This window comes from Crocuta crocuta, unplaced genomic scaffold (genome assembly GCF_008692635.1).
Source record: "Crocuta crocuta isolate KB4526 unplaced genomic scaffold, BGI_CrCroc_1.0 scaffold434, whole genome shotgun sequence".
NCBI classification, from domain to species: Eukaryota; Metazoa; Chordata; class Mammalia; order Carnivora; family Hyaenidae; genus Crocuta; species Crocuta crocuta.
In genome coordinates this window covers 473,463-545,551 of record NW_027530498.1, presented here as the reverse complement: position 1 = coordinate 545,551, position 72,089 = coordinate 473,463, and the positions used below count along the sequence as shown (strand labels likewise).

At 40.5% G+C, this 72,089-nt stretch overlaps 3 protein-coding genes and 1 pseudogene across 3 annotated transcripts in view; 2 read left to right on the top strand and 2 right to left on the bottom strand.

The window, feature by feature from the left end:
• LOC144233706 (uncharacterized) overlaps positions 1-8,118 on the bottom strand; it is a 52,038-nt gene extending 43,920 nt beyond the window's left edge. Inside the window, exon 1 of the mRNA XM_077766712.1 lies at positions 8,005-8,118. The gene's annotated coding sequence lies outside the window, so the exon portion shown is untranslated. The remainder of the gene's footprint in view (positions 1-8,004) is intronic.
• Positions 8,119-15,077: 6,959 nt separating this feature from the next.
• LOC144233708 (uncharacterized) lies at positions 15,078-38,707 on the top strand. Its single transcript, XM_077766715.1, has 5 exons — positions 15,078-15,325; positions 21,663-21,721; positions 24,671-24,797; positions 25,296-25,388; positions 36,780-38,707. Exons 2-5 carry the CDS (start codon positions 21,707-21,709, stop codon positions 38,342-38,344), a joined length of 1,800 nt encoding a protein of 599 aa, XP_077622841.1. The 5' UTR covers positions 15,078-15,325; positions 21,663-21,706; the 3' UTR covers positions 38,345-38,707.
• On the bottom strand, positions 16,212-16,526 carry LOC144233709 (large ribosomal subunit protein eL42-like; annotated as a pseudogene).
• A 27,273-nt stretch (positions 38,708-65,980) lies between the features above and the next one.
• The window catches only part of LOC144233707 (uncharacterized), a 19,372-nt gene continuing 13,263 nt past the window's right edge, over positions 65,981-72,089 (top strand). The window contains exons 1-3 of the mRNA XM_077766714.1: positions 65,981-65,995; positions 69,427-69,553; positions 70,049-70,135. Coding sequence (XP_077622840.1) covers positions 65,981-65,995; positions 69,427-69,553; positions 70,049-70,135 — 229 coding nt within the window. The remainder of the gene's footprint in view (positions 65,996-69,426; positions 69,554-70,048; positions 70,136-72,089) is intronic.

Here is a 72,089-nt window from a genome sequence, read left to right as displayed (position 1 = left end):
CCATTGTTACCTTCCTTTGTCTCTATCTGAAATAATCAGACTATATTGTTTCTCTGGGTAACATTATCTTCGGGGCTTTTTTCTTCTTCTTTTCTTTCTTTTCTTTTCTATTCTCCTTACCTCCTGCCATATTCACCTTTCTCTTTATCTTTAAGATAAAATTAAGCCTTTTAGTCTCTCTGCCTGGTCAATGTTCAACTTTTTTTTTTCCCCATCCCTGTTGTTTCTCTCTTTGTACATGCCCTTCCATCAGCACACTACTCTTTATTTGTAATGGGATTTATGGTTTTATGCTTTTAGACTGTCCTTTGTCTTTTGCTGGGTTTTCGTTGTGGTTGTTATTTCTTTTTTTCCTTTTGATTTGCTGGTTTGATTTGTTTGTACATGTGTGTGCTTTTGTTCCCTGTTTGTCTCTGTTTTCCTTTCCAGGGCTACCTCAAGAAACAAACCAAAGTACACATGGTGGAGAGTCCCAAATATCACTAGGAGTAGGAAATAAAATAACCAAAGTCTCAACAAAAGAGACCAAGAGACAGCATTAAAGAACATTACTGAATGGACAGACCCTGAACAGTCAATAAGCGTCCTTTAAGATACCAGTACTCACAAGTGCAGAGCGCATAACAAGCTTTTAAAACTGACAAGAGATAGAAAGTTGATGATGAAATGGAAGAACTATCCTCTAAAGAAATTCCAGGAAGAAGTGACAGCTAAAGAATTGCTCAAAACAGATATAAGCAACATAACTGAACAAGAATTTAGAATAATAGTCATAAAATTAATCGGTGGGCTTGAAAAAGGCATGGAAGACATCAAAGAAGCTATTGCTACAAAGACTATGGAGCTTAAGAACAGTTGTGATGAATTGAAAAATGCTATAAATGAGGTGTATAACAAAAAGGAGATGGCCAATGCACAGATTGAAGAGGCAGAGGGGAGAATAGGTGAATTAGAAGACACAATTATAGAAAAAGAGGAAGCTGAGGAAAAGAGACATAAACTGATCTAGGAGCATGAAAGAAGAGTTCGAGAACTGAGTGATACAATCAAATGGAATAATATCCGTATCATAGAAATTCTAGAAGAAGAATAGAGAGGGAAAGGCACTGAAGGGGTATTTGAAAAATTATAGCAGAGAACTTCCCCAATCTGGGGAAGGAAATAGACATTGAAATCCAAGAAGCACAGAGAACTCCTCTCAGAGGGAACTTGAATCGATCTTCTGCACGATATATCATAGTAAAACTGGCTAAATATAAGGACAAAGAGAGAATTTTGAAAGCAGCTAGGGAGAAAAGGGCCCTAACATACAAAGGGAAACCTATCAGAGTAGTGGCAGACCTGTCTACTGAAACTTGGCAGGCCAGAAAGGAATGGCAGGAAATCTTCAATGTGATGAACAGAAAAAATCTGCAGCCAAGAATCCTCTAACCAGCAAGCCTGTAATTCAGAATAGAAGGAGAGATAAAGGTCTTCCCAAATAAACGAAAATTGAAAGAATTCATCACCACTAAATCAGCCCTACAAGAAATCCTAAGGGGGACTCGATGAGAGAAATGTTGCAAGGAACAAAAGGTACCACAAACACCACCACAAGCATGAATCCTACAAAGGACACAACGACTCTAAACCCATATTTTTCAATAATAACACTGAATGTAAATGGACTAAATGCTCCAATCAAAAGATATAGGGTAGAAGAATGGATTTTTAAAAAAACCCAAAATCCATCTATTTACTGTCTACAAGAGACATTGTAGACATGAGGACACCTTCAGATTGAAAGTAAGGGGATGGAGAAATATCTATCATATTATTGGAAGTCAAAAGAAAGCCAGAGTAACCATACTTGTATCAGGCAAACTGGACTTTAAAGTAAAGGCAGTAATAAGGGATGAAAAAGGGTTTCTATAATAATTACAGGGTCTATCCATCAGGAAGAGCTAACAATTATAAATGTCTACACACCAAATTCAGAAGCATCCAAATCCATAAAACAATCACAAACAGAAACACTCTTATGGATAAGAATGTGTTAATAGCAGGGGACTTTAATACTCCACTTACAGCAATGGACAGATCAACTAGACAGAAAATCAATAAAGAAAACAATGGACTTAAATGACACATTGGACCAGATGGATTTGACAGATATATTTAGAACTCTACATCCTGAGGCCAGGGAATTCACTTTCTTCTCAAGTGCGCATGGCACATTCTCCAAGACAGATCACATACTGGGACATAAAGCAGCCCTCAAGAAATATGAAAGAATTGAGATCATACCATGTACACTTTCAGATCACATTGCTATGAAACTTGAAATCAATCACAGGAAGAAGTCTGGAAAACCTCCAAAAACATGGAAGTTAAAGAACACCCTACTAAAGAACGAATGGGCCAATCAGGAAATTAGAGAAGAAATTAAAATATATATTAAAACAAATGAAAATGAAAACACAACAATTCAAAATCTATGGGATGCGGCAAAGGCAGTCCTAAGAGGAAAGTACATTGCTCTCCAGGCCTATTTCAAGAGATTAGAAAAAGCGCAAGTCCAAAATCTAACAGCTCACCTAAAGGAACTAGAGGCAGAGCAACAAGAACGCCCTAAACCCAGTAGAAGAAGAGAAATAGTAAAAATCAGAGCAGAAATAAACAACATAGAGACCAAAGAAACAATTGAACAGATCAATGAAACCAAGAGTTGGTTTTTTGAAAAAATAAACAAAATTGACAAACCTCTAGCCAGGCTTCTCAAAAAGAAAAGAGAGAGCACCCAAATAGACAAAATCATGAATGAAAATGGACTTATTACAACCAACCCCTCAGAAATACAAGCAATTGTCAGGGAATACTATGAAAAATTATATGCCAACAAACTGGACAACCTAGAAAAAATGGACAAATTCTGAAACACACACGCACTACCAAAATTCACACAGGAAGAGATAGAAAATCTGAACAGACCCATAGCTAGTGAAGAAATCAAATCAGTTATCAAAAATCTCCCAACAAATAAGAGCCCTGGGCCAGATGGCTTCCCTGGGGAATTTTACCAGAGTCTTTCCTCTTTTTAACTTCTGAGGACTATCCTTGGCTTGGCCTGACTTGTGGATCCATAACTCAGTCTCTGCCTTCATCATCACACACGGTTCTGTGTGTGTCTAAATTTTCCTCTTATAAGGTTATCAGTCATTGAGTTAAAGTTGACCCAAATCCAGTATGACCTTATTTTAACTTGATTACATCTGCAAAGTACTTCCTGCACAATATGGTTACAATTGCAGGTACTGAGGGTTAGGACTTAAGCATATTTATTTGAGACACACTATGTAATCCACAAAAGAAACTAGGTAGTTAAATGTCACTGAGGGGTTAAAGTGCACTAAAGGTTTTGAGGTTGGGGGTGGAGCGTATGCAGGGACATTAAAGAAATGAGGGACATATGTATTGAGAGAATAAGAGGGTGAAGGAAATCATGGGAAGGAAGGGGATAACGGGCAAGGAAATGATTGACAAAAGGGAGTCAGGAGACAAAGTTGGGTAAAAGGTACACAAACTTTACTGCTTATGAAGGGCAACAGAACATAGGGATAGAAGGGAGATAGTTGCTGGTGAATGGAGGCCTTTGAGAGTATTCAGTGCTCCAAAGAAATAAAGGGTAGGAAGAAAAGATGATGCCTGAGGAACATAATGGGTACAGTGAGTTAATGTGGGTGGAGGCAGATCATAAGAGCTGGGAGAAGAGTAGGTAACAGAAGGCAAAAGACCCAAGAGAAAAAATCAGGGAGTAGTTGGGGGTCATGGGTGCAAGGTCATGAGGAAACTAAGGACTCATGATAGATGACGGCTGGGACACTGAGGGCGGTAGACATAAAAGAGACCATAAATGGGCTAAAGTCATTGAAATGGGGGCTGGATAGGTGATGTAAATGGCAATGGAGCAGAAGGAAAAAATGGAGGATGGAGGAGCTGGGGGCCATGGAAGAGGAAGAGGTTTGGGCTGAGGGTTCTGGGATCAGGTAAAACAGGGTTATTGGTATAGAGGTCTAAAATGCACCTGATGGACTTAGGTAAGCAATGAAGAGAATTAGGAGGGTCATTTTCAGGGAAAGAGTCAGGTTTCATGGAAATCTAAAGGCCCCAGGGTTGCAGAGGTGACAATGGGGATAGTGAGGGGGAGGAGGAAAATGGAGGTTGGGGTAATGAAAACTTCATGGGTACATTTGGATGTCCCTAATTCCTTCTCCTACTTATTAATATTCTCATTTGCAATAGATGTTAATATTCTCATTTGCCAATTCACAATTGGCAACAGATTTGAATTTCAGTCCACAAGGTGATAAAATACCCAGTAATCCTTTCAATTATATAGACAGTAAAGGAACACAAGTGAAATTTTGGGTTATCAGTGAGACTCAATATTTTCTGTCTACTGCGGGAATACCATGCACAAAGTGTGACCTTGGAGGATACCATATGGAAACCACGAGAGGAAATGGATTCTGCCCATAAGTTGTATGGTCAAGGAAGTGACCTGATCTAGATGTTACCTTGATTTTAACAACTAAACATAAGCATATCATCAATTGTAAAATGAAAATTATACACTATAAACTTATAAAATACTTAAAGTAAAAAGAAAAAAAATTACCACCAATCGATAATACTTTGATCTTCAGACATAACAGTGTGTCAAGTTGAGGTGGAGCCTCCCTCTTATGCAAATTCAGAGTGCACGTGCAATTGCATTTGAAATTGTATAACATATACTGGCAGTAAAATATTTTCTCCCTGGTTCAATGTTTACATAAATATTATCATATCAAACTTACTACCAGTCAAATTGCTTTCTTTAATCAATAATACATGAAGGTGATATTTTCACACCAGTAGAAATGGATCTGCTTCATACCACAGGTAATTATAAATTAAACCTCCTCCTTGAACCATTCTTATTTATAGACTTACATCATTGAAGGTATCTGTCTCGTGCTATCACACACATCATGAAATGTGCATCTTTGATTTGTACACATGTGACTTAGCTGGGTGGTTCTGGGACAAGGGATTGTTGCACCATCATGACTGCATTCTTACAATGAGTCAGCAATTTCTAAATTAGCGTGCTAATGGATTCAAACAGAACTGTAATATACTACCATCTATGTTTTCACTGTTAAAGACCTCAGATGTTAAATAACTTCCCTATGGAAGCCAAAACCTGAGGTGGCTCTAATGCCTTGATAGTCTCTGTAAAGAAACCGCAATGTAATTCACAGTCACTGCACTGGAACAGAAGAAACTGAACTGAAAAACAGTTATAGTCAAGTAGGACTTCAAAACTAAGGCAACTGCTTAAGGTATATCCAGTCAAACAATGTCCTTGCTTTGCTTCCACATCCTCTCTGTAAAATCCTCACCACTAACTCTTATAGGTGGAGGATGCCCAACTGTCTGAATAGACAATTGGTCAAATGAACTCTTGAAAATTTGAACATATATCAGTGCATCATTTAACATCACACAGTATCACCTTCCATTCTGACCACTTTTTTCACTGGCCTGAATACCTTGCCCACTTGCATTGTGGGCTTAAGAGTTACTGTGACATCTTCTCCTGCCCCTTTTGCCCCACTTTTGCACATGCATGCTTAAGACACCAATGAAACTCCACCCTTACTTGCCCAGACTTCACTCTTGGTAATAGCTCCACATAGCGCCTGCGCAGTTTCAGTTTCTGGAGAAGTGCTGCACATGCGCGCAGAGGACTTCTGGCACACACCCTCTTAGGGCCAAAACCTGCACTTCCCACAATGCAGGGGATCACGGAGCAGACAGGGACCAGGGACTGGCCACCCAGGATCATGCTGTGTAATATGAGCACATAAGGCACCCATCAATCCCACCTCCAGCGGACCTTCTGATGCTCCCGCCCCCACCCCCGGTTCCTGTTTCATACTTCGGGGCTAACATTCTGGTCACAGAGCTCAGCTGTCCCAGAATATGCATCAGGAATAGTCACTCTACATAAATAGGTTTGCAGAGCCTAATGGCATTGTCTCTTCAGATTCTGTCAAAAATGACCCATTCCACCATGAAATTGCCCTCCACGGCTCCACTGCCAGTCCCAGATCCTCCCTTCTGAGGAGAGCTCAGAGAACAGAGTTTCTGGCAGCTCCACCTCCTGGGTGACCCAAGTTGGCATTTACACTTTCTGACACTTGGTCTCAGATAAAGGAGAGCAAAGGACTTACAATCTGGGGAATCAGTTTCACCTTTCTGGTTCAAACAGTGCTTCTAAGGTAACACGTAGCATCCCATCTTCCATTCCTGGGGTGCCCACTGATTTTCCACACATAAAAATAAACCAAATATCTAAATGCAAACACATCAGATTTCCCTCAGAGCCCCAATCCACCTTCCATTCTGTCTCCCAGTCTGCTCTCTATATTTGTGCTCTCACATCCAGCATTATTTTTTAAATTACTGATAATGAGAAAGAAGAGGACACTCTACTCCCAGGAAGGCATACACAGAAATCAATCCTCCTGGAAGAAATGAACATATACCACCGTGGCTTTAGAAAGATTAACTCACATCTTGTATGTAAGATTCCCAGCACAGTGTTCTGGACACAGTGTGCCCTCATACACCTGGAGCATGTAGCAGATACTCCATAAACATCCCTTTGATGAATGAGTACATACTAATTACCCCAAATAGACTTGATTAGACACCACTGCCTTATCCAGTCCCTTCTCAACTTGCAGGAGATGAGCAGAGAATGACATCTTTCCAGAAGCTATTAGTTTTCACTGGCAACAGTACTATTTGTGCTGAGATAGGATGGTTGTGTAGAAGGGACTTAGGTGTGCTCTTCTGGCTTTCTCTAGCTTAGTGCTCCCAGAAATAAAGTCTGGGGACAGCAACCTCAATGTCTGTTAAAAACACAAATTAATGGGCTTTGTCCAGATCTAAAGAGTCATGATATCTGAGTGTGGGGATCCAGAATCTGTTTTTAAAGGGAACCTCAAGTGATTTGTACATACATGAAAGTCTGACAAGGCATGCTTAGAAAAGTTGTTCTCAGCACTGGTTTCACATTGGGATCCATTGGTGTAGTTTTAGAACTACAATCTCCTATGTCCCAACCCCACAGTCCTTAGTCCTTGATGGGGCCTTGGATCAATTAGGTCTTAATGAACTGGCCCAATTATTCCACCGTGAGGCCAATGTAAATACTGAGTCTTCCAGTACATTTCTGAGGACAGAATACCAAGTTTGGTCAATGGGGAAGCCTCCATGGGGAGGGCTGCTCTGCGTAAGATTTGACATCTGCCCTGCATTCCTGATGTTGTACCAGGAGACACGTGCATCCCCAAATGGGAAGGGAGTGAATCACATTGGGGCCTCCACATAAAAGCTCCTTATATGTACAAAATTTCACATCCCCCTAAAAATCAATGGAATAGCAGACGGATCACATACACCCTCACTGTACATGGAGAAGCTTTTGGAATTCACTGTGAATGTCATGGAAGACACTGGCAAAACCGAACTGACTGCAAAGAACTACTTATGGCCATGTAACATCTGGGGGCTGTGAGAAAGGATGGTGCCCTCTAAGTCGCTCTCGAAAGCTGTCCTGATATCACAGAAGGCAAAGAAGTGTGTGTCTGTGTGTGTCTCTGAGTGTGTATCTATGTGTCTGCTGTGTGTATTTCTTGTGTATTTCTGTTTGTCTCTGCTGTGCATGTCTGTGTGTGTCTACTGTGTATATATGTCTGTGTGCACATATAAGTGTATACGTATCTGCGTGTATGTGCCTGTGTGTGTGTGTGCCCGTGTGTTTCTAAGAGTACATGTGTGTCTGTGTCTTTGTGTCAATGTGTGTGCTGTATGTATATGTGTCTCTCTGTATATGTATCTATGTACATGTCTGAGTGTGTGTCTATGAGTGTATTTGTGTGTGTGTATAAAATCCATTCAGAGGCTCACCTTTCAATGGGAATTACACTCCAGAATTCCAGCAGCTTCCAGGATAGTGATAGGAACTAAGATGGGAAATCATGCTCATTCTCTTCCAAGGCCCATCTGTAACTTCCACCACCTGGGAGAAACGAAAATAAGGCAGCAGTTCACATTCAAATGACCAAAGGCAGAGTAAGTAGAAACCAAAAAAGAAAAAAAAGGAAAAATTCTAAAAACAACAAATTCAGGCATCTGAGGTCATGTAACATGGTACAAAGAGGTCTGAAAAAACCGGGTGCTAGTTCTCAGTCTCACCAATTGGATCACTAAGTGTGGGCAACTCTGGCACCCAGAGTCCCAATTTCCTCATGTGCAAAATGGCCATGTCCTTCTCTGCCTCTGCCTGCAGAATGTAATGAAAGGAGGAATGATCTGAGAGCCAAACGATCTGGGTTCCAATCCCACCCCATCAGCCCGGGACCTGATGGCAGGGGGAGTCAGCTGGGCTCCCCAGGCTTCTACCACCTACCATCCTGCAGGGGAACGAGGCAGGCCGACCAAATAATCTCTATGACTCCTTCCAATGCAGAGAGTCCATCAACCCACACACACTGTCCTGTGCTCTGGGTACTGACTCCAGACTATGGATGCCATGTAAATGCTGCAGATTTGGTGACATTTCTATGTGCTTCAAGCCAACCATAATTCTGCTTCTTTAGCTAAAATGATTCCTACCCAAGTCTCTAGAAAAGTGCTTCTGGCTCATTGGTCTAACCTTAGTAATCAGACAACACTCCTCAATTATCTTTCTACTCAACTCTGGCTATGCCTCAGGTGGGGAAAATCTCTGCCTCTCTCTCTACAGAAAAACAGAATTTTCCCTCAGGCAGAGTCCCTCTCTAAATCCCACTGTGAGAAGGGCTCCCCTGGGAAAGTAGCTGTCCACACCCCAAATCAAAGTGGCCAGAGCTTCCGGCAACATGTCCCATCACTGTGAAACCTCCCACGGCTGCAAGCCCCAGGTCTGTGAGCAGAAATGCCATTTGCTCTGTCAACAATGATGTCCTCACCACAGTGAGGCCCCACAGGGAGCTGGCCCTCCACTGGTCCTCAATCCCTCTCACACACCTGGAGCCCCACCGCAGGGAGGTGGTCCTAAGGCCTGAGGAAAACAGCACTGAGACATTCTCTCCTCAGTTTCCAGAAAAACGGGCAAAGGAATAGAGGGGGCAGGAGGAGAGGGAGGACGGGGGCAACTTTATTTCTAGGAACTAGCATTCAAATCCTGCTTCTCCTAAACCCTGAGTCACCTCCTTCTCTTCCAATAGATCAGTGTGGTGGGTAAGAATTTCCATATATGGAGAAGCAGGCTGTTCCCTCCTCTGGTATTTGAAGAACATGCCCCCATATAGGACAGAATTCCTTACTCAGAGTAGACAATTAACCCCCAAAAAAGTGGAGTCGTAACTGCCCCACGGGATGTCCTGTTACAGGAATAAGGTATCTTCAGCCCAAACAAGGAAGTGACTGGTTTGAAAGGCTTTACATTGACCTGAGGAATGGGCCTTCTAGAATGCAATGACATTTATGAAGTCGATCTGTTAATTCAGAAGAGGGACGGGGTGTTATCTGAGGAAGATGTACCTGAAGAGGTGACCAAGAGTCTAGATCCCAGTTCTTCTGAAGGCAGGTGTGCCCTAATACTATCCCCACTGTTGGCCCCAATTCCCTGACTCCCTTGGGCCAAGAGTCCTCCCGGGAATATAGTGTTTGCCAGTTATTCATAGAACTGACTGACACCAGGCAGGAAAACCCAGAATAAAACCAGATTTTCAGGAGAACATTGTAGAAGGGGAAAGAGGGTTGAATGCCCAACTTAATTTGTAAGCTTACTTCTGACCAGAAGGTCCTGAGAAGCGTTGATCAGGAAAGTGAATCAGTAAAGTCAGTCAGGAGCAAATCTGGTCTAAAATGACTCCAGATGGAATTAGCAGAAAGGAAGGAGATGGGGTGCTGGGAAAATTGTGGTGCAGGTGGGGAGGGGTCAGCTCAGAGAAGGGAATCTGCACCTCTGCTTCCCAGTGGTTCTTTTTTTTGAGAGAGAGAAATGTACATGAGCAGGGAAGGGGCAGAGAGAGAGAATCTTAAGCAGACTCCGTGCTGACTTAGGGCTTGAATTCACCACTGTGAGATCATGACCTGAGCCAAAATCAAGAGTCAGACACTCAGCCCCTATTCCTGACGACTCTTGACAATCCTCCAGCCCCTCTGATTACACAACAGACCCACCTTCACAAGCTCAGCCCTATTGTTCTGATTTCATACCCTCAACCCTAGCCACATGTCCTTGTGTCTGAAATCACCTACTGTGTGAGCACACATTTCATGCACAGAACTTTGAACCCTGTATCTGTGACTAGGGTGCAGCCTGAGTAACCCTCCTATATCCACATGGTACAGACTGGATCCATGGCCCACAGCAGCTTTTCCCAAAGCACACTGGAACACTAAGCCTACGAAATGTCTTCGGGAGACTTAAAAAAAACAAAAAAAACAAACCCAACAGGAGGAGGGTGGTGATGCTGGGATTCTCTGATCAAATAACTTTGAGAAACAAACCTCTTGGGAGGTCACAGTGTGCGTTAGGTTACTAAAGGCTCAGAGGATCCCATGATAAAAATATCCATTTAATTTTGTTGAACTTGGACATTACCACACTTACTTGGCTACAGGACCTTTTCCTCATAGAATAGTCATTAACACTTTCGGGAACAGGACCCTAAATAATTATAGCATTCTAAGGGACATCAGCATCTTGTTCAATATATATTCTACTGCACCTCTCATACCAGACTGTGTGTATTCTTTTCAAGGCAAGGACCTTGGAGGTTCCTGGGTAGCTCAGTCAGTTAAGTGTCCTACTTGGACTCAGGTCATGATCTCATGGTTCAAGAATTCAAGTGCTGAGTCAGGCTCTGTGCGGACAGCTCAGAGCTTGGAATCTGCTTTGGATTGGTGTCTCCTTCCCTCTCTGCCCCTCCCCTGCTGTGCTCTATCTCTGTCGGTCAACAATGAATAAATGTTTAAAAAAAAAGGCAAGGACCTAAGAACACGTGGGTGGCTCTGTCGGTTGAGTGTCAGACTCTTGATTTTGACTCAGGTTGTGATCTCAGGCTAAATCCCTGATATCAAATACTTGCTTGGGATTCTCTCTCTCCCTCTCTCTGCCCCTCCCCCACACTCTCTAAACAAACAAACAAATAGCAAGGGCCTTTTCCAAATCATCATGGTACCCAAGACACAGCAAAGTGCTTTATAAACTGTAAGCCACTAAATATGTGGTAAATGAATGCACTAAACCCAATCATCTTATTTCCATGATGAGAAAATAAGGCCAAATATGTCAACACAACTTTCTCTAGATCTTTCTAAGTGTTTAAAAGAATGTCTTACATAAAGAAGGTGTGCAGTGGTGACTCAGTCAGTTGAGCGCCTGACTTTGACTCAGGTCATGATCTGTTTGTGAACTCAAGTCCAGCATCAGGCTCTCAGCTGTCAGCAAAGAGTCTGCTTCAGATCTCCTGTCTCCCAGTCTCTCTCTCTCTCTGCCTCTCCCCTGCTCATGCTCTCTCTCAAAATAAATAAATAAACTTAAAAAAAAAGTGGTCAGTAACTCTTGCAGAATGGAACAGAACTGAACGGAATAGCACAGAAGCTCCTCAGCTATGTCTAAGCCAGAAGTTCTCATAACACCATGGACTCCCTACGTCCTTCCCCCCCTCCTTTGCCCAAGTCAGGCATCAACCAGAAGAAAATGAAGATGACAAATCAAAAAATGAAAGCCATGGGAAAACCAAAGGCCTTTAAGGATGGAAAGTGGGGATATGGTGTTTGCAGACTGAAGGGAATAAACAGGACCTGTCTGTATCTAATTCAGACTTAACTTTAACGTCTAACCTAAGACCCGGACCTTCCAACAAATTCCCACACGAGTTCCAGAGCATACACACCTCGTTGCTGTATTGTACCACCCTTGTGGCAGAACCTTCTTCCCTTCTTTTTTTTTTAAAGTTTATTTACTTTTGAAAGAGAGAGAGAGTGTGTGCTCATGAGTGGGGAAGGGGCAGAGAGAAGGAGAGAGAGAATCCCAAGCAAGCTCCACACTGTCAGTGGAGATCCTGACTTGGGGCTCAAATTCATGAACCATGAGAACATGACCTGAGTGGAAACCAAGAGTCAGACTCTTCACCGACTGAGTCACCCAAGCTCTGGGCACGAGGCTTGCTTGGGACTCTCTCTCTCTCTGTCTCTCTACCCCTCCCCTGCTTCTGGTCTCTCTCTCTCAAAAAAAAAAAAAAGACTTAAAAAATAAAGTCAGTTCATTGAACCAACATTTCTTGGGCACGTAGCATCTTCTCTAACAAAACCAGTGGGTATTTGTTGAGTCATTAACATGGGCCTAGACTTACACTCATTTCTTGCACTACCTACCATGAGACTCTCCTACAAACGGGGCAACCATATACTCTATCTTCCAAATCAGAACACCTTTGGGAGTGAAAAGGGTCACTATGAATCCTACGCTAGGGCACAGACATAAAGCAGGGCTGTGCTGGGCAGACGAGAAAGCACAGTTCTTCCACCTGTTACCCAAATACTGTTGGTACAGCCAGTTTTACTGACAAGGAAATGGAGACTAACGTTATAAGGACAGGAATCCCTTAATATCCACAAAGCAGTCTCCTAAAGATGCCAGGACACCTACATCACATATGTCCACTGCCATCTTCTCCTAAGGCAGCCAGTATATCTGCCTCCCAAAGCCCTTCAGTGTGGCACCTGATCTGCTGGTTAATGGCCTGAGTGACCAGGGAAGGCTGAGAATGGCAATGGGAGGAAAAGACCCCCTACTGTGGGTGGAACAAGGGCAAAATGCACTTCTTAAAGGTCAGTGAACTAGGGGCGCCTGTGTGGCTTAGTCGGTTAAGCGTCCGACTTTCGCTTAGGTCATGATCTCGCGGTTCGTGGGTTCAAGCCCTGCGTCAGGCTCTGTGCTGACTGCCAGCTCAGAGCCTGGAGCCTATTTCAGAGTCTGTGTCTCCCTCTCTCTCTGACCCTCCCCTGCTCACGCTGTCTCTCTCTCTCTCTCCTAGAAATAAATAAGAATATTTAAAAAAAAAAAAAAGGTCAGTGAACTACCCCCATCTTGTCTTGATCCTCTGCTGACCTGCCCTGTGAAAGGTTCCCACAGTGTTTTTCGTGGGAGGATGGGCACCATCCCCCATCATAGGGGGCTTTGATATGAAACCATGACACAGGTCATTACTTCAGTAGAAGCAAACTCTGCAGGGCTGACAAGCACCAGTACCACACAAACAAATCCCATGAAAGAGGGGAATGGTCACAGTGGAAGAGGGGATATTGCACAGAGGGGACGTTCACTGCTAAGAACCCCGTTCACTTCTGCACAGCCTGGAAGTGCCATCAGGTCTATGGCATTCAGCCCACTTTGCAGGGCACACTGTTCTCAATGGTGATGCCCTCATCGATAAGAAGTCTAAAAACTGAGCAAGTCAGTTTATGAAATCACACCTGTGACCACCCCAGGGCGTGCTCTCCATTAAGTGGTACAGCTACAGTTTGAACTTGGAGCTCTCTGGGTCTCGATCTCGCAATCTCCACCGTGTGACAGACACCATGCTGGGCACTGAAAATTGCCACATGTGCACATACATAGCCACACTGCACACGGCACTACAGCTTAAAAAACACTGTTCTGGAAATTTCTCTGGTTCTTACAAACGCATTGTCATAGAAGATCTCTATTTAAAGTTAACAGGTCTTTGCTTTTCATACACCAAAAACCTTGGTGATGGTACTGCCAAAACGATAGCATGGCAAAGCTCAGATCCTCAGAGCTTCGGGTCTCCAACCTGGTTCTCAAAGTCACAGACACACGGAGCCAACGCTAACTATAGCACACAGTGAACTAATGTTAACAGTTTCTTGCCTGTGTATAGGACCTGCTAAGAACCTTCCCATCAATTTCTCATGCTTAACCTGCATGAGTTAAGGAGCAGGAGAGGAGCTTTGGAGATGGGAATCTGATTCTCATTCTGTCAGTTAAAGTGGAGCAGCCCGTGGGAAGGTTCTTCACCCGTGAACTCTTGCTCACACTCTGCAAAATAAGACTAATCTTTCTGACCCATCTCTGACTGCAACTGTGAGGTAAGTAATTAAAAACAATTGTAAAATTCACTTGCCACATTAAAAATGCTATGAAGGCAATGCAATACTAATGACCTCTGTGAGATGGGGGGTGGGGCGTTAAGAGGGAAGAAAAGGGTCACCTGGGTGGCTCAGTCAGTTGCGTGTAGGAGTTCGTCTCAGGTGAGTTCGAGCTCCACGCTGGGCTTGCTACTATCAGCGCAGAGCCCTCGAGATCCTCTCTCTGCCCCTCCCGACTTGCCCTCTCTCTCAAAACAAAACCAAAAACAACAAAACAAAACCAAAAGAACTTTATCCATGCTTTCCCCCCAGCACGCTGCAATTTATCTGGATCCGGCTGAGCACCCCAGTTGACTAAGAGCTCTTTAAAGGCTGGGACCGGGCTCCACCGGCCCCTCTGACCCCGCACGCTCAGCACAGCGCTAGGCACACAGTGGGTGCTGCGGAAATGCTTGGAGAAAAGGAAACAGCACTTGGGAACCATCTATGTCACCTATGGCTCGGCCTCCAGTAAGTGAGGGACTCCGGGGAGGCCCTCCCCTCCGGGGCTGAACTGCGCGGACTATAAAATGGCGGGACTTGCTTCTAGGCTCTCTCCACCAAGGGAGCTCCAAGCAGCTGTGTGTGGGCCGCCCCAGGAAACCCGAGGCAGGGTGTGCGGGGGCACTCAGGGAGGGGCTCCAACGCCGCCCAGCCCCGGGTCCAGGCTTCCGGGAAACTCGGGGTCCCCTCCGCCGTGCGTGCACCCCGTGATTGCGCCGCGGCCGGCACTTCCGCACCATGGGTCGGAGCTAGGCGCGCACTCCACACCCCGCGCTCGCCTGAGGAGCGCCGGGGGTTCCCGGGGCGCCCCCGAGAGAAGGGTNGGGCAGCCCGGCCCGCCCTCACCGCGCCGCCCCCCCAGCTCTTGCCTGCTCGCTAACGCTACCTGTCCGGGAGAGCTCGCGCGGGGCCGGGGAGCGGACCCACAGACTACAAGTGAAACTTGAGAAGGGCCGGGGCGGCTGCTGACCGGAGCCCTTCCCCCTCCGGCCTCCCTGCCGTCGCCACCCGCTCCCGAGAGCTGGAGGCCGACGTCAGGGGTCGGGATTCCTGACTTGGCCTGCACGCGTCTGTCCAGGTAAGTAAGGTACGCGAGGGGGTGGACCCGGAGGGGGGGAGGGGCGCCCGCTGGGCCGGAAGGTGGGCGCATGCAGGGCACGTGACTTCCGTGACTTCCGGGGAAGAAGAGGAGGAGCCGCGGGCCTTGTGGGAGCTTGCAAAGGAGGTCGGGAAAGAGGGAGCTGTGGAGCGCTGCCTGCACGGGAGGCTGTGGAAGGCCGCCTGGAAGGAGGAAGTCGCCGATTGGAGGGGCTGCTGAAGCAACGGGTCCGCTATGGAGGCGCCCATTTATGGCTCCCAGCTGAGGAGGAGACATCCTGCATTGAAACCCCCTTCTGAGATCTTGCTCCTGAGCCTCGCCCTGGATTCCCAGCAGTCTCAGAACCTGTTGGACGGCAGAATTGGCAAAGACCAACTTCTCAACCGGCCCCTTTCACGCGGAAGAAAACTGAACCGTGGAAGAGAAAGGACTTGCCCAGGGTCGTGTGCAACACAGACCCAGTCAGTGGGAACCAGATGCTTAACTTCCCAGCCCTGTTCCTGCAGCCGGGCAGGGCACTGACTCCCTCTGTCCCACTGAGCTAGAAGCAGGTTACCTGTCCGTCGGGCAGCACAGACCACCCTGTGAAGAACTCTCCACCTTCTCTTGGTACCGAGAATCAGTTCCTGGAAGGTTCTCATTTTTAAAATTTTTAATTGATTTTGAGAGAGAGGGCATACATGCGTGTAAGCCGGGAGGCAGAGAGACAGCGACTCCCACCACAAACCATGAGATCATGACCTGAATCCAAGTCAAGAGTCAGATGCTTAACCTACTGAGCCACCCAGGCACCCCCCCCCCACTTTCTTTATTTGAACATAACCTCAAGATCTTATTATCTTAATAATGTAACAAATTATGAAGTTTAGAACTGGATCACTCAGCCCTTTATCTTATCTCCTTCCAGTTCAAAATGCTTGCATGTCTTAATAGCCAGGATTCTTTATCTGCAGTTGGTCACAACACATTCAAGCCTCAGCATAATCTTCTTTGTAGTTTTAGCCTTTTTCCAGAAAGTCAGTTTCGGTTGCCTCTCATAGCCTCTCTGCTTCCTGTCATAACACCACTTTCCCTGGGCATAAAGCGAATCTTTGCCTTTCTTGTGCTGTGTCACTTTGCGGGATTGGTGCTTGCCACACTTCTTGGAGAAAGTCTGGTGGGTTTTAGGAATGTTCACCATGGTTGTGAGAGCATTATCGGCAGGGAAAGAAAGAGCTGGAAGGTCCTGACTGACAGTGAGCCCTGACTAGCAATGACAGTCAGTTGCTTCAGGGCAGCTTCCTCTGTCCGGTGCTCAAAGGAACCCCTATAGTTTAACATTTACTTCCCGCCCTTGTCCAGAAGCTCAGAAAGCTTGCTGTGTACTTACAGCTAAAAATTTTAAAAAAAGAAAAAAATCTCTTCACTGGGTGAACTGGTTTGAATAGAGGCAAAGTTTGAGTCAGATTTTTTTCCTCTCTGACATTTGTAAATGTGAGCAACCATGAAAATCACCACTTCTGTGGTGAAGAGGTTGTAATTTTCGGCAGCTAGTGCCTGGAAGGCCCTCCAAGGCTGTAGACTTTGTTTCCTTGTATTTCTGGCCTCCGGGTACCTAAAATAATAATCCTCATCTCAGTGATGTGGGAATGTTGGGATTTGGAGCCCGTGGCCAAGAAAGAATTCTTGAGATGTCTTTGGTACCAAAAGGTGGTTTTATTAAAGCACAGGGACCATGAGCAGAGAGGGCTGCATTGGGCTTATGACGGGTGACTAATTATATACCTTCAAGTTGGGAGGGGGTTGGGGTAGTGTAAGTTTAAGGAATTTTGGTGGCAAGGTTTTCAGGATCCTGAGGGGACTACCTATTGTTAGGAAAAGGCCATTTATTATCGTTTAGTAAAAACTCAGTCACGAGACCCTTCAGATGTAGATCAGTGGGCCAGATGCTTGGAAATGGTTTACAACGTGTATCTTGGGGTGGTTGGTTGGGTTGGGTAGAGATAAAAGAAGTTTCCAAAGAAATTTTTATATGTTAAAGTAGACTTACAGGATCCTGGACGGTCGAGCTAAGATTCCCTTTTTCCCTTAGCAAAGAGTCATCATCAATGCAGCTAAGTTCCTAGAGGAAATGTCACTCTATGTGTTTCAAGGACTTGTGAATGGGCCATAGGCAGTAAGGAAATTTATTTTATTTTTCTTTTGCCTTTGTTTCTCATGTCATCCCCCCTGAACAGTTTTGACCCTTAAATCTTTCAGGCTGCTGAGGGTGGAAGGTCTCATCTTCTGCAACTTCTTCCTACTGAATGAGGGGCATAGAGATGTCCCTACCTATGGGTCAACATTGATCAGTTGGGAACTTATGCTTATAGGAGTTACAAAAGGCAGAGGCAGCTGAGTCCAAGGGAGACCACATGTATGGATCTTCCCAAGTGCAAAAGATCATCTGTCGTCTTGAAGTTATCATGGTGAAAGAGTCTGGGCACCAAGTAGAGAGACCTGGGAAAAAACAACAAAACTTGATTAGAATAACAAAATGAAAATGAAGCCTAAATAAGAGTCCTTTGGTAGTTAACAAAAGTCCTCTTCCAGTCCAGAAGTTTAACCAATCATTAAAAGAAAGAAAGGGATCTTTTAAAGCAGCAGTGTGAGTATTCATATCAGTTAGAAACCCCAAAACCTTTTTATAGTAACCTAGAATGTATACACAGCATTCTGTACTTATGATAGTACATGTTCCACCTTGTGCAGCAGTTTAAACATCTAATCCCATTTTATTTTGTGAAACTGCTTTATGCATTTGTGTTCCTTCAGTATTTAATAGGGAAATGCTATTTTGAGTGTCATTTAGGGCTTTGACTGTATCTATAGAGCTTCCATGTGTCAAACCAAGGAGGGAACAAAGATTGATGCTAGGTGGTCATACTGATAAGACATAGAATATGTCCATCGTTGCTTTAAATTGGGAAGTTTGGCTGGGTTGGCAATGGTTTTAATAATGCATCCATGCATTCAGGCAAAACCCAAAGTACAGTGGCCTATTCAGCCTGGTTGAAGCCATGGACACAAGTTAGAGCCACATAGCCATCTGGTCCTTTAGGAGCCAGTCATCTAATTCTGGGCCTCCTTGAACTGCAGTCAGGTTATCAAGGGCCATTTGGTTTTGGAGAGCCACCTTTCCAGAGCACTATGGATACCAGGCTAAATGTAAATAGTAATTTCTTTAAGGCACAAGCTATTTTCTGAATTATTTGTGCAATAAAAAACAGGCTATTATTACTTTGTGGAGACGAAGGCAGTCCAGATCTAGGGATAATTCCTCTTAGCAGGACTTTTGTCACCTCAGTAGCCTTTTTACTCAAGTAGCCTCATGTGAGCCCCATATTACCTTCCATTGGCTATATGGGGTAGGGAGGATAATAAATATTTTGCTCTCATTGTTAACAAGCCAGTCCTGTGCATATTTTAAATATCCTTGTTACTAGGCTATGTGAATTTTTTGGCCTGAATAGACTGGAGTTACGGACTTTATTGGAGTTAGACTGGTGTAAGATTTAGTATTTGTTTATTTTGTGTGGCCTGCTTGGCTGCACGGCCTGCCAAACTGTTTCCCTTAGATCCTAAGGTCATGTCTTTTTGCTGTCCTTTGAAGTGAATTACAGCTACTTCCTTCAGTAGGTGTACAGGCTCAAGAAGAGTAATCATTTAGGGACCATATTTGATTGGGGAGTTATTATGGGCTATAATTCCCTTTTCTTCCAAATTGCTCCGTGGGTATGTAGGATTAGGAAGGCACATTTAGAGTCAGTATACATGTTAGTTTTGAGACCCTTTGCCAGTTGTAAAGCATGAGTGACTCTGCTTCTTGGGCGGATGTATTTGCTGGGAGGGCTTTGGCCTCAGCAGTCTGAGTCAGACTGACTATAGCCTCCCCAGCTTTTCTTATCCCCCTTTCCATGAAACTACTGCCATCACTAAACCAACTGTCATCTGCATCTTCAGTAGGGGAGTCTTTTAAATCTGGTTGACTAGGATAAACGAGATCAATAACCTCTGAGCAGTCATGTCGTAACACGGAGGTACGATGGTCAGGCCCAGACATAAGGGTAGCTGGGTTTAAAGTTGGACAAGTGTTAAGTATTTCAGGTGTATCTAAGAGCGTAATCTGGTAGTTAATAAGTCTCTCATCACCCACTGGGCCTTTGGTCTCTAAGACACTCTGGACCTAATGTGGAGTCATTACTGTCAGAGACTACCCCATCGTAAGTTTTGAGGTTTCTTTACCAGGAGGGCTGTTGTGTGCTTGAATAAAACCTCTATTTGGAATTGGACATCAATAGAGGTAGTTCCTGGGACAAATAGGACTAAGGAATAAAACCATCAAGAAACTCTCTTTGTTTGAGGTCTAGCCTTACCAATATCCTAATTATAAGGAATCACTGGCAAGTGGGAGGAGGTTTGTCTCAAGAGATAAGGGCATCCCCAAGTGCGCCATCCAATCCAGTCCTAAGGAAAGTGAGGTCATCCATTATGTCCACAGGTCCATAGTTAACCCTGGAGTAGGGTACGCTCTGGCTTTTAAAGATCAATTTTGTCATTCTAGCCACAAAATAATGGTCAGGGTGATAGTTGAGTTACGAAGTTGTTGGGGAATCCATCCCATTTTCCAGTTGTTCAAATAATCGTACACCCACAGGGTCCTGTTATCCCCATAGAATAACAAGCAATTATCATCCAATATGTCAGGAGGGCTTTGAGGCCTTGGACCCTTAAGGTTCTTATAATTAAGATTTTTTTTTCCTCTTGTGATTCTGTCTTATGTCAGTTTAACTATTAGAACAATCAAAGAATTGAGAATGGAAGAAGAAAAAAGTTTTCCTCTCCTACACATTCATTCTGCTATTGAAAACTGACCTCAGTGCTTCAGAGCCAATATAACCAGAAGACAGAGGTTGGGAAAAAGAGAAACAATAGCTATATTGCTTTGACAGGCAAAGGAGGCTACAGTAGGTTAGGGCCTTCAGAACTTCAAACCCACCCAGAGGAAGGGGCTGGAGGGTTTTATAGGGAAACACAAGACCTAGCTGGTTTAGACAGGAATTGTCTTTGCTGCCAGCCTTGTTCCTCATATTTTCAGTGTAGTACTGGTTCTGTAAATAAAAAAAAAAAAGAGAGAGACTAAGAAGGAAAGACCAAAGTTTTCCCAAAGGAGAAAAAAAGGTTATTTAGTTTAATGTCAACACTCACTGATGTTTTGATGCAGCCATTTGATTTTTGTTCAACTTTATGTTTTTAAGTGGTTTCAGTTTGAGTCACCAGGACAACTGGAATAAGACCACTTCATATTTTAGAGTGAGGAACCACTTGAAATTTTCTAGAATGGCTAAAATGAAGAAAAAGGATAACACCAAATTTCCATTTAAATGTTGAGGAATTACAATTCTCATATATTGCTGATGGGTGCGCAAAAGATACATTCATTTTAGAAAACTGTGTATGCAGTTACTTATGAAAATAAACATTTCCCTACTGAAGAGGACCATGTTCTCACCCCAGAATGTATCTTTGGCCTAAGGATTATTGTAGGTTGTTATTTTAAAGAAACAACAAAGGAAAACCTCTAGACCCAGTACAAGTTTCCTTTGTAAGAGACATTTGCATGTATCAGGGAAAGTTCCATTTGGAAGGGTGTCTCCCTCCATGAAGCCAAAGGAAGGAGAATGTGTAATTCTCCAGAAACTCCAATCAGTGAAAAAGGAATGGATTTAAATCTGGATAACAACCATAGCCTTGGTTAATGTTTTTTTTGCTTGGTCACATCCCCTAATGTTTCCCAATAGATCGCGCTTGGAGTTTCAAAAAACAATCATATCTGATGCCTTCCCCTTCATATTCCATCAGTTGGTTTGAGTGAAAACAACAGTGTTGTTTTAAGTGCTCCAGTTGATTCTAAGTGAGGCCAGGATTAAGCAAGAAGGCTTCCCATTACTTTAAAAGAGTTGAGTGCAGGTTTTGGCTCAAAGAGAGGTAACAGGGTCTTCCCTACAGGAGTCTGTGTGGGTCAGGCCCACGCAGCACATTGTTCCTATGCTGTGGCAGAATTTGTAGGCATGTGTAGGAGGAGAAGCTCCTGAAAGCCGAAAAGGAAAACTCAGATATTGATTGGTTTGCAAGTAGGAGCTCATAGTTTCCGAATGTCAGGATGCAAAGGACTAGGAAGTTCAACCTTTTTTTGCATTACAATGTCTTACCTGCAGGTGAGCAATTTACTTATGAAGAAGCTCTTCCAGTGGGTATAAAGCCATTTTCTCCTGATGCAGCTGTGATTTCTCCACAGATATCTTCTGAGAAACAAATCTAGGGGACAAGGTGAAAGAAGTAATGGCCAGTTCTCAGGTAAGCCTGGTATCCGAGGTCAGAGTCCATGATGTCTTTTTCTCTTGAAATTCCATGCATTTGGAAATTGGAAATGTTGATGCCTCTACCTCTGATGTTTCTGCCTCATTTTTCACCTATATTTAAAACGTTTTCAGAAATAGTATTCAAGGTTAGGTCTTTAGAACACTGTCACAGACTTTTTGTCTGGAATTCTCTCTTGTCCAGCAAGAGAGCAGACACAGAATTGAATATGAGAGAGGCTAATGTCTGGGAGATGACAAGCGCCCTGAACAGGGGTTTTGTACCACATTTATTGAGCTTTCAAGGGTTTACATACGTGGTGAACGTGCAGAAGAAAATAATAAGATAGTGACCATTAATTTGTAGGTGTAAGAAGCAAAGGGTTTGGGGGGGCGAGTGGCATTAGAAGTTGAGATTAAAGCACAATGATATATTGGTGCAAAACAGCAGATGGACAGTGTTTCTCTGTGGGCAATACAACCAAGTAGCTGTTAATCTCCAAAGTTTAAAATTGCTGGAACGTGCTACTGCAAGGCTAACAAAGCACCTTTTTTCACCAGCTATTCTTAGGTGCTTTCTCTCAGTGGCAGCTTTCTGCCTCTGTGCTTTGTCTTACTTAATGACTGTCATTGGGTGCACTTTCACCCTGTGGCAGCTTTCCACCCTAAGCCTTGTTAACCCATTGGTGCAAGTGTACAGAATTCTTGAACTTATTTCCCATAGAATACTCCCCACCTATTTCCCAGAGGCTCTTCCTCATTCTCCAGTGTGGCTTCCCATAGGGCATCAACAATTGTCACTTTGACATAAAGTCCTGCTTGTAGTGAAAATATTCCCCTTCTGACAGATCCACAGGGGGAAGGTGTTGAGTCCGAGATTCCTATTGCATATTGGCTCTGTTCCTGGGATTTCAGTCAAGTTCAGTAGGTTCCATCTGGATGCTTTATCAGTTCTCTGTAGACCAGGATTAAGAAAATGCACAAATGCACAAGATGGATATGAGACTGGAATAACTCGAAAAGATCTTGGAAAAAAATAAAAGGAGGCTTCCTCTTTAGAATGTGAAAAAAATACTGTTTAAAATATACTGGATATTACAGAACATGGAAATTATATGTGATTGAACTTTATATAAATGTACTGTATTCTAATAATTGTATTTTAATTCTGATTTACTCTTTTGTGGCCTTAAGAACATACTAGTAATTATAGGTCCTTTGGTGTGCCTCATTTTTTCATTAAAGCTGATATTACCTTCTATTATTTGGCTTGGTGTCTTTGGTGGATTTTTCCCTTACAAAGTTCATATTTGCGCTCTCATCATTCATAGGAATCTTATGTGGATTTATGGAATGAGGTTCAGAAACCATCACAACTGGATGGTTATTATTCCAGAATAAACTGGAAACTTTATTCTGAGTTTCTCTTGGCTGCAGTTTTTGATGAGGAAAACAAAGACAAAGGAAATGTAGATAAAATTAAATTTCCTTGAATATGCAGTGCATTTGTAAATACATTGAATAGGAAGAGTATGACCTGGCTCAAGGAATGCCCAACAGCCTTAATTTGATGCTTTGTTAGATGCAAAAAGGGACTTTAGCTTGACCAGAGCCAGACTTTTGGGATTCTATTAGTCTTCTTTAACATATGAAAAATCCCTTTAGAAACTTTCTTGTCTCTACCCTCCAACTTAAAAGTATAAAATCAATAGTTTCTCCAAATGACAATGTAGGTCGTTCTGCCCATGGGTCATTGCCCATGCTTGATTAAAAATAGCTTTTTACACCAAAACTATCTCAAGGATACTTTCATGACCCTGAGCTCCAGTCCCACATCATATCAGTTTCCACTGGACAATAAAGGGCTCACCTTTCTGTTGTAAGGATATTGACTGGTGGGAGTAGAGATTCTAAATCAGACCTCCATTGTCTTTGTATTTTTTTTAATGTTTATTTATTTTTGAGAGAGAGAGAAAACAGAGCGTTGAGGGGGAAGAGGCAGATAGAGAGGAAGACAGAATCTGAAGCAGGCTCCCAGCTCTGAGCTGTCAGCACAGAATCCAACATGGGGCTTGAACTCATGAACCATGAGATCATGACCTGAGCTGAAGTCGGACGCTCAACCAACTGAGCCACCCAGGTACCCGCCAACCTCTTATGTTTTTGATCCACTCCACATCAGGTCACAAAAATCCCATTCTATTTACTTCTTTATATTTTCAGAAAATGAAAACAAGAATCATATGATTGACATGTTTAAGTATCTTAAAATCTTGAAATATAACAGTCATAGATAGGAACTACACCAGGTGGGGTCATCACAGAAAGGAAACTTGATTTTTTTCACCAGTAAGGAGATCACAGAGAATAACTTCCAAAGCAGAGACACACAGAGGGAAGGGGAATGGTTTCCTTTTATTTAGGGTTAGGGTGGATATTTAGAAAGAGAGGTCTTGTCATATTATATAGAAATGGGCATAAAGCCGCACATGTTCCTTAAGATAACAGTTCTTTACATACTTTGTATCTTATATAAATGAGGTTTGTGTTACTCCTTGGGTGGAGGTTTTTAGTATTATAATGAATAATGGTAATGAGTCATGAGGAGGCTGGGTTACTCTTTGATCTATCTGCATAGGTGTGAGTCAGGGGATAAGCTCAAACTAGGCCAATCCAAGCTCTTCCTCAGGGCAGTCATTACCTTTTATTGGAAACTTTCTGTTTCCATCACAGGAGACCCAGTCCATGGGGTGTTTTGCCTGAAATAAAAGATAAGGTGGAAATAAGAGGTTAAGTAAAATGAGAGAGTAAGGTCAGTGGGCACAAGCAGGTAAGCAGTAAAGGTCAGGTCTTGGGGTCCAACTGGTGACATTAACTCCCTCTTTCATCTTAGGTACCATTATGAACTCTGTGTTTGGCCACTTGGTAACTGTGGTATTTATTGCAGGAGCTGCTGACCTTCAGGGATGTGGCCATAGAATTCTCTCAGGAGGAGTGGGGTTTCCTGAACCACAGTCAGCGGGATCTGTACAGGGATGTGATGTTGGAGAACTATGGACACCTTCTCCTCTTGGGTGAGGATAACTCCTTTTATCTTCCCAAACCACACTTGGGATTTTGTTCCTTCCGTTGAAGACTGTCTCTTTGGAAGCTTCCTCTTTGCATGACTGGAATTCCGATCTCTGCAGTAAGGGAAAGAAGTAGGGTTTTGAAGATAGAGAAATACATTCATGATGTTTCTTTTTCAGCTTCAGCTTCCCCTTCCTTAAGTTACCATCATCATTTCTGTTGATTAGTGGCCATTCTAAACACTGAATGACATAACAAGGTACTGCCCACATCTTAAACTCCAGTTTTCACTCCTCATTATTGTGTCTAGGACATGGAGATGGCAGTCAAGATGTGAAGACTGGAAATCCCTTCTGTGTGTTCTTAAAGGGGCTGTTGGTCAACAGCATTTGGGAAATCATTTTCTAGAATTCTACAATGTTCTCTGTTGTCTGTTGAGCACAGTGGTGGATTAAAAGGTAGAATCTCCAGTAATACTCCTTTTCCTCTTTTCCAATATACAGGTCTTGTGTCAAAACCAGACCTGGTCAACTTTTTGGAGCAAAAGAAGGAGACTTGGGATGTGAATGGAAAGGGGACAGTAGCCACACAGCCAGGTAGGTGGACCTGAATGAAGCAAATGACATGGGTGAGGTCCAAATGTAAAGGAGGAAGGTAGACCTTAAAACGTGGTTTGACTAGCTCTCTTTGAATGGAAATTAGTTGAGAAGCCTAGTTTTATTTCTCTCCCTCTCACAGAGGGATATATGCTATCCAACATTATCATGCTCTTACACTACCTAAGGATTCTCCTTTAGGTCCAGTGATGGTCCATCATATCTACTGTGAGGGTCGGGAGATTCCCCTTGGAGTGTGAGGGCCTCCATAATCTGGGATATTCTGCATTGCTTTGAGGGCTCCAGAGGAAATCTCTGTATTTCTGAGGAACTCTATGCTAAGTTTTTTCTAAATTCTGTTTAGCTTCCTGTCACAAGTGTGTCAGGATAGTGGTGGCTATATTGGGTTTCAGCGCAGAAATCCACTGGATACCATGATCACATGTTTTCTGGTTTATGCTTTCCAATATTATGGAGGCTTTAGTCTCATTCCTACAAAATTGAGAGTCCGTAATTTTGTCAGTTAACAAAGCACCTCCCTAAAATGAGAAAATCTAATCCTTTACTTCACTTCAAAAGTTCATTTTTTTAGTTTATTGTCAAGTTGGTTTCCATATAACACCCAGTGCTCATCCCCACCAGTGCCCTCCTCCATGCCCATCACCCCCCTTCCCCCCTCCCCACCCCCATCAGCCCTCAGTTTGTTCTCGGCATTCAAGAGTCTCTCATGGTTTCATTGTATTAACTGAAGCTGGGATTTCCATTCTATGTGTTTATTCCTCAGTGATGAAGTAATTTAATGTACCTATTTGTATCCTAGAATTCCTGGGTAAATTAATGTCACCTAGACCTAGAACATTTAGAATGTAGAATTTGCAGCCTATAATAAAGTTTCAATTATAACTTTATTCATTAATAATTGTATCATTTTATAATTTTGACTTATATGAAATGAAAATCCTGTTACCTTTTTATATGTGTTTTTACTTTCTGATTAGTTATATATGAGATTCAGCTCTGATTTTTTAACTCAAACGTTATGACATGGGCATGTGCTTTATAAGAAGTAAGGTGTAGGGGCATCTGGGTGGCTCAGTCATCTGGTGGCATCAAAGTGTCTGACTTNTGACCCTCCCCTGCTCATGCTCGCTCGCTCGCTCTCAGAAATAAATAAAACATTTAAAAAAATTTAATATTACATTTATCCTTAATTGTGGTGTTATACCCATGACATGATTTGATAATAGTCTCATTAACTTTTGTGTCCTCTGTATTTTAAATTGTGGTTACCCTAGAGACTCCTTAAAACATTGTAAAGATGTAATGTACCATTGTAAACTGACATTGTTCATTACATGCAAAACTCTTCTACTTAATCATCTCCACCCCTGTACCCACTTTGTTACCATATCACAAATTCTGTTCTTTATGTTGTATACTTTATTACTTAGATTTGAGAATTTTATGCCCTTATTAAAAAGAAAAAAATGCTAGCAGAAATGAAAGTTATATGTGCTACCTAAGTACAATACTAAAGATCTCTAGGATTCTGTAAACATTTATATTTAACAGAAACCTCTGTATTGTCATGTGGTTTCACTTACTCTTTACAATCCTTTTATTTCAACCAAAAGGACTTCCCTAAACATTAATTAGGACAGGTCTACTGGTAAACTTAGAGTTGGTTGATATATTTTTTAAGTTTATTCGAGAGAGACAGAGAGAGGGGCAGAGAGAGAATCCCAAGTAGGCTCCGCACTGTCAGCACACGGCCTGACACAGGGCTCAAACACATGAACTGTGCTATCATGACCTGAGCTGAAACCAAGTCAGATGCTCAATCACTCAGCCACTCAAGCTGAGTTGTTTTGTTTTGTTTTGTTTTTAATCTTTCAGTACTTGAATACATTGTCCCATGCACTTCCTCCTATAAGTCTATTGAAAATCCCACTACTAATCTGATAGGAGCTCTGAGTTGCTTTTGTCATGGTGTTTTAAAGTTCGCCTTTCCCTTGTAATTTTCAATAGGTTAATTTTATAATGTGTCACCATGTTCATGTTTTTTTTTTTAAATAATGTTTCACTGTGTTCATACCTTGACATTTATCCTGCTGTGAATTTACTGAGCTTGTTGAAATTATCTCTTCTTTCCACATATGTAAGAAGTACAAACCTTTAGTTTTTCACGTAAACTCTCTGTCCCCTTTCACTCTCCTCTCCTTATGGGCTCCTTAATTTACATTTGGACCTCTTTTTTGTGTCCCTTGAGTCACTTAGGCTCCATCCTTTCCCATATTTTTCTTGTTTACTCCCAGTAGATAATTTAAAACAAGGTATCTTTAAGTTGTCTGATCTTTCTCTGCTTGATCAAGTCCATCCCCCATCCAACACCCCACCAGCAACCCTCAGTTTGTTCTCTGTATTTAAGAGTCTCTTATGGTTTTCTCTCTTTCTGTTTTTATCTTCTATTTGCTTCCCTTTCCCTATGATCATCTGTTTTGTTTCTTAAAGTCTACAAATGAGTGAAATCATATCTTTTTTTTCTGACTTACTTCACGTAGCGTAATTTACTCTATTTCCATCCATGTTGTTCTAAATGGCAAGATTTCATTCTTTTTGATCACCAAGTAATATTCTATTGTATGTGTGTATGTATGTGTGTGTGTACACACACATATATACACACACACACACTACATCTTTATCCATTAATCAGTCANTTCTGACTTACTTCACGTAGCGTAATTTACTCTATTTCCATCCATGTTGTTCTAAATGCCAAGATTTCATTCTTTTTGATCACCAAGTAATATTCTATTGTATGTGTGTATGTATGTGTGTGTGTACACACACATATATACACACACACACTACATCTTTATCCATTAATCAGTCGATGGACATTTGGGCTCCTTCCATACTTTAGCTATTGTCAATAGTGCTCCTATAAACATTGGGGTGCATGTGCCCTTTTGAATCAGCATTCCTGTATCCTCTGTATAAGTGCAGTTGCTGAGTTGTAAAGTAGTTCTATTTTTAATTTTTTGAGGAACCTCCATACAGTTTTCCAAAGGGGGTGTACCAGTTTGCATTCCCAACCAGCAGTGCAAAAGGGTCCCTCCTTCTCTGCATCCTCACCAGCATCTGTTGTTGCCCAAGTTGTTAATTTTAGCTATTCTGACTGGTGTGAGGTGGTATCCACTGTGATTTTGATTTGTGTTTTCCTGATGATGAGCGATCTTGAGCATTTTTTTCATGTGTCTGTTAGCCACTGCATGTCTTCTTTGGAAAAGTGTCTATTCATGTGTTTTGCCCATTTCTTCACTGGATTATTTGGGGGGTTTTGGGTGTTGAGTTTGATAAATTCTTTATAGATTTTGGATACTAACCCTTTGTCTGATATGTCATTTGCAAATATCTTCTCCCATTCCATCTAGTGTGTTTTAGTTTTGCTGTTTGTTTCTTCCCCATGCAGAAGCTTTTTATCTGGATGAGGTCCATTTTTACTTTTGTTTCTCTTGCCTCTGGAGACATGACAAGTAAGAAGTTTGTGTAGCTGAGGTCAAAGAGGTTGTTGCCTGTTTTCTCCTCTAGGATTTTGGTGGCTTCCTGTCTGACATTTAGGTCTTTCATCTCTTTTGAGTTTACTTTTGTGTATAGTGTAAGAGAGTGGTCCAGGTTAATTTTGCATGTTGCTGTCTAGTTTTCCCAACACAATTTGCTGAAGAGACTGTCTTTATTCCATTGGATATTTTTTCCTGCTTTGTCATACATTCGTTGGCCATACATTTGTGGGTCCATTTCTGAGTTCTCTATTCTGTTCAAGTGATCTGTGTGTCTGTTTTTGTGCCAGTACTGTACTGTCTCCATGATTACAGCTTTGTAATACAACTTGAAGTCTAGAATTGTGATGCCTCCAGCTTTGGCTTTATTTTCCAACATTACTTTGGGTATTCTGGGTCTTTTGTGGTTGCTTACAAATTTTAGAGTTGTTTTAGCTCTGTGAACAATGCTGGTGTTATTTTGATAGGGATTACATTGAAGATATAGATTGCTTTGGGTAGTATCAATATTTTAACAATATTTGTTCTTCCAATCCATGAGCATGGAATGTTTTTCCATTTCTTTCTTCAGTGTCTTCTTCAGTTCCTTTCATTAGCTTTCTATAGTTTTCTGTGTATAGATTTTTCACGTCTTTGGTTAGGTTTATCCTTAGATATTTTGTTTTTTGGTGCAATTATAAATGGAATTGATTCTTTGATTTATTTTTCTGCTGCTTCATTATTGGTCTATAGAAATGCAACTGATTTCTGTATTGATTTTATATCTTGGGACATTGCTGATCAGTTCTAGCAGGGTTTTTTTTTTGTGGAGTCTTTTGGGTTTTCCACATAGAGTATCATGTTGTCTGTGAAGAGTGAGAGTTTGACTTCCTCCTTGCTGATTTGGAAGCCTTTTACTTCATTTTGTTGTCTGGTTGATGAGGCTAGAACTTCCAACATATGTGGTGTGAGTGGACATCCTTGTCATGTTCCTGACCTTAGGGGGAAAGCTCTCAGTTTTTCCCCATTGAGGATGATCTTAGCTGTGGGTTTTTCGTATATGGCTTTTATGATGTTGAGGTATGTTCCTTCTGTTCCTACTTTCTTCAGGTTTTTTATGAAGAAAGGATGCTGTACTTTGTCAAATGTTTTTTCTGCATCTATTGAGAGGGTCATGGGATTCTTATCCTTTCTTTTATTAATGTGATGTACCACTGTGATTGATTAGGGATATTGAACCAGCCTTGCATCCCAGGAATAAACCCCACTTGATTGTGGTGAATAATTTTTGTAATGTATTGTTGGATCTGGTTGGTTAGTATCTTGTTGAGAATTTTTGTATCCATGTTCATCAGGGAAATTGGTCTGTAGTTCTCCACTTTAGTGGGGTCTTTGTCTGATTTGGAAATCAAGGTAATGCTGGCCTTATAGAATGAATTTGGAAGTTTTCCTTCCATTACCACTTTTTGGAACAGCTTCAAAAGAATAGGTGTTAACTCTTCTTTAAATTTTTGGTAGAATTCTCCCTAGGGAGCCATCTGACCCTAGACTCTTGTTTGTTGGGAGATTTTTGATTACTGATTCATTGTCTTTACTGGTCTGTTCAAATATTTTATTTCTTCCTGCTTCAGTTTTGGTAGTTTATATGTTACTAGGAATTTGTCTATTTCTTCCAGATTACCCAATTTGTTGGCATATATTTGTTGGCTCATAATATTCTCTTATTATTGTTCGTGTTTCTGCAGTGTTGGTTGTGATCTCTCCTGTTTGATTTGTGATTTCATTCATTTGGGTCCTTTGTTTTTTCTTTGTGATCAGTCTGGCAAGGGGTTTATCAATTTTGTTAATACTTTCAAAGAACCAGCTCCTGGTTTCCTTGATCTGTTCTACTGTGTTTTGTTGTTGTTTTTGCTCCCTGCCCCCCAATATCATTGATTTCTGCTCTAATCTTTATTCCGGTTTTGGGCTTTATATGCTGTTCTTTTTCCCATTCCTTTGAATGTAAGGTTATGTTCTGTATTTGAAACCTTTCTTCCTTATTTAGGAAGGCCCAGAGTGCTATATCCTTCCCTCTTATGACTGCCTTTACTGCATCCCAGAGGTTTGGGGATGGAGTGTTTTCATTTTCATTGGCTTCCATGTACTTTTTAATTTCCTCTCTAATTTCTTGGTTAACACATTAATTCCTTACTAGGATAATCTTTAATCTCCAAATATCCATGGTCTTTCCATATTTTTTCTTGTGGTTGATTTCGAATTTTATAGCATTGTGGTCTGAAAATATTATGCATAGTTTTCTGATATCATTTAGTTATCTAGTTGTTTTCCTTTGTTCCTCCATGAGCACCTTATGATACTTTTTTCTTTTTTTTCTTTTTAAGATTTTATATTTAAATGATTTCTACACCCATGTGAGGCAAGAACTCACAACCCCAAGATCAAGAGTCACACACTCCACCAACTGAGCCAGCCAGGTGCCCCATTTATGATCGTTTTTTTTGAAATCTTTGTTAGGCAATTCTAGTTCTTTATTAATTAATTTAGGGCCAACTTTGTAGGTTTATTTTGTTCTTCTGATCTGAATGCCTTTTTCCATTTCTTTGTGTATTTTGTGACCTTTTCTTTTGTAAGATTTGGGAATTAAAAAAACCCTCTGGGCACAGCCATATGTAGAAGGGAATGCGAAGAATGGTATTTCTGGTGCCTTTCACACATGATCTGGGGATTTGCAATGTTTGAGTTTTTATTATTTCCCAGTTTAAGAAATTGTAGTTGCAATTCTTCCTCTCTTTGTCTCCAGCTCTGTAGTCACTATTGTTTGAACAAATGGTAACCTTTTATCTGAGTGGCCACCACATTGCGTCCAGAGGGTGCTCTCATTCCCTCTATTTTCCATGTCAACCATGACAGAAACAAGTCCCTCACACAGCTGCAAAGAAGTCATGAATGTACAGGTCATTAAGGGAAATGGATTGTAGTGCTGTGGAGGGCAGGGAGCTGTGGTTGTGATGAAGGGTGAGAGAAAGGGGAGCACACAGGGGAATGCAGGAGAATGCTTCTCAAAAGCCAGGGGCTGTACTTCATAAATTCTTAAAACCATCATGGCTTAAAGCCTAGAGTTTTAACAGTCAAGTGGAGACAAGTAACAGGAGACCACCACACTGCTCCTGGAGAGAAGGCAGGCACACAACTCGGGAGCAGACAGGTTGGAAACAATCATCTGAAGAATGCTAGGGGCACACAGGGGTGAGATTATTCACTATTCTAGGAGCACTTCCCTCAAAGGCAACATTCACTGAGATGCCTTTCTGAGAACGAGAGAGATGGGTGGCACTATTTGCGTCCCTGTTCCTCAGCATACACACAGAGCCACCTGAGTGAGGCTGCTCAATGGGGACACTGGTTGTCTAAGTTGGTGACACTGGTTTCCACCCAGTGCTGTGGTGGAAGTGCCATTCTGATTCAAGCTTGCCTCAGGCTGAGCAAGCTCAGCTCATCACCAGGAGACCTGCACAAGCTGCTGCCCACACATTTCCTGAGCAGACAGTTCTGCAGGGCCTCAGTTCTGGTGGAGCTGGTATCAGGTCTGATTTCACAAAGACACCAGAGCACACCTACTGAACACTCACTACATTCAGGCCGGGGACCAAGCACTGTCCACAGCAGACAAGGATAGCATCTAGAGATCACTGGCCTGGAGGATTTAGCAGAAGATATAACTGGCTTTTCTAAATTACACAGGAAGGCAGAGACTTAGACAAAATGCCAAGATGGAAGAATGTTTCCCAAATGAAAGAACAAGGTGTGGCTTCAACCAGAGATTTAAGCAACATATTTATCAGTAGCATACCAAATGGAGATTATGAGACATTAATCATAAGGACATTCACTGAGTTGAGAAAAGAATAGTGAGAACCTTGCTTTATTTTTGAGAGAGAGAGAGACAGAGCGTGAGCAGGGGAGGGGCAGAGAGAGAGAAAGAATCCAAAGCAGGCCCAGGCTGTGAGCTGTCAGCACAGAGCCTGATGTGGGGCTTGACCCCACAGACTGCAAGATTATGACCCGAGCTGAAGTTGGTCACTTAATCAACTGAGCCACTCAGGCACCCTGTGAGAACCTTAACACAGAGGAAAAAAAGAATTAAAGAAGAATCAAACAATGATGAAGAATGCAAATAAATGAGATTGGAAATTGGTTTGTTACAATGAATAGCAGGCTGGAGTAAACAGAGGAATGAATTGGTGGCCTAGAAGACAAAATAATCTAAAGTAATTAAGTTGAACAAATGAGACAGAAGAATTATCCAATATCAGAAGAGATTTAGGGCATTCAGTGCCTCCATCAGAAGTAATGACATTCTTATTATAGGAGCTCCAGAAAAGGAGAGACAGAAAAACAGTAGAAAAATTTCTTCAAGAAATAGCAGGAAACTTCCCTAGTCTGGTAGGGAAACAGACATCCTCAGGAGGCACAGTGTACTTGCATCAAAATAACCAAAAGCAGGCCCACACCAAGACATTGGGTTTAAAATTTCAAATATGGTAAAAAATAAATAAATAAATAAATAAAATTTCAAATATGGTGATAAATAAAAAAATCTTAAAATCAGCAGTTATTCACTTGCAGGGGAAAACCCATAAGGCTAGCTGGAGATTTCTCAACAGAAACTTGGAAAGTGAGAAGTGAGTGACATGATAGCTTTAATGTGCTGAATGGGAAACATCTGTAGCCAAGAATACTGTATCCACCAAGGCTATCATTCAGAATAGAAGGAAAGATAGAGTTTCGCAGATAAGCAAACAGTAAAGGAATTTGGGACTACTCAAACAGCCCTGCAAGAAATGTTAAAGAGGGATCTTTGTGGTCACAGAAAACGCCAAATGTGACAAAGACAAGAATGGATCAGAGAAAATGTCCAGAAAAAATGACAAAACAAGTAATAAAACAACAGTAAATGCATATCTATCAATAATTACTTTCAAGAAAAGGTACTTATACATTCCCATAAGAACACTTAGGGTGTTTTGTTAAAAAACAAAAACAAAAATGACCCAGACCCATCTATATGCTGCCTATAAGAGACTCAATCAAGTACTGAAGACATCTTCAGATTAAAAGTGAAGGGGTGGAGAAACATTTATCATGCAAATGGATGTCAGAAGAAAGTCAGAGTAGCAATACTTATGATGGACAAACTAAACATTTTTGTTCTAGTATTGCATTTATCCTGCTTTGGTACCAGTGTAATCCTGGCCTCATAGAATGACTTTGAACAGATTCCCTCTATTCCATCATTTGTAAGATCTATAAGAAGATTGTCATTAATCTTTTTTTTTTTTTTAATGTTTGTTAGAATTGACCAGTGAAGGTATGTGGTCTTGGGCTTTTCTGTGCTGGGAGGGTTTTTTTAAATTTCAAATTCAATTTTGTTATTCATCTCAGAAGATTTCATATTTCTTGGTTTCAAGATTCATATTTCAATCTTGCTAACTTGTGTGCATTTTTAGGAATTATCTGTGTTTTCCCCATAAATTATCTGATTTGTTAATACAAAATTATAGTAATCTGTTATCATACTATATACTAATTGGATTATTTGTTGTGTTATTGTCTCTTCCATTTCTCATTTGGTTTTTGGGTCTTGTCTCCTTTTTTCCTTAGTTAATCTAGTGAGAAAATTGATGATGATGTTTATTTTTTGGAAATACTGGGCATTACTTTCAATGTTATGTTATTTATTCTGGTCTCTATTTTATTTATTTCTGACTTTTCCTTGTTGTTTTCTTCCTCTACTACAGTTCACCTATATTTGTTCTTTTTTTCTAGTTCCTTATGGTGTAAGGTTAAGAAAATAAATTTGAGGGGCACCTGGGTGGCTCAGTTGATTAAGCACACTACTGTTGATTTTGGTTCAGGTCACCATCTCAGAGTTCGTGAGTTCAAGCCACATGTCAGGTTCCATGCTGAGAGCATGTAGCTTGCTTTGGATTGTGTCTTTCAAATATAAATAAACATTTAGGAAAAAAGGAAAATAAAATTGAAACAAACAATTTAAGCCTTTATAGCATAAAAAATTGAAATTGGTGTGTCTAGTAGATAAAATTATTAGAAACAAATAATGCAACTGATGACCAAAAGAATAACACAACTAAAATATAAAAATAAGGATTCTCTAGGATTTCCATAGATTATGTCATCTATGAACAGAAATAATTTTGTTTTTTGTCATCTAATTTAGATTCATTTACTTTTTTTTCTTTCCTAAGTATTCTGACTAAAACATCCACAACTATTTTGAATGGAAGTGGTGAAGTCACTTCATTCATTGCCTTGTCTGATCATACAGGAGAAGCTTCCAGTCTTTTATTATTGAATATGTGAGATTTCAGCTTTTCATACATACATGGCTTTTATTAGGTTGCAGTTGTTTCCTTGCATTCCTGCTTTATTGAGTTTTCTTAAAATATTTTTTAATGTTTAGTAAAGAGACAGAGAGAAACAGAGCATGAATGGGGGAGGGGCAGAGAGAGAGGGAGACACAGAATCTGAAGCAGGCTCCAGGCTCCAAGCTATCAGCACAGAGCCAGATGCAGGGCTCAAACCCACGAATCGTGAGATCATGACCTGAGCCAAAGTCGGACACTTAACCGACTGAGCCACCCAGGCAGCTCATTTTATTGACTGTTTTTAATCATGAAGTGGTGTTCAATATGCTCACTTCCTGTTCTGTAACTAATATGATCACCATTTTTGATCTTTATTCTGTTAATGTGAAGTCTTAAACTGATAGTTTTCATGTGCTGAAACACCCTTGAATTCTAGGAAGAATTCACAGTTGACTGCTATAAAATGGTAAAATGAACTTTTGATCCAGTTTGCTTTATTTGTGTGTGAGTGTGTGTGTGTGTGTGTGTGTGTATGTATGTATGTACTTTGCATGAGTATTCTCTACAGGTAGTAATTTGTATTCTTCTTTATTTGTAGCATCTTCCTTTAGTGTTGATAACCTCTTAATGCTAGTGTCACAGAGAGTTTTTCCATAATCTCCCTTGTTTTTACTCCTTGGAAATGTTTGAGGAGAATGAAGTACTTTCTCATTAACTGTTTGTATGAATTCTCTGAGAATTCATTTGGCACAGGACTTTTATTTATTGGGAGTTTTTTGTTTTGTTTTAATAAGTTTTTCAATTTACTTAATAGTTGTAGATCAGTTGAGATTTTTAAAAATATTTCTTCATGATGAAGTCCAGGTAGGTTATATCTTTTTTGAAATTTATACTTATTTTTTAGTATCTATCTTGGCTTATAATTATCCATTGTCACCTTTTAAAATTATTCTTATNAAAAAAAAAATTTTTTTTAAATAAAATTATTCTTATTTGCATGGTATTATTATACTGTGTCTGCCATCGCTTCTTCACTTCTGACCTTAGTTGATTTTCTCTTTGATTCCTTCTTGATTTAGTTAAAAGTCTATCAATTTTGTTGACTTATTGTGAAAAATAAATATTTCTACTATTGATATTTCCTATGTTTGCTATATCCTAGTTTGTTCATTTGTGTTTTATGTTTAAATTTCCTTCCTTCTAGTAATTTTGGGCTTACATGAGGCATAGGAAAGTGATTTGTGCTACACCATGACACTGAATTATCTATCAGGCCATGTGCTCAGTACGTTGTGTACTAATTTATGTGCCCACGGAGGAATGAAGTCTATATGCTTACTTCTCAGCCATCTTGCTGACCTTCTGTGACTGATATTAAGGTTGTATAATAGAAGTCATCAGCCCATTCATCTGAAAGTAGGAAGTGGAATGATTTTACTTTTCTGTTATTTGATATCTTTCAGCTGTATCTTCACATGGCACCTTGAGCTTCCAGCTAAAGTCATGCATAGAAGCATCTTTTCAAAACAAGTCAATGGAGGCATATAAACACAGTACACTTGAGAATTTACACTTAACGACAGATGGGGACAATGATGGTGAAAGTGAAAGGCATCAAGGATATCATGGAGGACATATCCAAACTGAGACAAGTGCCCATAATAAGAATCTCACTGCCCCAAATGGTGAAGAATATAAAGCATTTTGGAAAAACTTCCTTTTTAAGTCCAGTACTTCAGCAGCGCAGTGTGTTTCTGTAAGCAATAGCTCAAATCAAGTATTCAAACATACAGATTTATGGAATGAAAATTTGGAAACTGTGGAAAATTACCTAGTCCATGCTGAAAATAATTATCTGAACTATTTTGAAAATAGGATTGCATTGACCTTTCAGTCTAATATTTCTGAAAGTCGGAGATTTAAAAATGAAGAAAAAAGTGCTAAGTTGCATAAATTTCAGAGGCCCTTTACTGAGCAGTCAACCCCACAAACTTACGAGAGCATTTATAATGAAGACACAATTTCTAAATGCAGTCAATCTGAGAAAATATTTAGCCACACCTCAAATATTAACAAATGTCTGAGGAGTCATTTTTCAGAGAAGCATTTTGAATATAATAAATGTTGGGAAGACTTTTATCAAAGCTCAAAACTAATTACATATAATAAGAGTAAGCATATGGGAGAGAATTCTTATAAATATAATGAATATGGGAAAGCTCATAACCAGTTCTCCAGTGTTGGTGATCATCAGAGGACTGATGTGGGAAAAAACACATACAGATGTCATAAACCTGGGAACGTGTTTAGTCACTCATCAAGACTAACTATACATAAGACAATTGAAACTAGAGAGAATAGGTATGTTTGTAAGGAATGTGGCAAAACTTTTGACTCACACTCAAAACCAACTCAACGTCAACAAATCCATACTGGAGAGAAACCTTACAAATGTGAAGAATGTGGTAAAGCCTTTAAGGATGGCTCGTCACTAAATGGACATAGGCGAATCCATACTGGAGAGAAACATTACAAATGTAAAGAATGTGGCAAGGCCTTTACCCATCGCTCAAGCCTTACTCAGCATCACAGAATTCATACTGGAGAGAAACCATACAGATGTAAAGAATGTGGTAAGGCCTTTAACCAGTACTCAAAAGTTATTCAACATCACAGAATTCATACTGGAGAGAAACCTTACCAATGTAAAAAATGTGGCAAGGCCTTTAACTTGCACTCAAACCTTACTCAACATCACAGAATCCATACTGGAGAGAAACCTTACAAATGTAAAGAATGTGGCAAAGTATTTAATGGATATTCACAACTGACTATACATCACAGAATCCACACTGGAGAGAAACCTTATGACTGTAAAAAATGTGGCAAGGCCTTTAAACACCAATCAAACCTTACTCAACATCACAGAATTCATACTGGAGAGAAACCTTATGACTGTAAAGAATGTGGTAAGGCTTTTAATCAGCACTCAAACCTTATTCGACATCAAAGAATTCATACTGTATAGAAACCTTATAATGTAAAGAATGTGGCAAGGGCTTTACCCAGGACTCAAGCCTTACTCGACCATCACAGAGTTCATACTGGGGAAAATACTTACCAGTTTAAAAATGTGGAAAGGCCTTTAATCACTATTCTACCTATAGTCATTATCAGAATTCATACTGGAGCAAACCTTACAAATTTTAAGACTGAGAATTTGTAAGGACAGTTCAACTCTTATTCCACATCAGAGAATTAATATTGGAGAGTCATGATACACATGTAAAGACTGTGGCAAGATGTCTAAGCTGTGTAAACCCTGATGCCTGGTCAGATAATGTGTCCTAGAGATGATTTTACAATATAAAAAAATTGGCAAGCCCTTTAATCCATGTTCAAGTCTCAATCGACACCAGACAATTCATACTAGAGGGGTGCTCTATAAATAGGGAAAATGTAACATTTTTAGACTGCTTCAGCCTTATTCAGCATCACAGGGTTCATACTAAGGAGAAACATTACAAATGTAAAGAAAGTGACAAACCTCTAGCTGAAACTCACAATGCACTTAACATCATAGTTATGATACAAGAAAAAACTGTAAAATGTAAAGAGAGTGGCCTAGCCTTTAATTGCCATTCAGTCGTTACTCATGAGATACTCCAAAATGCATGCTTGGTTGAATCCCTACGAATGTTATGAATGAACAAAGACCTTCATTTTAATATAAACTTTAGAAAGCATCAGAGAAAAAATAAAGTAACTTGAAACATATATTTAGAAATGTATTTAATTGAACATCAAATTCACAGTAGAAAGCACCACATCAGTCACTCTATTCAGACATTACATCAAAAGACTTACAAGGAATAATGTGAAGTTCAACACTTAGACAATGTATGTGCTATTTTACTTCAAAAGATAGAAGAGATAGGTTTTTGCATAGGTATAATTTCAATATGTTTTTGTTTTACATTGACCTTTAAGATTTGTGACTAGCAAATATTAATGTGTANATATATTTAGAAATGTATTTAATTGAACATCAAATTCACAGTAGAAAGCACCACATCAGTCACTCTATTCAGACATTACATCAAAAGACTTACAAGGAATAATGTGAAGTTCAACACTTAGACAATGTATGTGCTATTTTACTTCAAAAGATAGAAGAGATAGGTTTTTGCATAGGTATAATTTCAATATGTTTTTGTTTTACATTGACCTTCTTTAAGATTTGTGACTAGCAAATATTAATGTGTTTCTAGTTTCATATTACTTTAGAAAATTCATTTATTCCTAGGGGGTGTGAGAAAGTTTGTGTCTGATTGTTGCTGCATCAAAGATATGAGATGCCCTTCCTTAGGTGAGGCTCAGGCATATCTAATTTTCCATGGAAGATGAAGGACAATGCAATGTGCAGTATATGTAGAAATCTAAATGAAGATGCTATTTGTGGTTATCACATTGATGGAATTTATCATGAAAGAATTTAGAATATCATCCTTCTCCATTTATTAAAACTAAACAAGTTTCTCATTATTAGAAACAAAACTTTTACTGATTGGTCTTTAAGGAAAAAGAGGTGGCAGTCTAGTAACGTACTGATAAATTTCATAATAATAGAACTAGAGAATATGAATTGATGTGATTGAAATGAAATCTTCATAGATATCAGAAAGAGAATAGCTAACTCTTCCCTAAAATGGCATAAGATTGTACATTCACATTTTTAAATAATTACTTTAGGTTTGGAGGAGTTTTAGTATGCAAAATTAAGCTGTTAACAACTGAAAGTAGACTATTATGTTTTCTTTAAGCTTCATGGTAACCATAAAGTGAAAACCTGTAGTACATACACAAAAGATAAAAGAATGGAAGTACATCACTATCAAATCACAAAAGTAAAGAGCAAATCAATAAGAAAGGGCAAATAATTCTAAAACAGCCAAAAAACAATGAAAGAAATGTTTCTAGAATTTGTGTGTGGGAAAATACTGTTGACTAAAAATTGTAATTTACTGTAACAAGTAGCCAATAGTTTTATCAAAACCACTTGTATAGGCTAATAAATCTTTTCTACAGTAATCTGTTTTCTAACCTCTTGCTGTTGTACACTGTACTATTTTTTTCCCGCTCATGTCATCTAATTTACATTTTATGTGGTATTTTAATCTCCATATTTGTCCTTTCAGGCAGGTTGCCATAATACCCCTAAGTCCTAAGATTTATTATATTAATTTTGGGGCAATTTTTCTTTGTATAAAATTGCATTCTAAAAATAAGGTAACTACTGAAAGTTTATCCAATCAAACACTGTCCTTCCTTTGCTTCCACATCATCCCTAGACAAAGCTTACCGCTGTCTACTACAGAAGGAACATGCCTAACCGTTTGAATGGACAAATTTACTGGTCCAGTGAATTCTTGAAAATTTGAATATACGTCCGCTCATCATTTAACACCACACAGTATCACCTTTTGATCACTTTTCTCATATGGTATGAATATCTTGCCCGCTTGCATTGTGGGCATAAGAGTCAAGGTGACATCTTTACTCTGCTCACTTTTGCACATGTGCTTTATAAGACTTCACACTTAGTAATGGCTCCCCAGAGCGCCTGTGCAGATAGAGTTTCCCCCTCAAGTGCTGCACATGTGCACAAAGGACTTACGGCACACACCACGCCCTTCAGGGCCAAAGCCTGCAGTCATGTGCTCCTACCGTCACCTGCCCATGTTTTCAGAGCAACAGCTCTGAATATTAGCTTAACCACCCACATATCTGAGTTCACAGTTAAGGCAAGTTGGGACCAGGCCTCTCTCAAACCAATGTTACCACACCCAGAGTTTTTAATGCCCTCTCCCATTTCTGCCTTACCTAGTACCAAAACTTCACACATGTGCACAGGCAGAATGTCGGTGAACCCGCTCCCCCCACACACAACCTAACCATACAACCCACAATGTAAGGGACCCTGAGCAGACAGGGATCAGGGACTAGCCACTCAGGATCACCCTGTGTAATATAAACGCATAAGGTGTCCATCAATCCCAACTCCAGTAGAACTTATGATGAGCCTTCCCCCACCCCCTATTCCTGTTTCATACTTTGGGGCTAACATTGTGGGCAGAGTTCAGCTGTCCCAGAATTTGCATCTGGAATAGGCCTCGTGTCTACATGGTGCTTGCAGAGCCTAGCGGAGAATTATCCCTTCAGATTCTGTCGAAAATGATCTCGTAGACCACAAAACTGCCCTCCATAGCTCCACCGCCAGCCCCTGATCCTTCTCAGAACAGTTCAGAGAACAGAGTTCCTAGCAGCTCCACTTCCTAGGCGAAGCTGGCATTCATACTTTCCTCATACTCAGGCCCGGATAAAGGAGAGCAAAGAACTTAGAATTTAGGGAGTCAGTTTCACCTTTCTGGTTCAAACTGTGCTTCCAAGAACATAACATCCCACCTTCCATCCCTGGGATGTCCATTGATTCTCCACACATTAAAATTAACCAAACATAAGTGCAAATGATTGACCCATTAAATTTCCCTCAGAGCCTCTAATCCACCTTCCTGTCTCCCAGTCTGTTCTCTATGTTTGTGCTTCCGCATCCAACATTATTTTTAAGATTACTGATAATGAAAAACAAGAGAAGGAATCTTTGCTCCCAGGAAGGGTCACCCAGCATCTAAATCCTAGAGAAAAAAAAAAAATGAACATATGGTTTCTAAGTACCAGGGTTTTAGAAAGATTAAACTGCATAATGTAACATTCCTGCCCAGCATCCTGGAGACCGTGAATCCTTATACACTTGGACTGTGTATTAGATACTCAATAAACATCCCTTTCATAAATGAGTACATATTATTTGTTCCATACAGCCTTGCTCAGACATACTGCCTTATCTAGTCCCTTCTTAACTTGCAGGGGATGAGCAGAGAATGTCATCCTTCCAGAAGCTGTTCAGAATTTCCACTGGCAACAGCACTATTTGTGTTGAGACAGCATGGTTGGGCATAAGACGTTCAAGTGTGTTCTTCTGTTTTCTCTTGATTTGTGCTACTGGAGGTGAAGTCTGGGGACAGCAACCTCAACGGTTGTTAAAAGTACAAATTAGAACAGAGCAAGATGGCGGAGAAGTAGGGAGCTCCGTGCATTTTGCTCGCACCCATCTCTCAAACAGAGAAGGCCTGAAGTCATAGGACACTGAGCCATAGGAGTTTGGGAAGAGAAAGAGACAGAATACACTGGGAAGGAAACCTCATAAGTGCATGAGTCGGAACTGGGGAAGATAAAAGCGGCCAGGATCCGGAGATGTGGAGGGAGGGAAGGGAACCTGGCTTGCGTGCAGCTGCGTTGAGTGATGAGATGTGGCGAGTCCAGGGGAAAGGAGAGAGAAGCTGAGATTGCTCATAGAACCGTCCCTGGAGAAGAGAAAAACCTTGGCTTGGAAAGAGAGTGTTTTTAGTTCTGGCTGGGGTGCTGACTTTGAACTAAGTGCCCCTAGTCCCAGAAGGTGCCAGAAAAAACTGCTCTGCAGCCCTCCCGGTGAAGAGCCTAAGTAACGTCATTTTGAGATTAAGGTCTCCATTAAGAGCAACCTCAGGCTGCACGTAGCCCCAGTTCCTCAGATTGCTCAAAGCTAAAGCCATCCTTGGACTGCTGTCAGATCAGCTAATCAAAAAACATTCCTGTGGTCTAAGTCAAGGCTGGCAACTGTAGACAGTTATTCTGTACAAACTAGCCAATTTCTCACCACTTGCCTGAACCCCACGTGGGCCCTTTGAACTCATCTCATAATTGGTCATTTTCAAAGGATTCTCAAAAGTCATGACTGGGTCCCACCAAAAGTAATGAACACCTCACAGATACTGGTCAAAACTGTTACCATGGATGCTGTACAATTGTAATTGGTGCTTATGTGATGATGCTATACATACAACGTGTGCACTGTAACACCCCCATCCCTTACCCCTTAAAAACCCTGCTCGCTATTGTTCAGGGCTTCACCTTGCTGCCACTACACCGGTAGGCAGGTGAGCCACTGCTTGAGCTTATAATAAAGACCGTTTTGTACTTGCATCGGTGTCGGCTCCTTGGGGGTCTCAGGGGACTCGCGAATCGGGCCCAACACCGGCACCATCCCCGGTGGCGGTGGCTGCAGTGGCGTGGATGCTGCGGGTATGAGGCTGAGTTCCCCGGGCTTGACCCCCAGGAACGCAGAGGGGCGAGGCTGCTGCGTCCCCCACATGCACGCGGGGCGCAGAGGCCTTGGATCCCAGGTTGTATCACTGCTTGACCCCAGCGGACCTGAGGCTGTGACATTTCCCCCACCCCCCACTCAACCCCTGGCAGCAGGGAAGCAGCGACCTGCGGGACTGTTTCGGATGGTATAAACAAAGCCTCTGGACTGGGACCTGGAAACGAAGCATGGTGTGGGGCATAGAACTCAGCCCACCTTGACTATGTCCTCAGCACAGGGAGATCGGACCCTTCCCTGGGGAATTCTACCAGACATTTAAATTTGATAACTGATTCAATTTCTTCACTAGTTATGGGTCTGTTCAGATTTTCTATCTCTTCCCGTTTGAATTTTCTTAGTGAGTGTGTGTTTAGCAATTTGTTTATTTCTTCTAAGTTGTCCAATTTGTTGGCATATAATTTTTCATAGTATTCCCTGATAATTGCTTGTATTTCTGAGGGGTTGGATGTAATAAGTCCTTTTTCATTCATGATTTTGTCTATTTGGGTGCTGCCTCTTTTCTTTTTGAGAAGCCTGGCTAGAGGTTTGTCAATTGTGTTTATTTTTTCAAAAAATCAACTCTTGGTTTCATTGATCTGTTCGACTGTTGTTTTTTTTGTTTGTTTGTTTCTATGTTGTTTATTTCTGCCCTGATTTTTATTATTTCTCTTCTTCTACTGGCTTGGGGTGCTCCTGTTGCTATCCCTCTTAGTTCCTTTAGGTGCACTGTAAGATTTTGTGTTTGTGCTTTTTCTAGTTTCTTGAAATAGGCCTGGAATGCAATGCACTTTCCTCTTATGACTGCCTTTGCTGCATCCCATAGAGCTTGGATTGTTGTACTTTCATTTTCATTTGTTTCTTTATATTTTTAAATTTCTTCTCTAATTGCAGGCAATTGACCCATTCATTCTTTAGTAGGGTGTTCTTTAACCTCCATGTTTTTGGAGGTTTTCCAGACTTCTTCCTGTGATTGATTTCAAGTTTCATAGCATTGTGATCTGAAAGTGTGCATGGTATGATCTCAGTTCTTTCATATTTATTGAGGGCTGCTTTATGTCCCAGTATGTGATCTACCTTTGAGAATGTGCCATGCACACTTGAAAAGAAAATGAATTCCATGGCCTCAGGGTGTAGAGTTCTAAATATATCTATCAAATCCATGTGGTGCAATGTGTCATTCAGGTCCATTGTTTCTTTAGTGATCTTCTGTCTAGTTGATCTATCCATTGCTGTACGTGGAGTATTAAAGTCCCCTGCTATTACCACATTCTTATCCATAAGATTGTTTCTGTTTATGATCAATTGTTTTATGTATTTGGGTGCTTTCTTATTTGGTGCATAGACATTTATAGTTGTTAGTTCTTCCTGATGGATAGACCCTGTAATTATTATAGAATGCCCTTCTTCATCCCTTGTTACTGCCTTTACTTTAAAGTCCAGTTTGTCTGATGTAAGTATGGCTTCTCCAGCTTTCATTTGACTTCCAGTATCATGATAAATATTTCTCCATCCCATTACTTTCAATCTGAAGGTGTCCTCAGGTCTAAGATGAGTCTCTTGTAGACAGCAAATAGATGGATTTTATTTTTTTTATCCATTCTGCTACCATATGTCTTTTGAGTGGACCATTTAGTCCATTTACATTCAGTGTTATTATCGAAAAATATGGGTTTAGAATCATTGTGTTCTTTGTAGGATTCATGCTTGTGGTGGTGTCTCTGGTACCTTGCGTTCCTTGCAACATTTCCCTCATAGAGTCCCCGTCAGGATTTCTTCTGGGATGGTTTAGTGGTGACGAATTCTTTCAATTTTTGTTTCTTTGGAATGACTTTTATCTCTCCTTCTATTCTGAGTGTCAGGCTTGCTGGATAGAGGATTCTTGGCTGCAGATTTTTTCTGTTCATCACATTGAAGATTTCCTGCCATTCCTTTATGGCCTGCCAAGTTTCAGTAGATAGGTCTCTAACTACTGTGATAGGTCTCCCTTTGTATATTAGGGCCCTTTTCTCCCTAGCTGCTTTCAGAACTCTCTCTTTGTCCTTATACTTTGCCAGTTTCACTATGATTCTGTCTGAGAGGAATTCTCTGTGCCTCTTGGATTTCAATGTCTGTTTCCTTCCCCAGATTAGGAAAGTGCTCAGCTATAATTTTTCAAGTACCCCTTCAGCGCCTTTCCCTCTCTCTTCCTCTTCTGGAATTCCTATGATACGGTCACTGTTCCATTTGATTGTATCACTCAGTTCTCGAATTCTACTTTTGTGCTCCTGGACCAGTTTATCTCTTTTTCTCAGCTTCCTTTTTCTATAATTGTGCCTTCTAATTCACCTCTTCTCCTCTCTGCCTCTTTAATCCGTGCCCTGGCCACTTCCATTTTATTATGCACCTCATTTATAGCATTTTTTAATTCATCACAAGTATTTTTTTTTAATATTTTTATTTATTTCTAGGAGAGAGAGAGACAGCGTGAGCAGGGGAGGGTCAGAGAGAGAGGGAGTCACAGACTGAAACAGAATCCAGGCTCTGAGCTGGCAGTCAGCACAGAGCCCAACGCGGGGCTCGAACCCACGAACCGCGAGATCATGACCTAAGTGAAAGTCGGACACTTAACCGACTAAGCCACCCAGGCGCCCCTTCATCACAAGTATTTTTAAGGGCCATAGTCTTTGCAAGAATAGCTTCTCTAATGTCGTTCATCCCTTTTTCAAGCCAAGAGATTAATTTTATGACTATTGTTCAAAATTCTTGTTCAGTTATGTTGCTTATATCTGTTTTGAGCAGTTCTTTAGCTGTCACTTCTTCCTGGAATTTCTTTAGAGGAGAGTTCTTCCATTTCATCATTTTGGATAGCTTTCTGTCTCTTGTCAGTTTTAAAATATTGTTATGTCTTCTGCACCTGTGAGTACTGCTATATTAAAGAAGGCTCATTGTCCAGGGCCTGTCCATTCAGGAAGTGTTCTTTTAATGGTGTCTCTTGGTCTCTCTTGTTGAAACTTTGATTATTTTATTTCCTTACATGTAGTAATATTTGGGACTCTCCACCATGTGTACTTTGGCTTGCTTCTTGAGATAGCCCTGAACAGGAAAACAGACAGAAAAACACACAGGGAACAAAAGCACGCAAATGCACAGACAAATTCAACAAGCAAGCAAAATGAAAGGGAAAAGGAAAAGAAAAAAGAAAAAGAAAAAACCCAAAAGACAAATGACAGTCTAAAAGCATAAAACCAGAAATTCCAGCTACAAATAAAGAGCAGGGTATATGCAGTGCTGATGGAAGAGCATATACAAAGAGCAAAATGACAGGGGTTGGGAGAAAGCAAATGTGGACATTGGCCAGGCAGACTAAGAGGCTTAATTCAGAGGGAGAAAGAGGAGAATATGGTAGGAGATGAGGAGAGAGGAACAAAGACAATGTTACCCAAAGAAACTATATAGTCTGACTGTTCCAGAGAGAGAGAGAAAGGAAAGTAATGACAGAGGTGTAGAATATGCATCCAGAGAATGGATTAAATGTGACTGCTTAAGCAAACCAATGACCAGAGTGCTCATTCCAGCAGAGGGGAGTGATAAGAATGAGAAAGGGGGAAATATATCTGAATAGCAAGAATTGATCTAGAGCTAATCACAGCAGTGCATCACTGTTGTTCTTGCCCCAGAAAAAAAAAAAAAAAAAAAAAAAAAAAGCAGCTCTCCAGTGCGGATGGATGTGGTTTTGTGTAGGCAGATCTCCCCTCCACTGAGGGTCCCTTGGGCCGCTCCTTGCGGCCCCATCTTGGTTGTTATGGGGAGAAAAATGGCGGCGCCCCAGTCCCTTCTTCAACCAGGCATTGCAAATCTCTTTTGGGTCCGATTTCCTTGTGCCACGGGTGCAGCCAAGGTGGGCTGTGTTCATATCCCAAGTCCTGCCTTGTTTCCAGATCTTAGTCGGAGCGCTTTAATGATACCACCTGAAATGTAATCCCGCAGGCCGGGCTGCCTCCTAGCCAGGGATCGAGAGCAGTGGAGCAGTTTCTCCTGGTGCCGCCTGGGACCAAGGCACCCAGCCCAAAGACAGCGCCACAGCTAGAGATGGGATGTCTCCGAGCACCCTGTGGTTAGGAATGGGATGATAGGATCACTCTTCGTCCTGGGCTGAGGTTTTTCTCTTCTCCAGGAACAGCTCTATGAGCGGTTTCAGCTGCTCTTTCTCTTCCCCTCCTCTCTCTGCAGCTCTCTGCGAAGAGGGCTCCCTCCCCTCCGTGCCTCTGCGACCCGGCCCATTTTTATCTTCCCCAGTTTGCAATCACTCACCTATGAGGCTGTCTTCTTAGTGGACTCTGTCTTTTTTCCTCCCAGACTCTTGTGGTTCAGTGTCGTATGGTTTCAGGCCTTCTTTGTTTGAGAGATGCAGGTGAGCGAAATGTATGGAGTGCCCTACTTCTCCACCATCTTGCCTCATCTGCTCGTAGTTTTTGAATAATCACTTGTATTTATTTTTGCTAATTTTTCTATTAGACACTTACAGAAACTTCACTTTCAGTTTTTTATGCTATAAATGCTTGAGTTAAGTACTTTATTTCAACTTTTTATCTTAATATTACACCATAAGGAACTAGTGAAGGAAGAAATTCAATAGACGGAAATACTAAAGAGAAACCAGAAATAAATAAAACACCCGAATAAATAATAACATAACGTTGAATGTAATACCCTTTTTCTCCAAAACACGAAACAAAATCGGCAATGTTTTAAATACACTAACTTAAAAAAAAGACTCAAGCCCAAAATGAGAAATGGAAAAGAAAATGATGCAACAGTCAACCATAGAAACATGTAGTTTGATAAAAGATTCCTATTAACAAATATATACTAATATGTTATATAATTTAGAAAAGCCCAAGACCACATGTCTTCTTTGGTCCATCTATGAAACATTTTCCAAAGTAATTACTGGGAAACCTACGTGGCTCGGTTCGTTAAGTATCCGATTTGGTTTTGGCTCAGGTCATTATCTCACAATTTGTGAGTCTGAACCCCACATTGGGCTCTACACTCACAGTGAGGATCCTGCTTGGGATTCTCTCTCTGTGCCTCTCCCTTGCATGCTCTCCTCTTTCTCTCCCTCAAAATGAATAAATAAACCTGAAAAGAGATCATGGAGATCATTACATTTAAAAACGTAAGTACTGGGGCGCCTGNCTCTCTCTCGTAGAAATAAATAAAACATTTAAAAAAATAAATACTTGTAAAAAAATATTACGAATAGTAGAATACAGGGAACCCATTCAAAATCATTCTCCAAGGCAGGCGTTACCCTTGTAGCAAAACAGGAAACCAGAATACAAGAACAAAAAGAGTCTACATTGTCTTTTTGTCTAATATAAATATTGCTACTCTGGCCTACTTTTGACATCATTTGCATGATAAATGTTTCTCCCATTCTGTCTTTCAGTCTGCAGGGTACTTCAGGTCTAAATTGATTCTCTTGTAGGCAGGCTATAGATGGGTCTGGGGTTGTTTTTTTGTTTGTTTTTTAATTGAACAGAACACCCTCTGTGTTTTGATTGGAGTGTATAGTACATTTTCATTCAAAGTAGTTATTTGGTTGATACATATTTATTGCCATTTTATTACTTGTTTTGTATTGATTCCGGAGATTTTCTCTAATCCTTTTTTGTCTTTGTCAATTTTGATCTCTTCATTCAAAGATTCCCCTTGAACATTTTTTGGAGGGCTGGTTAGGTAGTCACAAACTTCTTTAGCTTTTATCTGTCTGGAAAACTCTTTGTCTCTCCTCTATTCTGAATGATAGCTTTCTAGATAGAGTATTTTGGGGTGCATATTTTTCCTCTTCAGCACTTTGAATATATCATGCCCTTCCCTTCAGGCTTGCCAAGTTTCTGTTGAGAAATCTCCAGCTAGCCTTATGGGTTTTTCAGTTTAAGTGAAATACTTGTGTCTTGCTGCTTTTAAGACTATCACCATAGTTTGCAAATTTGATTCCAATATGTCTTGGTGTTTGCCTGCTTTTGATGATTTTAGTGGGAGTTCTCTGTGCCTCTTGGTTTTGGAGAAGGGTATGCCTCCTTCAACTGAATAGGGAAGTTTTCTGCTATTATTCCTTGAAATAAATTTTCTGACTCCCTCTCTCTCTTCTTCTGCGACTCCTACAATACAAATGTTATCACGTTTGATGGAGTCCCTGATTTCCTAAGTCTACTTTGTGTTACATAATTCTTATCTCTCTCTCTTCCTCAAGCTTCATTAATTTCCATTATTTTATTTTCAAGGTTACTAATTAGTTCTTCTGCTTCTTCCAGCCAGCTGTTCATTGCATTAAATGTGTTTAGAATCCTGCTTATTGTATTGGGGCGCCTGGGTGGCTTAGTCAGTTGGGCGTCCAACTTTCACTTAGGTCATGATCTCGCGGTGGTGGGTTCGAGCCCCGCATCGGGCTCTGTGCTGACTGCCAGCTCAGAGCCTGGAGCCTATTTCGGAGTCTGTGTCTCCCTCTCTCTCTGACCCTCCCCTCTTCACGCTGTCTCTCTCTCTCCTAGAAATAAATAAAAATATTAAAAAAAAAAAAGAATCCCTCTTATTGCATTTTGTATCTCTGATCCATTTTTAACTCTCTTTCCATGTGGTAAGGGTCTCACTGCTGTCTTCCATTCTCTTCTCAACCCACTGAGTATTCTTATGATAGTTGCCTTAAATTTTCCACCTAGGATGTTACTGATAAAGTGTTTCACTTAGATCTCCGGCCATGTCCATATCATGTTCTTTCATTTTGAAGAAATTCTTCCATTCTTGACATTTGTCTAAGTCTTGGCCTTCCTCTGTATGTTAAAACAGCGAGTTATGTCTCCTGCTCTATCTTTCAGGCCAGTGGTCTGTAGAGGCTCTACTGCCTATGTTTGGCCTTAATGTGGTGAGTTTTCACTATGTGTGCTGTGGTCTGCTTGTGAGATGAGACCTGACATCAACTCCACCAGAACAGAGGCCCTACAAAACAGTGTGGTCAGATACAGAGTGGGCAGCAGCTTGTGCAGGTCTCCTGGGGCAGGGGCCAACCTTGCTGGGTTGGGGGAAGCTTGACTGAAAAGGGCAATCCCTCAAGAGCATGGGGTGGGTGGGTGAGGCTTGTTGTAAGCAAGGCAGATAGCCAGCGTCCCTGCTGAGGTGTTTCTCTCAGGTGGCTCTGTGTAGGCTGAGGAGCAGAGGAGGGAAAGGGCACCAGCCAGCTCCTTTGTTCCCCATCATGCACCTCAGTGAAGGACTCCTAGAATACCAAATAATCTCACCCAATTGTGCCCCCAAGTTGTCTACAGATCACTGATTCTATGCTGTATATCCCAGGTTGTGTGCCTGTCTTCTGTCCAGGAGCAGTGCACTGTCCTCCTGGCTCTTTCCCAGTTATGCCTGCTTACCTATAAAACTCGAAGTTTGAAGCCACACTGCAAGAACTCACAATATTCAGCCATTCTCATTTTCCAACTCAATGGCTTTGGAGTAATGTTCTCTTTGTACATTCTCCTGTGGGTTCCACTCACAGCTCATACACACACACCTCAACAGCACTAAAATCTGTTTCTCCCTAAGCCAAGTCTCTACACTTTCTACAATCTTTGATGTGCCTCTTCTCTCTCATTAGCTGGGTAGTTCCTCTTTCAGTCTTCAGATTGCTTTTTGGGATATTTAGTATGATTTGGTAGTTACCTAGATGTGTTTGTGGGATGTGATAAGGCTAAGGTCCTCCTACTCTGTCACTATACTATCTTCTTCCTCTTCTCTTAAGAATCCTTATCTTTTAAATTTAAACTTTATTTTATTTTAGAGAGAGAATGAACAAGTGGGGAGATCAGCACAGGTAGGGAGAGTGTCTCAATCCAGCCCCATGCTAGGTGTGGAGCCCGACACAGGGCTCAATCCCATGACAAAATTCACCAAAATCATCAGTCAGACATTCCACCGACTGAGCCACCCAGGCACTCCTGAAGAATCCTCATTTTAAAAAACATATTAAAACTCACACAAGTTTACAAAATTGGAGAATACAAACTCAACACATAAAAATTTATTGTGCTTATACAAAGAACAAGCCCCAAAATAAAATATAATTACATTTACAGTAGCCTCACAAAGAATAAACTGCCTAAGATTTAACATAATGCTAGAGGTCAAAACTGATGTAATGAAAACTATAAAATATTGTAAAGGAATTGAAAGAAGAAATAAGTGAAAACACATCCATGTTCTTGCACTGGAGCACATAAAACTATTAGCTCTCGGTACTACTCAAAATGACCTACCAATTTAATGCACTTTCTATCAGAATCCCAATGACATTTTTGGCAGAATGATCACAACCAAATGGAACATTCACATGGATATTACAGGATATTACATACTTGGAATAATCTTGAAAATGAAGAGTACTTTGGTGGCACCACATTTCCTGGTTTACACCATACTACAAAATCATAGTTATCAAAATAATGAGCTACAAAAGAAAACAGAGGCATAGAATAATGAAAAAGAGATATTGAGCTACACGTGCACTTCAGTGTCAATGTGTATAAAAACGAACAGAAGATCTCCTTAAAACTCACATTCTGATTTGGATTTCTAGATGTGGTCTGAGTTTCTACCTTTCTCACATGCCTGAAACTGATGCTAACATCTTTGGTTCAAGAGCCAAATTTCTTAAAATTCCAAGAAAAAAAAAACGAAAGACAAGAAATCGTGGAAGCCTTTGAACTTAAAGAATAATGTGGAAATTATAAACCCTAAAGTAATGAAGAGAAACAACCATTTTCCTTGAACATTTACTACACACTACATTCCGTTCTAACAGTTTTGCATAAATTCACCCATGGATCCACAGTAACCTATGAGAATAGTAGTATTGTTTTTCATTTTTCAAAAGAATATCTGGCAAAATTTCATTAACAGTAGAGCATGAAGTTTTCTCCTCCTTGTCTGACTTTCAATTTGTCTAAGAGAAATACACCAACCAGTATATAGAGGAAAACCTAAAAGGTTCACAGGAAATTTCAACATGACAATAGCAATACAAATACAATAAAACCACAAAACTGATCAACTAAAAAATAAGTAAGGGCGCCACATAAAATACAAAAATTACAAATTGAACAAAAAAGAATAAAAGTGATAGAGTAAGATTTTTTACTCTCACTGAAACTAAGAAGTTTTCAGTGGCATAAAACTTATACATCTATTTGTGGAGGAAAGTTTTTGTGACTTGTAGACACACCACAAACACACACACACTCATGCAATAGAAATAAGTATTGTTTGTGCATCTCCTATAGCATTGAACATCTTTGTCTCATTTATCTTTTGTGCAGAGTTATATTTTACAATTTTAATGCAGTTGAACACATATGATGAATATTTTGTTTATCTAAGCAACAGAGAAATCATAAGGAAGAGTATCTGTGGGACATGAGTGCAGAATAAAATGGAAACTTTCAGGACTAAGCCCTGACTGACTCACAATCTCCACTTCAAACACCACTTTCTACAGCACACAAAGGAGAGATCCTTCATTTTCCAAAGCAGACTAAAAACAAAGTGAAATGAAGAAGGAAGCTTCCAGAATAAATGAGGTGATTTACAAATCTTTCAATGAAGATACTTAATGATAAAAGAAAAAAATATTAACCTTATAGTGGAGGGATCCAGCAAAGAGCAGAGGAAATGATGTGCATGAACCTGTAACGGGTTACATTGGCATCAGATTCCTAAAACTCTTCAAATGACACATAATAACTGCTGTGAAATAAATGCCCAGAACAAGTAAACCACAGTCTACATGTAAACATGAAAACATCCATTTTATTAAAATATAAGTAACTATAGCTTGACAAACAATTCAAATAATCATTTTAAAGATACTCATGGAAGAAGAAGAGACAACAAGTAACTAAATAATAGGAAAACTCTGCAGGACTAACATGTAAACCCAAAGAGACAAGGTATAACAAACAAGCAACCAGAAATTGGGAGTCAAAGAGTATAATCACTGAATTTAAAAATATACTAAGGAGTCTGCAACAGACTTGATGAAGCAGAAGAAGGAATCAGACACTCTAAAGACCTCTAGTTTGGGGATATGATCCTGGGTGGCTCAGTCGGTTAAGCATCCAACTTTGGCTCAGGTCATGATCTCATGGTTCATTCTCCTGTGTGCTCCACTCTCTCTCACCCTTCTCCACAACCACAGCCCTCCCGTCCCAGCCTTTCAGCAGCACTATAATCTGTTTCTCCCTAAGGCAAGTGAGTGTCAGTCCTGCAACGGACTCTGTGCTGATAGTTCAGGGCATGGAGTCTGCTTTGGATTCTGTGTCTCCTCTCTCTGTCCAGCTCCCACTCAAATTGTTGCTCTCTCTCAAAAAAGAATAAACATTAAAAAAAATTTAAGACCCCTAGTTTTAACTTATATACTAAGAGGACCAAAGAAAAATGTGGAAAAGGACAGAGTCTAGGGACTCATGGGACACCAACAAGTGGACCAATATGTACACTAAGGGGACTCTGTAAGGACAGGAGAGTAAAAAGGATTAGAGTATTTACATGAAGAACTAAAGGCACGTACTTCCCAAGTATGTGGAAAGAAGAGACAAGTTCAACAAGCTCAGTAAAGTCAACATAGGGTAAGTATCAAGACATGAACAGTGACCTCTGTATTTATCAAAAATCACAGGTGAAAAGAGGATTTTGAAACAGCATGATGGAAGCAACTCATCTTGTACTAGAGAGCTCCTATAAAATTAGTAGTGGGATTCTCAGTAGACCTTATAGGAAGAAGTGCATGTGACCATGTACTCAAGTACTATAAGCTCAAAAAATACTCACCAAGAATACTCTACTTGGCAAAGCTGTTTTCCAGGAATGTAGAAATGAAGACTTTACCAAGTAAAAACCCTTCTAAGTTTATAAATAGACCCATCTTACAACAAATTTTAAAGAAAGTCCTTCTTGTTAAAATAATAGGATTCTAAAGAGTACCTGAAACCACATTATAACATAAAGCTCTCTGATAAATATAAATATTTACAGAAAGAAACCTATAATTTTTTAATGAGGTGGCATAAGTGAATTTTTTATGGTACAGAGTTTCTTCCTAAACGCATAAAAACCATAAATCTAGGTAATCAAGTACACACCATAAGTATGGAATTTGTGGTATCATCACCATAAAGTATGTACAGGATAATAGATGATAAGTACAAGAGTTTTGTGTAAAATTGAACATATGAGTTTAAAATGGTTTTTTATATCTTTAAGATTTTTTTAAAAAATTTTAATAGTTTGTCAAGTTGGTTTCCATATAACACCCAGTGCTAAGTAATCTCAATGTAACCACAATGAAAATACAAACAGAAGACACAAAAGTGAATGAGAACGGTTTAAAAGCATGCCATGGGTATTGCACCAAAATTAAGGATATAATAACTAATCTTGACAAACAGATATAATGTTTAAAAATTATTTTTACTTTAGGGGCGTCTGGGTGGCTCAGTTGATTAGACGTCCAACTTCAACTAAGGTCATGATCTCATGGTTCATGAGTTTGAGCCCTGTGTCAGACTCTGTGCTGACAGCCCAGAGCCTGGAGTCCATTTCAGAGTCTGTGTCTCCCTCTTTCTCTGGCCCTCCCCTGTTCACAGTCTGTCTCTCTCTCCAAAATAAATAAACATTTAAAAGTTTTTAATAAAAAATACTTTTACCTTAAAAAGAGTGTTTCTCAGTGTGGAGGTTCCTCAGGAAACTAACAATAGAACTCCCCTATGACCCAGCAATAGCACTGCTAGGAATTTACCCAAGGGATCCAGGAATGCTGATGCATAGGAGTACATGTACCCCAATGTTCATAGCAGCACTCTCCACAATAGCCAAAACATGGAAAGAGCCTAAGTGTCCATCAACGGACAAATGGATCAAGAAGATGTGGTTTAGCTATACGATGGAATAGTACATGGCAATGAGAAACAATGAAATCTGGCCATGTGTAGCAACATGGATGGATCTTGAGGGTGTTATGCTTAGCGAAATAAGTCAGACAGAGAAGGACAAATATCACATGTTTGCATGTATAGCAGGATTAGGAGGAACTTAACTGAGGACCATGGGGAGAAGAAGGGAGGAAACAGTGGGGGAAAGGGAGAGAGGCAAACCATGAGAGACTCTTGAGTGCTGAGAACAAACTGAGGACTGATGGGTGTGGGGGGGAGGGGGTAGATGGGCACGGAGAGGGGCACTTGTGGGGATGAGCACTGGGTGTTATATGGAAACCAATTTGACAATAAACTATTTGTAAAAAAAAAAAGTGTTTCATGCAAAGAGAATATAAATTCACCAATAAATAGAGATGAAATTAATTCTATTCTTATGACAACTTCACCTAGACATGAAACAACATACACTGAACATTAACCAAGGAAAGAAATACACAAGACGAATGACAAAGTATGTACGGGTGAAATTTATACAGACAAATACAGAATTTTAGTGGCACAGGGCATAAAGCTGATTCACATTCGAGTTACACTCACATTGTCAAAAACATAACCAGTTGATAGTTGTCATCTTATAACAAAATACACAGGTACAAATGAAGCCACAACGAACTAGTCTTGCAGAACATCCCATAGACAAGGAGGCATATTTTATGGAATTGCAAAAACAGAATAAGACTAAATTTAACCCAAAAAAGAGATGAATTATTTCAAAGGAAACCTTTTTTTAAATGTTTTTTTTTTTTAAATTTATTTCTGAGAGAGAGACATCGTGAGCAGGGGAGGGTCAGAGTGAGAGGGAGACACAGAATCTGAAACAGGCTCCAGGCTCTGAGCTAGCTGTCAGCACAGAGCCCGATGCGAGGCTCGAACCCACGAACGGTGAGATCATGACCTGAGCCAAAGTCGGATGCTTAACTGACTGAGCCACCCAGGAGCCCCTCAAAGGAAACCTTTTATGTAACTATAATTTTAAACTATGTGTAACCAGAAAAAATAAGCATTTTGAATTACTGGCATGTCTCCATTGACAGTAAAATTGTAAAGAATATTCGTTAAAATCAACCATGAAAACTTCTAATAAAAAATTTTATGAATAAGCACTTAAAAGTCATTAAAATATATTTTTATCAATATATTCCTCTTCTCACATAGAATTTAAGGGTATATATATAATCCATTCTTTAGAATCAAGCTAACAAAAATCTTTTAAAATTTTTTTTAATAGTTTATTGTCAAGTTGGTTTCCATATAACACCCAGTGCTCATCCCCACAAGTGCCCTCTTTATTTAGAGAGAGAGAGTATGCAAGCACACGCAGGCTGGGGAGTGACAGAGAGAGGGAGAGAATCCTAATCAGGCTCCACACTTTCAGTACAGAGCCTGACACAGATTCAATCTCAGGGACACTGAGATCATGGTGTGAGATGAAATCAAAAGTGGGAGACTTAACGGACTGAGCCACCCAAGTGCCCCAAGCAAAACCCTTTCATTTCTAAACAAACACCATCAAAGTTGAAAAATAGGCTGACAATCACTTAAAAAGTCTTGGTTTAAATTTAGATACATTTTGCATAAAGTAGAAAAAAACCTGTGAAGTAAAATTACATTTATGATTAAGGCTTTTTTCTAAATATAAAAATTTTACTAATTCTCTGCCTCACACATCATAAAGCACATGCCCAATTTACAACTTTGAGCTAATAAATCAGAAATGAATCTCATCTATAACTACTTAGAAAATGAAAACATTTTTTTTAATTTTTTTTAATGTTTTATTTATTTCTAGGAGAGAGAGAGAGTGTGTGAGCAGGGGAGGGTCAGAGAGAGAGGGAGTCACAGACTGAAACAGGCTCCAGGCTCTGAGCTGGCAGTCAGCACAGAGCCCGACGCGGGGCTCGAACCCACGAACCGCGAGATCACGACCTAAGCGAAAGTCGGACGCTTAACCGGCTAAGCCACCCAGGCGCCCCAGAAAATGAAAACAATTATAACAAATCATAGGAACTTCATATAACACAAAATATGAAAATTATGAAACTATTACGAAATAAGGTATCGACTGAGAATTACAGGCTGCAAGTTCTAAGTTCTAAATCTTCTAGTTTACCTGTCGCATTAATTTAGTTATGGATGTTAGGATAAACATAAATTATTTCACCATTGAGGAATGGAACACACGCAGTCGAAATTTTTTATTTTAGTTCATACAAAGAAAAATGAACTTCTGATGTGAAATAGAGGATTAGATTTTCTCATTTTAGGAAGGTGCTTTATCTGATGAAATTACTGAATCTCAATTTAGTATGATTATCATTAAAGCCTCAGTAACATTGGAAAGCATAAAACAGAAATAATGTGATACTTGTCTCTGGTGTTCCTGGAATTTGGGCACCAACCCCTCCTCCACCCCAGTATGCCCAATACTACCCTGAGACACTTCTCACAGGAGGCAAAACAGAAATTGGAAACAGCTTAGCATAGAGTTCTTCAGAAATTCAGAAAATTCCCCAGGGCCCTCAAAGCAGTGGAAAAGCTCTCAGATTATGGTGACCCTCACTGTGGATGTGATGGACCATCACTGGAGCTGAAGGAGAATCCTTAGACAGTGTAAGAGCATGATGTGTTAGAAAGCAGATGTCTTACTCTGAGAGGGAGAGACATAAAATTAGGCTTCTCAAACTAATTTCCACTCAAGGAGACTACTTGAACAACATTTTAAGTTGTCTTCCTGGTTCCTATTTGGACCTCATCTCTGTCATCTGCTTCATTCATTCCCACCTAGCTGGGTGTGACGCTACTGTCTCCTTTCTCTTCATATTCCAGAGCTCCCTCTTTTGTTCCAAAAAAATGACCAGATCTGGTTTTGACCAATGAGACCTGATTATCAGAAAAAGTAATGTGTTATTGGAGATTCTACCTTTCAACCAGTATTGTACTCAGTAGAAAAGAGAGGACATTGTAGAATTCTAGAAAATGATTTCCCAAAAGCTGTTGCCAAACAGCCCCTTTATAACATGCAGGAGGGATTTGCAGTGTTCAGATCTTGACCTCCACTTCAAGTATTACCACTACAATAATGAGTAGCAAATGGAGATTAGGTGGGCAATACCATTTTATATCAGTCAATGTTTACAATTGCCAGTAAATTACAGAAATGATGATCTTACATTAAAGAAGGGGAAGCTAAAGCTGAAAAGGAAACACCGTGCAGGTATTTCTCTATTCTACAAACCCCTACTTCTTTCTCTTACTGCAGGGATCTGAATCCCAGTCATGCATGGAGGAAGCTTCCAAGAGAGAGTCTTCCTTTGGAGGAAGGAACAAAACCTTGAGTGTGGTTTGGGAAATCTGGAAGGAGTTATCCTCACCCAGAAAGAGTAGGTGTCCATACTTCTCTAACATCACATCCCTGTACAGTTCCCGCTGACTGTGGCTCAGGCATCCCCACTCCTCCTGAGAGAATTCTATGGCCACATCCCTGTAGGTCAGCAGTCCCTGCAATAAATAATACAGTTATCAAGTGGCCATAAGCAGTGTTCATAATGGTACCTAAAATGAAAGAGGGAGTTAATGTCCCCACCTGGACCCCAAGACCTGATCTTCACTGCTTACCTGCTGTACCTACTAATTTCTCCATTCCACCTTATCTTTTACTTCAGGAAAAACACCCCAGGGCACAGCCTTCTGTGATGCAAACGGAAACTATACAAAAGGTAATGTCTTCCCAGAGAAAGAGTTTATACACACCCAACTTGAGTTCAATCCCTGAATCACACATAAGCACAGGGACAGTGGAGAAAATCATAGAGGGAGGACAGTTATCATTACCTCATTATAATACTAAAATCTCCACCCAAGGAGGAGCAAAAGCCTCATTTACATAACAAAATATGTATAAAACTGTTTCCTTAAGGTCCCTGTACAACCGTCTACCCAGCTCTACATAAGAAGATGGGCTTCCCTTTCTAAATATCCACCCTAACCCTAAGTAAAAGGAAACTATTCCCCTTTTCTCTTTACGTCTCAGCTTTGGAAGTTATTCCCTGTGAGCTCCTTACTTGTTGCAAATCAAGCTTCCTTTGTGTGACAACCACAGCTGGTGTAGATTCTATCTGTGACTCACCAAGAAGGATGGAGGTCTGAGGGGGTAGTTTCCTTCCCCCTCCTGGGATGCTTTGGCTGCCGGGGCACCTGTCTGAGCTAAAAGATGAACTAGGAAGAAATGGATCAGTAAGAAAGTAGAGACGGAGGTCAAAATAGAGACAGTTGAAGGTATTACTGGGTCCTCTTTCCATTTCACAAGGTCTATGTACATTTCCTTTTTAAAACCTGAGTGACCACGAGATGTTCAGAAAAGGAAAACAAGGTGAATGGGTTGGCTCTTGAACCCACCATGGAGCAAGAATGTCCTGTTCCCTTTTTGGGGTGTAAGAATTCCTTTCCCATATAGTGTTGTTATGCCTAAACTAAGAATCATATTGACATGAAATTGGGTGACTTGGTTGGTTGAGCATCTGACTCTTCATTTGTCTCAGATCATGATCTCAGGGTTTGTGAGATCAAGACCCACATCAGGCTCTGCTCTGACAACACAGAGCCTGTTTGGGATTCTCTCTCTCCTGCTCTCACTGCCTCTCTCTCTCTCTCAAAATAAATAAGTTAACATTTTAAGAAAATTGAGACTTTTTGAAGACTATCCTTGTAAACTGTTTGTTTTCAAAAGTGTCAGTTGGAATCAAAGCTTAACATAGACCAAGTGAACTTCAGCATATCTAATCCATTTAAATTAATCTCAGACAGGAAATGTCTATTCATTATTTGCTACCTACCAGCATTCTTTTTATATATATCAGCTGACACATCTACCTTCATTTTCTTCTGTTCCTTGCAGTTTACTATTACAATTATAATAAAAGACTTAAACATGGTAATATTTCCATGAGCATTTTGTCTATCAAGGCTTCAGCATTTCTCCTAGATACAAAGCACAGTGTTCACCACTTGGTCTCCAATGCCTGCATTCCCTAAAACCTCACTTTCCCTACAGCTTCATCTCCACTCAGTTCCATTATAGAGACAATTCTTGAAGGACCATCCAACATGTTAACTGTCTTTGTGCAACTGTCTTCAAACCCCATACCCAGATAGTGTTGGGTAACTACAACCTCTCTTTCTGAAAGATACACATTCAAAGATAATTTCAAGTATTTCATCATTATTATGGGACAAACTGTTATATTACTGATGAGACTCTCGCCTGATTGCTGAGACCATTAACAACATAATTGTAAAACTGCTTACAAAAACAGATCCATAGACCAATGGAATAGAATAGAGAACCCAGAATTGGACTCACAAGTGTATGGCAGGAAAGAGTATCCAATGGAAAAAAAGACAGTCTCTTTAGCAAATGGTGGTGGGAGAACTAGACAGCAACATGAAGAAGGATGAAACTAGACCACTTAACTTACATCATACACAAAAATAAACTCAAAATGAATGAAATATCTAAATCTGAGACAGAAAACCATCAAAACCCTAGAGGAGAAAGCAGGCAACAACCTCGTTGACCTCAGCCACAGCCATTTCTTACCCGACATATCTCCAAAGGCAAGGGAATTAAAAGCAAAGATGAACTATTGGACCTCTGCATGGCAAAGTAAACAATCAACAAAACTAAAAGGCAGCCAACAGAATGGGAAAAGATATTTGTGAATGACATATCGGATAAAGGGCTATTACCCAAAATCTCTATAAAGAACTTACAAAACTCAACACTTGAAAAACAAATAATCCAGTGAAGTAATGGGGAGAAGGCATGAATAGAAACTTTTCCAAAGAAGACATCCAGTTGGCCAACAGACACATGAAAAGATACTCAACATCACTCGTCATCAGGGAAATACAAATCAAAACACTGAGATACCACCTCATGCTGGTCAGAGTGGCTAAAATGAACAAATCAGGAAATTATAGATGCTGGCGAGGATGTGGAGAAACAGGAACCCTCTTCCACTGTTGGTGGGAATGCAAACTGGTGCAGTTGCTCTGGAAAACAGTGTAGAGATTTCTCAAAAAATTAAAAATAGAACTACTCTATGACCCAGAAATAGCACTATTGGGAATTTACTCAGTTAATACAAGAGTGCTGATGCATTAGGGGCACATGTACCCCAATGTTTATAGCAGCGCTTTCAACAATAGCCAAGTTATGGAAAGAGCCTAAATGTCCATCAGCTGATGAATGGAAAAAGAAGATGTGGTTTATATATACAATAGAATACTACTTGGCAATGAGAAAGAGTGAAATCCTGCCATTTGCAGCAACATGGATGGAATTGGAAGGTGTTATGCTGAGTGAAATAAGTCAGTCAGAGAAGGACAGATATCATATTTTTCACTCATAGGTGGATCTTGAGAAACTTAAGGCCAGAGGGCAAAGGAAGGGGCAAAAGATAGTTACAGAGAGGGAGCGAGGCAAACCATAAGGGACTCTTAAATACAGAGAACAAACTGTGTGTTGATGGGGGGGGCGGGAGAAAGGGGAAAATGGATGGTGGGCATGGAGGAGGGCACTTGTTGGGATGAGCACTGGGTGTTGTATGTAAGTCAGTTTGATAATAAATTATATTTAAATATTGTACAGCTGCTCATATAATAATTATAATGGGTTTATTCTATGCCTATAATTTATTATTTATTCCTAGAATAGATTACCTTTGCTATTAGTTTATTTATTGATTTATTTTAAGACAGAGAGAGAGTAAAAGCAGGGAAGGAACAGAGAGAAGAAACAGAATTCCAAGCAGGCTTGTTACCATCAGTGCACAGCCTGATGTGGGGCTTTAATTCACAAACCACAAGATCATAACCTGAGCTGCGATCAAGAGTTGGAGACTTAACCGACTGCATCACCCAGACACCCCTAGAATAGATTACGTTATTCACAATTTTGCTTACAATGTCACTGGCTTGCAATTGTACAAAACACTCTTGGAGGCATGAATATATAATTGACTGACATGAAGAAGAATAGATTACATTTTTCTCCGGAGATGGGGAAGTTCTGTAATTTCTCCAGGATACAGAGAAAAGCCTGAATACACAGTAATCATCATGCAAGACAATAAAGGAGCTGGCAGTTGGGGAAAATGGCATTGATTTAGCTCCAATTGTTCACTTGCTCTCAGGTGGTCTAATGAAAAAGAGAAAAATTGCAATGATGGAAGAGAGGTATAAAAAGCTACCAAGAGGCTTCCTAGGACAAGGATGCTTGGGGTACCTGTTATCTCAGAGACAATCTATTTGTGACACTCTTCCTGTCAATGTGTTGCCCCTCAGCTTGTGCATGCACAGCATGAAAATCATAAATGAGTCCTAAACCCAAAACATCTGCGGTATATGGCTCATTATCCTGTATAGATAACATGCTAGTCTACAAAACAAGTATTAAGAAATTTAGGAAGATTAAATCATACAGCTATCTTTTTGGGCACCGTGGACTGAAACTAAATTGCTGTTGTGTTTTTAAATGTTTATTTGAGAGAGCGAGTGAGCAAGTGTGAGTCAGGGAGGGGCAGAGAGACAGGGAGAAAGGCTCTATATTCATAGTGGAGCTGCATGTGGGGCTGGCCCCATGCCCATGAGATCAAGACCTGAGGCAAAATCAAGAGTTGAACACTCAACCAACTGAGGAACCCAAGAACCGCTAATTCTGTTTTGAGTTATTTAAAAATTTCTTAATGTTTATTCACTTTTGAGAGACAGAGAGGGACAGAACACAAGCAGAGGAGAGGCAGAGAGAGAAGGGAGACACAGAATCTGAAGCAGGCTCTAGACTCTGAACTGTCAGCACAGAGCCCAACGCAGGGCTTAAACTAATGAACCATGAGATCATGAACTGAGCCAAAGCTGGACACTTAACCCACCAAGTCACCCAGGTGCTGCATATTTTTAATTATTTTAGGACCTCATCCTGCTCTCTAGAGTGGCTGCACCACTTTGCATTCCCACCAGCAGTGAAACAGGGTTCTCTCTCTCTCTCTCTCTGCATCTTTGTCAACACCTGTTATTTCTTGTGTTGTTAATTTCACCCATTATGACAGGTGGGAGGTGGTAGCTAGTCATTGTTTTGATTTGTATTTCCCTGATGATGAGCGATGTTGAGCACCTTTTCATGTGTCTGTTAACCATCTTACTGTCTTCAAAAAGTGTCTATTCGTGTCTTCTGCCTATTTCTTAACTGAGTTGCTTGTTTTTTCAGTATTTAGTTTGAGAAGTTCTTTATAGATTTAGATGTTTTGTTAAAGTCTCAATTACTATCCCATCCCCTTCTTTCCAAATAATAGGGTTAGGTTTGTCCTTTTTTAGTAAAGCATATGCACTTTGAACTATAAGAGAGAAATTTGGAATCAAATTTCAGCAATAACCAGTCTGAGAAAGCCTCAGAATTGGTACTTAGTTTTAGGTTTTTGATTTTCAGGATGCCTTGAAATCTAATCCTTTTATGACAGCAGGTACCTTAAATATCTAAGCTGGCTTTGAGCAAACTGCAATTTTTCTTTGGGCACTTTATGTCTCTTTAAAGCCACAAGTTTTCACAGGTGTATGCTGGTGTCATGCAAAGAACCTTGAGAAGGGGGCAGAGAACAAAATCATGTACATATTGTTACAAAGGGGAGACTGCAGGAAACTCGCTATCATCCAATGTAGCCTTTAAGGTTGTCAAATATAGAATGGAACTTCTGTGTTACTCTGAGGATTACTGACAGTGTATTGCCATTCTTCCCCTGGAATGTTTTTAAAAAGCACTGCATGGGTCAATTTCTGAGAAGAAAATGTTTTTCAGTGGGAATGGATGTCACTAGTGCATAAGGGTTGGGAACAACAGAATACAAAAAGATAACAATGTTATTTGCTGCTGAGAGGTCATAATCAAACTTCCATCCTCAGCCTTTGGGTTTTCTCACAGGTACACTCCAGGTGTTACAGGGACTGGTATAGGGAATAAGGAGGCCCTGAGCCTCCTTATTGTAATACTCTATTATGTGGTTGATGCCCTGAAGAGTTTCTTTATTTATATGGCAATGATTAATTGTAGACAGAGTATAAAGGGATGTATTTGAAATTTGATGGGTGATGCACTGTGGCTTGTGCCAGTATTGGTTGAATATTTTTCTCACCGAGAGGACGGCAGCTGATCCGATAGGAATAAATGATCATTACCCCTACCGTCAGCTATAATGCCATGAGGGACAGAGCATAGAAAACATCTTGAAGCATCATTTATTTTCCCTTGTTTCCAAATACGGTTACTACTGTCAAATTCTAGATTTTTCTCCTTTTTGGGGAAAAAGAAATTCTGGTATGACATTTTTCAAAGAAGCCTCAGTCAAGTAAATGAATTTGGGGCAGATGAACTAAGGAGAAATGGGTGTGTAATGCTCAAAAGGCCTAGACAGAAAGGGACCCATTGTTATTTATGGAAGACCCATGTTCTTTGAACTGTTTTAGTTCTCTGAGGCAGGGGCTGTGTGGTAGCATTGGGTTGAGCACTAAGAGTGTAGCTCAAGTGTCAGTAAGGACAGAGACACTTTTATTCCCAGTGCAGAGAGTAGTTTCTCCAAGCCAATTGAGAAGGGGGATTGGGAAGACCTCTGTGGCTCCTTGGAGCCTGATCATTGGGACTGAGGAAGACATGGAAAAGGTTGGCTAAAGAGCTAATGGTTCCTAAAGCTCTTAAATTTGTAATACTGTTTTTCCCTGCAATGTCTAGAAATTCTGATCAGTGCAGAAAAAATGGATTTAAATCTGGATAACAACCATAGCCTTTCTTATTTTCTCAAATGCTTCCCAATATGATCCTGTGTGGAGCTTCCAAACCAATCCTTCCTGGTGCGCTCCTCCTCAGAGTCTATCAATTGGCGTGGGTGGGAACAACTGTGTTGTTTAAGTTCTCCAGGTGATTCTAAGTGAGGCCAGCGTTAAGGAGGAAGGCTTTCCATTAATTTATGACAGTTTGAGTGCAGGCTTTTGTTCAAGGAGAGGTACCTGGGTCTCTTCTGTAGGAGTTAGGGAGGGTCAGGTTCATGTAGCAAAGTATGCCTATGCTCAAGCAGAATTTGTGGGTGTCTTTGGAAGGAGAAGCTCCTGAAAGCACAGAAGGAAAACTCAGAGACTGGTCTGAAAGTAGGAGCTTCTAATTTCTGAAAGTATCCTGACACAAAAAAAACTAGGAAGTTGGGCCTTTCTGAATTTAATATCCTGTCTGCCGGTGAATAGTTTACTAGTGAAAAGCTTGTGTTGGTGCCTTTAAGGGCATTTCCTCCTAATGCAGCTGTGATTTCTCCACAAATACCTTCTGAGAAAGTAATCTCGAGGACGAGGTGAAAGAAAAGGAATGGCCAGCTCTCAGGTAAGCCTAGTGTCCCAGGTCAGAGGCTCTGTCATCTTTTTCTCCTAAAATTCCATGCATTTAAAAATTGCAAATGTTGGTTTCTGTAACTTCTGATGTTCCGCTTCATGTTTTCACTTAAGTATTTAAACCTTCTCAGAAATGGTACTCAAGGTTAAATCTTTAGAACACTTCTCTCTTATAACCCAGAGTCTTCTCTCCCTTCTCTCCAACCTGGCTTCCAGCAGAGCATCAACAATTGTCACTTTGAATCAAAGCCCAGCGAGTTTTGAAAATATTTCCTTATGACAGATCCGCAGTGGAACGCACGGAGTCCAGATTCCTATTGCTGATGGGGTCTGGTCCTGGGATTTCAGTCAAGGAGAACACTTTCCCCTTAGGTTCCCCCTTCAGTACCTTTCTGTAGACCAGGATTAAGAAAACACAACACAAGGCCTCTAATATCTTATGAGTCCTCTTTAGCATTTGGAAGTCCTGACATAGACCTGTCTTCTGTCTTTACCTCCCCCGACTGCAAACTATATACGCGATCACTCTTCACAACCCCAGCGTGCCTCTTGTTGACCACAGGTCCTCTCCTTGTGCTATAATAAAACCACTTTAAAAAAGTTTTTTTTAACGTTTTTATTTTTTTTACAAATAGTTTATTGCCANGCTTAACCAACTTAGACCCATGCGCCCCAGAAACCACCTTTTTGCACCAAAAAATAAATGCAAAAAGACACAGGATGGATATGAGGCCCAGAATAACTTGGAAGGTTCTCAAAAAAAGGAGGGCAGTCTTGCTCTTTAAAATGTGAAAACTACATGGCAATGAGAAACAANAAGGGGAAAAATAGTGGGGGAGAGGGAGGGAGGCAAACCATGAGAGACTCCTGAATGCTGAGAACAAACTGAGGGCTGATGGGGGTTGGGAGGAGGGGAAGGGGGGTTATGGGCATGGAGGGGGACACTTGTGGGGATGAGCATTGGGTGTTATATGGAAACCAACTTGACAATAAACTATTAAAAATAATAAAAATATAAAAATGTGAAAGTGATACTCTATTTAATATACTAGATATTACAGGACATGGAAACAAGCATCTAAATGTGATGTTACTCCCATTCAGTGGGGGCTACCAAATATGGGTCGATGATCCTGTGAAAGCTGAGGGCATGAGCAGTGAAAACAATTCACCTGTGGCAGAATAAAGTGATAGATTTATGACTATACTTCAGGCGAATAACAGGACAGCAGAGGAGAGGCTGTCTGCCATGAGGCAGTGAGTTGGGGCTGTTTTTAAAGGGGAAGATGAAGATGTATGGTGACTTAGGAATTTGCCCTTATTTGGTCATTCTGCCTGGTTGTAAGTAGCCCTTTGTTAGGGCCTATAGATATTTTGAGGCAGATCACTTGCTGGGCTCCTCTGTATTCAGCCAGGTGGGCCCAAAGGACCTCTACATTCCATTGCTCAAGCCTGTTTGCCTTAAAGCAGCCTCTACTTAAAGTATATGTAATTGAATTTTGAATAAATCCACTGTATTCTCATAATTAGATTGATAATCTGATTTACTGTTTGGGGGTCAGGAGAACACAACAGTGATTATATGTCCTTTGGTGTGTCTTAGGCACTTAGATAGCAATTTGTTTCATGACAGCTGGTGTTCATTTCTTTTATTGACTTGGTGCTCTCTGCCAGATTTCTGCTCTATAACGTTCATATTTTCCCTCCTATTATTATCAAGGATCTTACATTTCCCGAACGATGTGCAGAAACCTGGAAACTTCTTTCTTCCGAGTTTCTCTTTGCTTGTAATTTCTGATGAGAATGAAGGCAGAAGAAATTTCATTACAACTTGCAGCCCATTGATAAAGGAATTCCATACCCTGCCTGTCTCGAGTATCTAATAAAAAATAAACATTAAGTCACGAAAGCAGCTATGAGTTCCTAGAGGAAGGGCATATTCTGCATGTCTCAGGTTTCTATCAGTGGGCTGCAAAGTGTAAGAAAATTTTATCTAAGCTACATGTCTCTTGACTTTATAATCCTCATCATTTCCCCCCTTGAATGACTTTGACCCTTAAATCTTTAAGGTTGTTAAAGATGGAAGGACTCATCTTCTGTACCTTCTTCATGCTGATAGGGGCATAAAGATGTCCCTACCTATGAGTCAAGGTAGTTCAGTTGAGAATTTACTAGGAGTTAGGAAAGGCTAAGGCAGCTGTCTTTAGAATTGATAACATATGGGACTTGCCTGGAGTAGAAAGAATCACCTGTCCCGTTGAAGTTATGGGAGTGAAAGCGTGTTATCACCAGATGCAGAGACAAGACAGAAAACAGCAAACATGATTAGAATAACAACAATAACAAAAAATGCCCACGTAAGTTTTTCCTTTACTCCATACTCAGGTCACAGAAATGCCCTTCTATTTACTTCTTTATATTTTCAGAAAATGAAAACAATCACATAATTGACATATTTGAGTGTCTTAAGTCCTCAAATATTAAAGAGTCATAGATAGAAAGTATAGAAGCTGGGGTTATCACACAAAGGAAACTTGATTTGTAGCCAATAAGGAGATCAGAGGGAATAATTTACAAGGTAGAGACTTAAAGACCAAGAGGGAAAGATTTCCTTTTATTTAGGATTCAGGTGGATAATTAGGAAGTGGTGTCTTGGCATGTTATATAGGACGAGGGATAAGATTGTAAACGTGCCTTAAGAAAACACTTCTGGGAGCCCCTGGGTGGCTCGTTCAGTTAAGTGTCTGACTGTTGATTTCAGCTCAGGTCATGATCTCACACGATTCATGAGTTCGAGTCCCACATCAGGCTCCATGCTGACAGCATAGAACCTGCTTTGGATTCTCAATCTCTCTCTCTCTCTCTCTGCCCCCCTCCTCTCTCTCTCTCAAAATAAATAAATAAACTAAAAAAAAAGAAAACACTTCAATACATACTTTGTATGTTAGGTGAGGTTTGTGCTCCTCCTTGGGTGGAGATTTTGATATTACAAGGAGGTCAAGGTAACTTTCTTACTCCATGGTTACTCCATAGTCCATCAGCTTGGGTGCAAGTGGAGGGTAAGTTCAAAATGGGNTACAAGGAGGTCAAGGTAACTTTCTTACTCCATGGTTACTCCATAGTCCATCAGCTTGGGTGCAAGTTCAAAATGGTCCTCCCCAAGCTCTTCGTTGTAGTCATTACATTTTGTTGGCTCCTGTTTCCAGCACAGGATGCTATGCCTATGGAGTATTTTGCCAGCAGCAGAAGATAAGGTATAAAAAAGAGGTTAAATAAAATGAGGGATTAAGATTGGTAGTCACAAGCAGGTAAGCCATGAAGGTCAGGTCGTAGGGTCTAGCTGGTGACATTAACTCTCTCTTTCATCATAGGTATCAATATGAATGCTGCCTTTGGCCACTGGATAACTGGTATTTGTTGCAGGGACAGCTGACATTCAGGGATGTGGCCATAGAATTCTCTCAGGAAGAATGGGGACGCCTGAACCACAGTCAGCGGGAACTGTACAGAGATGTGATGTTAGAGACCTATGGACACCTCCTCTTCTTGGGTGAGGACAATTCCTTCCAGAGCTCTCAAGCCGTGGTCGAGGTTGTGTTCCTTCCTTTGAAGACCATCTCTTACTATTGCTCATTGCATGACTGGGATTCAGATCCCTGCAGTAGGGATAGCATTAGGTGTTTGTAGATGTAGAGAAATATCTTCATGATGTTTCCTTAGCTTTAGCTTCTCCTTCCTTAAGATACCATCGTCATTTATGTGGATTAGTGGCAATTCTAAACAATGAATGACATCAAATGGTACCACCCACATCTTAGCCACCAATTTCTACTCCTTATTGCATTGGTAAGACTTGGAAGGAGAGATCATGATGTGAAAATTTGAAGCTCCTCCTGCATGTTGTAAAGGGGCTGTTCCTTGGGCAATTGCATTTGGGAAATCATTTTCTAAAATTCTTTCATGTCCTTGATTGTCTACTCAGCACAATCATGGATTGAAAATGAGAATCTGCAGTATTACTCATTTTTCTTTTGTTAATAAACAGGTCTCATTGTTGGGAAGCCAGACCTGGTCATCTTTTTGGAGCAAGAGAAAGACCTGTGGGATGTGAAGAGAAAGGACACCTTCCCAGGTAGGTGGGAAGGAAGCAGATGACAGAGGTGAGGTCCAAATGTGAATGAGGAAGATAGACCCTAAAATTTGGTCAGATTGCTCTCCGTGAATGGAAATTAGTTTGAGAAACCTAGTTTTCTCCCTCTCACAGAGGAATATCTGCTACCCAATACTATCATGTTCTTACATTCTCTAAAGATTCTCCTGCTCCAGTGAATGTCCATCACATCCTCAGTGGTCAGGTGACTCTCTTTGCTGTGTGAGGGCCTTCATAATCTGAGAGCTTCTCCATTGCTTTGAGGGTTCCAGAGGAAATCTCTGTATTTCTGAGGGATTCTATGCTAAGTCATTTTAGAATTTTATTTTGTGTCCTGTGAGAAGTGTTTCAGGGTAGGGGCGCCTGGGTGGCTTAGTCGGTTGAGCATCCGACTTTCGCTTAGGTCATGATCTCGCGTTCGTGGGTTCGAGCCCCGCGTCAGGCTCTGTGCTGACTGCCAGCTCAGAGCCTGGAGCCTGTTTCAGTCTGTGACTCCCTCTCTCTCTGACCCTCCCCTGCTCACGCTGTCTCTCTCTCTCTCTCCTAGAAATAAATAAAACATTAAAAAAAAAAAAAGAAGTGTTTCAGGGTAGTGGTGGGAATATTGGGGTTTGGTGCACAACTCCCAGGAACACTGGGGACAGAGATCACTTGATTTCTGGTTTATGCTTTCCAATGTTACAGAGGCTTTTATCTTAGTTGTATAAAATTGAGGCGCAGTAATTTCATCAGGTAACAGAGCACCTCCCTAATAAAAGAAAAATGAAAACTTTATTTCACATCAAAAGTTCATTTCTCTTTGCATTAACTAAAATTTGAAATTTCCACTCTATGTGTCCCATTCCTCAATAGTTAAGTCATATAAGGTATCTATGAGTATCCTAGCATTCTTAGATATCAGTGCCATAAGGGAGGTAGAACATTTAGAAGTTAGAACTCACAGCCTCCGATAAAGTCTCAATGGTTGTCTTAGTAATTGCATCATTTTCTAATTTTGCCTTGTATAATACGAAGTTCTATGACTTTTTCTACATGGGTTTTCACTTTCTAATTGTATAGGAGTTGTATCTGAGATTCATCTCTCATTGTTTTAGATCAAAAGTTCTATGTGACATGATTATGTGCTTTATTAGAAGTGAGGTAGAGGAATGCCTGGGCAGCTCAGTCATTTTAGCATTGGACTTTGGCTCAGTTCATGATCTCATGGTTCATGAGTTTGAGCCCTGCATTGGACTGTCCGCTGTCGGTGTGGANATCCTTATGGAATTTTATATATATACATATATAAAAGGATTGTTCATAAATGTAATTTTACTTCAGGAAGAATTCATCATGAGATTTTTTTTTGCTTTCCTCAGAATGTATCTGAATTTCATCCCAAATATTTATTTTTTTTATAAAGTGATTGTTAGTATATTTTGCAACTTTGATGGTGTTTGCTTATTTAGAAATGAAAGGTTTTGGTTTGTCAGCTTGGTACTAAAGAATGGATTATGCCCTTACACTCTGTGTAAGAGGAGGAATATATTAATAGAATTATACATTTTTAATGTCTTTTAAGTGTGTATTTGTAAAAGTTTTTATTAGAGTATTTTATGGTTGATTTTAATGAATATTTTTCCTATTTTGCTGTCAATGAAGACATGCCAATAATTCAAATGCTCCTTTTTCATGGGTGCACAGTCATAGTTGAAAGTTGTAGTTACATAGTAGGTTTCCTTTTAAAGGATTAATCTGTTTCTTTTATGTAGACTGTTTTCAGTTAAATGTTGTTTTATTCTGGTTTTGCATTCTATAATAATGTGATTTTTTTTTGTATGGGACTTTTCACAACTTAGTTGTAGTTTCCTTTTTAACTGTGTATTTTGTTATATGATGACAATGTTCATCTAGTACATTTTAGGACAATGTGAGTTTATGTCAAATATGAATCAAC

Bases quoted from the DNA above. Each gene is read 5' to 3' on its own strand.
- LOC144233708 (XM_077766715.1), top strand. The intron at 24,798-25,295 runs GTGAGGATAACT...TCCAATATACAG, and splicing joins TGGACACCTTCTCCTCTTGG to GTCTTGTGTCAAAACCAGAC. The intron at 25,389-36,779 runs GTAGGTGGACCT...GATATCTTTCAG, and splicing joins GACAGTAGCCACACAGCCAG to CTGTATCTTCACATGGCACC.